The 72,089-nt window shown below is 42.0% G+C and overlaps 1 protein-coding gene across 6 annotated transcripts; it reads left to right on the forward strand.

Moving 5' to 3' along the window:
• The first annotated feature begins 13,423 nt into the window (after positions 1-13,423).
• Positions 13,424-51,098, forward strand: pfkpa (phosphofructokinase, platelet a). Of its 6 annotated transcripts, none has more exons than XM_041861937.2 (23): positions 13,424-13,682; positions 16,812-16,885; positions 20,037-20,117; positions 20,529-20,718; positions 21,397-21,562; positions 21,675-21,719; positions 21,919-22,027; positions 22,750-22,845; positions 28,034-28,126; positions 28,850-28,975; positions 37,651-37,715; positions 38,426-38,495; positions 39,107-39,253; positions 40,301-40,371; positions 44,015-44,102; positions 45,054-45,206; positions 47,757-47,921; positions 48,289-48,350; positions 48,536-48,647; positions 48,765-48,864; positions 49,343-49,348; positions 49,823-49,928; positions 50,108-51,098. In XM_041861937.2, the coding sequence occupies exons 1-23, from the start codon at positions 13,586-13,588 to the stop codon at positions 50,265-50,267; spliced, it is 2,382 nt and encodes a 793-aa protein (XP_041717871.1). In that variant the 5' UTR covers positions 13,424-13,585; the 3' UTR covers positions 50,268-51,098. The 6 variants fall into 6 exon arrangements, with proteins under 6 accessions (XP_041717871.1, XP_041717875.1, XP_041717874.1 ...); XM_041861938.2 differs by lacking the exons at positions 22,750-22,845; positions 45,054-45,206 and adding exons at positions 22,330-22,425; positions 46,788-46,940 and having other exon boundaries at positions 13,426-13,682; XM_041861941.2 differs by lacking the exon at positions 49,343-49,348.
• Positions 51,099-72,089: the final 20,991 nt, after the last annotated feature.

Genomic DNA, 72,089 nt, shown 5'->3' on the forward strand with positions numbered 1-72,089 from the left:
CCTCCTACCGGTATTCAAGTCTCCACGCCCAGCGCCCGCAGCCACTGTATGCAAGTCAGACGAATGCACTTTTGGGGCAGGAGGGTGGTGGAGGGGGAGTTTTCTGAGATTCAAGAGCTTATGAAATTAGCTAGTTTGATGTGCAATTCATTACATTTAAAACAAAAAGAGACAAAAAAAGTAAAGACTAAATAAAATTAAGAGGCAAAATAAAATGTTAAAGTCATTCATAATACTAAAAAAATCAATGAGCTACGAGGGCACTTTTTCAAAGGAGGGCTAAAGGGCAGGTGTTCGGGTACTTGTTGAGCCCTATTCGTGCATGTGCCTGTTCCTGATTCTTGCCTGTCAGGTAATCAGTCAGTATGAGAAGAATAGCATGACATCAGAAAGCCCTGAGATGAGACTTCTCAGAAGACAGAGGGGAACCTAGGCTCTGGGTCTGTCTGCTTATATGTACGCTAATTGACTGGCTGATTGAGGCCTATGAGTTTTGGGGATACCTAAACCCTGATTGACCAGTCAATCAATCAATCAGTCAGTCAGTGAACGTGTCCCACCTTTGAACAAAGTTGAAAAGGATTAGCAGACTACCTTAAAAGCAATGAATGATGTGTGTAGGACTGGTTCAGTCTAGAGAGAGAGAGTGAGAGAGAACGGAAATATGAGAGAGAGAGAGAGCGAGAGAGAGAGACAACAAAAATATGAGAGAGTGAGAGAGAACGAAAACACGAGAGAGAGAGAAAGCGAGAACGAAAATGTGTGAGGGAGAGATAAAGAGCGAGCGAGAGATCGTGAGAGAGCGATAGAGAGTGAGCGAGAGATCGTGAGAGAGAGATTGAGAGAGAGAGCCAATGGTTTGGCTGCTCAGCACAACTGACTGATTAATTGAAATACTGTATGTGTAGTAATGAGTGATAATTAATAATAATAGAACATGAATTCACTTCATGTTACCAGGTGTGAATCAGTAGTTGATTGTATGACTTCCACTTCCTGATTGAGAGAAAGAGATTTCAATCAGCGAACTACTTCATTCATAGGGCACTCTGGTGAAGACACTTTCAAATCATCACTTTGTTCAGAGGTGTAGAAAGTTTAGTTCTTGGGAGAGTTGAATGAGTTAGGCCTGTTAGTTAAAATAATATAATGACCTCGATATATCATAAATGAGCGAATGTCCACAACAGTTCATGAGTTATCGAATGAAAACCGTTTATTGAACCGAACTTTATGCAACAACTAAACACATACTGTCGGGACAAGAAAGAGAGAGAACAAAGGAAAAGCATGGTCTTATAACTTGCGGGGCCCGACCCCTGCCCAGACCCCCCCTCCCCTGATGTCCACCAACCCAAAGGCCGCCTGGCACCGAAACAATCCAGGCATCCCCTTGATTGGCAGACAGCAGGGTGACTGGCATGCTGGACCCTGCGAAACTCATAAACATGACCATAAACTCATAAACAGTTACGCAAAACTGACCAGGAAGTTCGCTACACAGCCCCCCCACCACAAAGTCCCTCGTCCCCGAGGGAACAAACAAAGTGCCGGAAGTGACCTGGAGGTCTCCTTTGTCTGTGTGTGCGTGATGGGGGCAAAGTGTCCACTCGTGGCAAAGGGGGTTCAGTCTGTAGTAGGGGGATGTCCCTATGGGGCAAATGGGATGAGGGCAGGGATGGGGATGGGGACGGGGTGAAAGAATGGGGTCATAGGGGGACACCACTCAGTGACACAGGGAGTACAGGGGGAGTGGGCCGTCTGGAGCCCTGTCTGCGGGGCCTGGCTGTGTGGGGAATGTAATTGCCAGAGGAAGGGGTTGTTGGCGGGGGTCGAAGAGGCCCCTCTGTATGGGGCTTACCTATCCCGGTGCAGTTTCTCCCCCTGGGAGGCAGCTGGACACCACCTGGCCCATCCTCTCTAGGACCCTGCAGTCATTCATGCATTCCTGGCACACTCCCAATCCGCCTTACTGGAGTACCTAGCGGTTAAGAGCGTTGGGCCAGTAACTGAAAGGTCGCTGGTTCGAATCCCCGAGCCAGCAAGGTCGAAAAATCTGCTGTTCTGCCCTTGAGCAAGGCAGTTAACCCCCAACAACTGCTCCCCAGGTGCCAATGACGTGGATGTCAATTAAGGCAGCCCCTCACACCTCTCTGATTCAGGGGGGTTGGGTTAAATGCGGAAGACACATTTCGGTTGAATGCATTCAGTTGTGCAGCTGACTAGGTATCCCCTTTTCCTCTTAACAGCTACGGATGTGACCGGGGACTGGGTGCCGCCATGTTTGTTTACATTCTGAACCCCAGCCTTCCCGTCATGCAGTGTCGACGTCACACCTTCAGTCCGCCCACCAGAATGCGTGCGAAGAGCAGATGAGGATGCACCCATGCCCGCTTCAGCTGCCATCCATTTCGCGGTCTCTCTCAAGCGGGATTTGTGCCCCGATGCCCTTGTGAAATCCTCAACCAGATCCTTCTGTCCATCCACAAGCACCCCCATCAACGTGATCGTCCTCTGCTTCCTCCTTCACTCTCGGGCCGCCTTGAATCATTTTCAGTCCCCTCTATTGCTAGGCTAATCCACGTAGCAAGCCATCATAGTCAGCTAGCTAGCTCAATTTTAGCTTTTACTTCTGACACCAATGTAATGACCTCGATAAATCATAAATGAGCGAATGTCCACAACAGTTCTTGTGTTCACGAATGAAAACGGTTTATTGAACCAAACTCTCACAGGCTACTGTCTGGCCGTAGCCAAACAAACCCCTAAAAAAACAGCAACAACTAAACACGCACTTGTCGGGAGAAGAAAAGAGAGAGAACAAAGGATAAGCCCCCAAGCTGTCCACCAACCACAAGGACACCTGGCACTGAAACATTCCACGCATTCCCTTGATTAGCAGACTGCTGGGTGACTGGCATGCTGGACCCTGCGAAACCCTGTGAAAGTCATTAACATAACCATAAACTCATAAACATTTACACATAACAGACCAGGAGGGTCGCTACAATAAAATTGATTCCTATAATGAAGATATTCTGTAACTCTTTGACTTACAAAGCCCCAATATCCTCAACCAACCCTGTGGCTATTTTAGGTGTGGATTTGAGGAAACTTCTGGGTTCCGACTGCTTATTCAAACTGAGCTGAGACGACTGAGTAGGAGGAAGGTGCTGTATAGGAACTCATAACTCCTGCACTGTGAACCAATTCAAATTCACTTTGAAGAGAACTCTGGGGTGGAAGAAATCCTGTGAAGAACAGAGTTTGGTTTGTGTGTAGTATTCACCTAACGGGAGATGGAGAGCTAGCTACCTCTCCTTAGCTTGCATATCTTTTATTAGCTCTATTTCAACTATGGGGGTGGGGGGAGGGATCTGTTTTTTTGTCAATCTTTTAGGCCAATTCTGGGATAAATAATTCAGGGAAGGAGTAGGCATCATGCTAATGAAGAAGACTGTTTTCATTGGATATATTCAAACTGAAACACATTGAAGGCTGAGGGTGAATTTTCGGTTTTGTCTTTGTATAAACTTTACATTTATGTATTTTTTTAACCTGCAATCAGTGGTTATACTGCTCCTGGCTCATCCTCAGGTGAAGTCTCCTCTTCATTAGGCGTTTCAGCTCCCGTTCACTATACCTATAAAGGTAATAACAAAAAAATAAAGGAAATATGTCAATACGAAATACAATTCTCATTGTCCGTTTCTGTTATTTGATTGGCTGTTCCATTTAATTGAGGCCAACACAGAATACCTCTTATGGAGACAGTCCATAAATGTCTCCCGTTGGATTCCTAACCTGGTTTGTCACAGGTGGACTTGTGTGTGTAACATTCTGGAAAGGAAATAGACCAGGACACCAGGTGCTGACAACAAGTGAAATGTGATTATTCCTGAAATCCCTCTCCCACAAGTCACTGCCGATGCCAGAGATGAGAGTGCAGTCTGGTAACAAAGAGACAGACCTCACCACCGAAACTGTCAGCACTCAGATAGGACTCACAGCATTGGACAGTTTGTCCCCTGTTATATCCAATAACATTGAATAATGTGGACCTAGTACAACTATTTTGATGTCATAGTGCATTGTTTTATAGTGCATCTCTTTGGATATCAAACATAATATTATGTAAAAGTGAAGTATTTGAGGAGAAATAGTAAGGATATGGAAGTTTCCTAGAAAGAGTTAAGGAAAGGCACCACACCCTAATAGTCTTTTTTTTTCACTTAATCATATCACAATTAACTTTTACCAGTTGAATAAAGACACCAATATAGCACTTTTCTGCATTAAAACTTTTCTGAAATGTTTTATTAGAATATGCAAATGAGGCAATATAACATTAAATATGTGTATATTTGTATATACCACAAATCCATTTTTCAGTACACTGGATGAAGTCAGCCGTAATATTTTCATTTCATTTTGTCATGACAATCCAGGATCGGACTTCTATAGAGCAGATTGTGGATACATACTTTTTTCATCTTTCTATCTGTAAAATACTAAAGACATGTACATCAACTGCATTTTTGGCACGTTTCCTTCTTTAAAAAAAATCTAGAATCAACATTTGACAACATATCAACAATCTACATATCAACAATTCCATCTATACAAGTCTGGATAATATATCTATGGACAACCACACAACACTTGGTGAATGCAGATGCGTCTGAAGCTGAGAAAAATGAGTTGGCGTGTGGGAAGAGTCTGACTTAAAGGGAAGTACAATGAATTTAGCCTACCAATCGCTAAACGCCCATTTAGACACACTCACGATCTCTTTAAAATAAGTTACTACTTATAGTCCAGTTTGTAACATTCTCAATGAAATGGGCTTTTAAATGGTGTATGATTACATGCAGTGAGCTTTGAAATGATTAATTTCAGTCCATTTGAATGTGGTTAAAATTCATGACATTTTGATGATGGTACTATGATAAACAAAATAAAATTTACATTTACATCAGGTTTTCAAAATATATATTTTAAATGTTTTATACTAATATTAAAGGACCAAAATACTCCAAAATCAAAAATGTGGTGCCTCGCCTTAAATATGTATGTTTTATTTCACATCATGAAATAACTAAGGACGATTATCCGGACAGATTTTAACTTGAAGAGAGGCTTGAAGGTTACAATATATCAAATGCATGTGCGTAAACCTGGGACCTCAAAAGAAAAAAAAAACGTTATCATTAAATAAAATACAAATGGTAATCCATATTCATATCAACAAGAACTGTAAACTAGTTCAGTCTATTTAACATAGTCAAAGTTAGATCAGGATATCAAATAAACAAGACTTGTTGTGTTTCAGTGTGGTTTTACCACTCTCTAGTGGTCAGAGAAATGAATTGCATACAATTACACATCTATAGAAATCTACAATTTAGTAGTAACCATTTATAAAGTCTTATCTGCTATCTGTGCACATACAGTGCACTACATCATTGTAATACTTTTACCTTGAACAGTTTAATGTATTCTGGAAGGTATTCAAAAAATTCTATGTAGCTCAGTTGGTTGAGCATGGTGTTTGCAAAGCCAGGGTTGTGGGTTCGTTTCCCATGGGGGACCAGTATGAAAAAAAAATGTATGCACTCACTAACTGTAAGTCGCTCTGGATAAGAGCATATGCTAAAATGACAAAAATGTAGCAACATACACTGCTTCCATTGTCTAAGAAAGAAGGCCACATTCCCTGTTATATCAGCCATTCTTGTTACACCAATATAACTCCCATTATCCTGGACTAATAGCTTGTCCAATGGTGCAGTAAGTTATGTGGCTTCTCTAGTCAACCAACGCACAACTCATTAGCACAAGCGTTACATTGCAATGCAACATAAAGCCCATGCCTTTTGTGAGGATCCAACACATTAACTTTGCTATATGACATATTCCAACAACAACAGCAATATATCAAATGATTTCTGGGCTGACTAGCGTAGCTTCCACCACGACTAGTGCTATACCACCACCCCCCAGTCTAAACGCCTTTTCCCTGATCCCCGTTTGAGTATAGAGGCAGTAAATAAATTAAACATCTGTCATTGAGCATGCTAAATGGCTTGCAACCAAAATTATCTAAATAATTATGAGTATACCATTAAAGTGAGCTAGATGAATGGTATAAAGGGTTTTATGGGAAAAAAAGGTAATGGGGCAACATTTTATATGGGGAGAAAAAATAAAATGAAAAGAGGTGAAGGAAAGGGAATGCAGCTTTCTTTGCCATCGTTCCTTTTCTTTCTCATTCGGGTAAAAGACGTATAGAGAGAGAGTGCTGGGTGACAATGGGTTGATTAGGCTAATCAGAGACATAGTGGGAGTCTGGGTAGTGGGTACAGCTGCTCAGTGCTGTCTTTCTATCCACACACACACATACACACACACAGACACACACACACATCCACATTGCATTAATCAGCAACCTCAGGCGCTGGAAATCAGTTCAGCAAATCTGATTCGCGCTCACTTGTTCCCATGTGGCAATCTAAGAAAGACAGAAAGAGAGAGAGCGCGAGAGAGAGAAATCAGTCCAGACTATAAGTAGTCTCCCCCATTATCTGTACATTAAACTCAAACATTTTCTTTCCTTTTTTCCTTCTCTTTTCTGTTTTTACCCTTGACAAATCAGTGAAATTCAACTGTGCACGATTCACTGTGTGACTATGGGATGTGACCTCCATGTAACCCCAATTAACTTTCAGCTACAGGCAGTTCTCCAGTGCATCTTTGACAAAAGTATTACATTCATTAAATTATTAATGCATTAGAGAGGGACACATTGTTTTGTCTCATATCATCACAGTAATAGAGAGACAGATACTTATGTCTGTCATCCGGTGTTACTCCTGTCCCGATTAGGAAGGTTGGAGGTCATGGTAAGACAATCAGACTTGGCATACTAATAGCAGGGTAGGGGTCAATTCAAATTGAAGCCACTCAATTCAGGAAGTGATTTTAATTTAAAATGCAAAATAAAATACAACTTTTGAAATAAATAGCTTCTACTACTCAGTTTATTGAGAAGTAATTGAAAATAAATGCCTTTTTTTCCATTTTTGAATTGTAATTTCAGTTTACTTCCTGAATTGACTGCCTTCAATTCGAATTGACCCTAACCCTGACTAGTTGGTCTTAATGTAAATTGTCCGTCAACTAAATGCACATTAGCAGAAAATGATGGCAACCATATTAACCCAAACTTGCACTGTGTGCACTGTATTGTGAACTGTATGTACAATAAGATGATGATGTCATTCATGTGCAGTAAATGGATCAAGTGATGTACGATAGCACTAACTGACTTTGTACAAATTCCTAAAAGCATTTCCATTTAGAAGAAACGCCTCAGGAATCTGGCGCATCAAAGCTCCAAGCTAGCTCCACTGTGTTCATTCTGTAACCAAACTCTCCAAATCACACTATCTCTAATTCTGGAAAAGGAAACTCATCGACGGTGTGCCTTAGATCTCGACCTTGATAAGCATTACAACATGATGCAATTTACATTTCCTGCAAACCATGTCATCTCTCCAAGGTATTACATTAATCACAACTGATCCAAACTATACTGACTCTATGTTGAAATGTACTTTGCTTAGTTAGTAGCAAATGCAGTTATAGTTACTTTTTCTATGAAAAGAAAGACAATAATATATTCCATTAATGGTTTGCACCATGTGCAGCTGATTCTAAGTGGGCTAATTGTCACTAGGCGTAAGATTGCTGACTGGGAAAGGGTTGTTGATCCATGAAATACAATAGTTAGAAATCCCAAGTCAGTCTCAGGGGACTGGGGACAATCTTGAAGCCCATCTATTTGGCAGCAAACTCATCCTGGACACTAGCTATATTCCAACTAGAAATAAGGCAAACTTCAGTAGGTAATCAATTTAATCCAAACCCACTGGTGTGTAGGCTATATAGTATGTGATTTCCCTTTGGACACAGCCAACCGTCATACGATGATTTCAGAGGTGAGCCATTCCTTATAATACCCCTCATCTCCACAAACAGCCAATGTAATTTATTGGACAGGAGGTTTTCCTCCCAAGAGGACTCTGGGTCAATAATGCTGTCTGGAGTGACCTGTGAGAGATGTGGTGGCCATTAGCTTAAGACCAAGTCCCACATATTTACTAATCTATCTACCACACTACAATGACTCAAACTCACTAACAATTACTTGGCAGTATCCAAGCAGACTTGGCAGACCTATTTTATTTTCTCTATGACCACAACTGGGGGTAATATTGTACATGGCAGAGGCATGTTTTCTCTAGTGAACCTGTCTTTGACATGCAGGTGTTCCCTGGATTCCCAATGCAAACAATAGTGACGGCAATGAGCAATGGCTGCTTGACATATCATCACAAATGGACCAACTGCACTCTACAGTACCAAGCAACCTCTACTACAGTCCTTGTCTGCATCACAAATGACACCCATATGTGCCCTGGTCAAACGTAGTGCACTATATAGGATATAGGCTGCCATTTGGGACACAGTCCTTCTCTTTAGAGAGCTGGAATTATTATAACAGATATGCTAGTCTCAGGCCTTTCATTTCCAGCTCAAGCCACAGGAGAGGTTAGCTTGACTTCAGTGCTCTCTGTGAATGTGGTGATGGAGTTTCAGGGAAATTACACCTGTCACTCCACTTTGCAGCAGTGCATGTTAGGACATGCCAGGCTACTTCAGGCAACTTCCTTCTGTGTGTGTGTGTGGGGGGGTGTGGTGTGTGGGAGGGGGGGTTGACTGGAAGGGTTTCCTCTCTACACCCACACAGAAACAGCTCGGAAGTGCTTGCAGTGCCCGTTCCAGTTTTACAAATGTTCACACATCATTTTAGGAGAAAAGGAAACTTACTGAGAAAATTGCACACAATATTTTAAAAAGCCATTTATTTGTATGCATTTTTGTGTCACATTTGACCTCTTTCACCATCAAAGTAGGTATATTGCCAATTACACTCAACAATAGATAGATCAATACTTTATTGTAAACTATTGTATAGCAGTATCAGAGTCCCTTTAATGAAGACAACTCTAAAATGACACCAAGGCTATTGTAATGGACAATTCCAGCAATACCTACAAGTTTCCGTTAGGATATACTACCTGCAGCTTCAGCTGTGATGCAATATCTTATGATATAATTCTACCTGTTCTCAGTTTCATTTTCAAGTGAGGCACCAACTCATATCCTTGGCAAGCATCCCATGGGAAACCATATTATTGCTGTCAATGCCTTGGGGGGTCTGGGGAAGCTGTAACTAAATTATAGGCATGGAGACCTCTCGCTGTAGATAGATTGGTTTGTGAATAACTCCCAGTTATATGTGAGAAATGAAGAGTATGCCAACATGCCATGATAAAATGGCAGACATGGGCAGGAATCAGATGCATTCTGGCGGTATGAATGAGTTTCACCACCAATGGTTCAAATGGATGCAGTCCAATTAAGAATACACTGATTTACAAGAGCAGGAGATCTGACTCTAGATCCAATTTTTTTATTACATAGTATTACACATTATTATAACCCATTTAAAGCGATGTTAGTCATATACTGCAATTAGGCCTGATTCTAATAAAACAGCATGAAAATAATATGATGCACTTACAATAGGATGTTTGGACAGCAACATTCCTGATATTACAGATCGCTATTTTTGGAATGGTGACGAGAAAACACCTTTTTGTGCCCGTTTGGGATTTCCACATGAGGTACAGTAATAGCAACATCAGGTAAGGCACAAAGATACAGTGTAGTTTCACTATGTGTAAGCCCAACAGGTGTGGTATCCCAGAAACAGCATCACTTTGGTATAAAAGTACCATGGACTTGCAACGAAGAGCATCACGAAATCATCATCTAAATCAAGGAACCGAACCAGACGGAGCATCTTACTGCTGAGAAAGGACATCTACTCTGAGGTAACGTTCACTTATTTTTTTATACATTCTGTTGATGATAGAAAAACATAACATTTTAGGACAAAATCATTATTATAACCTTCAATGGATCTGACCATTCTAGATGATAGATATACTACATAACCAAAAGTATGTGGACACCTGCTCGTTTAACATCTCATTCCAAAATCATGGGGATTAATATGGAGTTAATATGGAGTTGGTCCCCCCTTTGCTGCTATAACAGCCTCCACTCTTCTGGGAAGGCTTTCCACTAGATATTGGAACATTACTGCGGGGACTTGCTTCCATTCAGCCACAAGAGCTTAGTGAGGTGGGCACTGACGTTGGGCGATTAGACTTGGCTCGCGGTCGGCGTTCAAATTCATCCCAAAGGTGTTCGATGGGGTTGAGGTCTGGGCTCTGTGCAGGACAGTCAAGTTCTTCCACAACAATCTCGATAAACCATTTTTGTATGGACCTCACTTTGTGCATGGGGGCATTGTCATGCTGAAACAGGAAAGGGCCTTCCCCAAACTGTTGCCACAAAGTTGGAAGTACAGAATCGTCTAGAATGTCATTGTATGCTGTAGCATTAAGATTTCCCTTCACCTAGCCCGAACTATGAAAAACAGCCCCAGACCATTATTCCTCCTCCACCAAACTTTACAGTTGGCACTATGCATTCGGGCAGGTAGCGTTCTCCTGGCATCCGCCAAACCCAGATTCGTCCGTCGGACTGCCACTGCTCCAGAGTCCAATGGCGGCAAGCTTTACACCACTCCAGCCAACGCTTGGCTTTGTGCATGGTGATCTTAGGCTTGTGTGCGGCTGCTCCGCCATGGAAACTCATTTCATGAAGCTCCCGACGAACAGTTATTGTGCTGACGTTGCTTGCAGAGGCAGTTTGGAACTCGGTAGTGAGTGTTGCAACCGAGGACAGACGATTTTTATGCGCTTCAGCACTCAGTGGTCCCATTCTGTGAGCTTGTGTGGCCTACCACTTCGAGGCTGAGCCATTGTTGTTCCTAGATGTTTCCACTTCACAATAACAGCACTAGCAGTTGACCATGGCAGCTATAGCAGGGCAGAAACGGTGTCACGTTGAAAGTCACTGAGCTCTTCAGTAAGGCCATTCTATTGCCAAGGTTTGTCTATGGAGATTGCATGGCGGTGTGTTCGATTTTATACACCTGTCAACAATGGGTGTGGCTGAAATAGCCGAGTCCAGTAATTTGAAAGGGTGTCAACATACTTTTGTATATATAGTGTATCAACGTATCTTATTAAAATCTAAATACACCTTTATTCCAGGGATCATGTGTTGGATAAGAGTTGCTGTCATCTGTGTTCTGATAAGCCTGGTGAAGGCTCAGAAAGAGTGCTTTAAACTTGTTGTATGGCGCGATCTCCTCCACAGCTTAAACAGCTTGGTAAATATCCTATACAATGCATGAATATAGTATACAATGATACATTTAAAAATTCATGCATAACCTATCCACAAAATATTTTTCGATATCCTTTCCACATCCATGTGACAATATGCTATGTTTTGTACCTCTCATCAGGGCAGTAAAATCTCCCATGAGTGTGTGCATCACTATGATAAGGCCAGTCTCTGTGATCCTCAACTGATGCTCGGTCAGGTAAGAGAAACAGGTTGACATTGTCATGAAATAGTCCATCACTTTCCATGTATATGATTTTGACCTCTGTAATAAAACATAGGATCACTCAAATTAAACTGCTCCTAGATGCCTATTAGCCTGGATCCAACTTCAATTGCTAGGTTTTATCATTGTTCTGAGCAATTGAGTTTGGATCCAGGTTGATGTGTTTGATAGCCTACTAACATAATTAAATCAGGGAGATACAGAGTTTGAAGTGCTTTTCTCTATTTTCAACAGATGGAACACAAAGAGGTAGTTCTGGCTGACATCATGAAGAAGGCTATGATCATGTATGAGAAAAGCCCTCACTCTCACAACTTCAGGGAACAATTGGCCATTGCGCAACATAAGCTAACATCTTGTGTGAGTGGCTAGAACAAGCTTTCGCCTGTATTGCTAAGATCATATTCACATTTTAGTTTTCCACTTGTTCTTTTAAATTTACTCATAACTCACATTTATTCTGACCATAGGCAGTGGCACAACTTCCTTCAAATGCTGACCATGAGCCAGTGACTACATGCTTTAACAAACTTGAGAATTTTCTCAAACACAAAAAGGTCAGTCTCACAATATTACAAGTGATCAAATGGTGTTGGATAGACTGAATCCAATATGTGATGACAATGGGCAGTAAATGACAAATTAAGCTGATTATAAACTGTTATATCTTATGCAGGCTCATCTACAGTGTGCATGGGAGATTATCCACATCACAGTCAGAGAAATCCTTCAGAGATTTGAGAACCGCACCGTCAGAGGACTACGGCGAAGATGATGATTGAATCATTTTGTTCATTACAGCAACATTGAAAAAAGATAGCTTTGTATTTTAATTAATTTGTATTGTTTTATTGGGGGAAAACATGTGTTAGGGCCTGTTTATCAAATAAAAATATGTTGATTGAAATGTTAGAGGTATGCAATCATTTTTGGAGTGTGTTATGAAACTTTAACTTTTATGTTGTTTGATATCCTTGGTAGTTTGTGCATTTGGCCACCAGATGGCGACAACGCATATTGAACAAACATGCCACTAGAGGGTGCAAATATCTTGCCAAATTTATCACATACATTTTATTATAGTGGCATGAATGTTGTCTTAATTTATAAAGAATAAGATACAGTTTCAGAATGGCAGTTTAAACTGGTCAATGTGGAAATATGAGGCTTCATTCCAAACTGCAAAACCACCCTGATGGACTGCATAACATAGATTAACCTTTATATGATGGGTTTGGGGGCACCACTACAAATGAATAACAACACACACACGAACGCACATGCACCCACGCACGCACACACACATACACGATACAGAGGGAGAGAGACAGAGAGAGACAGAGAGAGAGAGAGAGAGAGAGAGAGAGAGAGAGAGAGAGAGAGAGTCAGCCATTCTGAACGTAAATACCAGTGGTAGCTTTGAAAGATTAAGGCATCTCAGGTATCTGCAGAGTAGGTTAATTTTTTTGCTCAACAGTTTTGAGTTTTGAATAATATAGGTAAATAACCGAACTCATGAAGTGACCTGTCTTTTATGGGCAGCCTTTATTCATTCAATGTGAGCATCCATCAAAATGTGATTAGGCCTATTCAATGTATTGCCACATACAGTAGTTTACAGTTAGGTTGGCCTACAACTGTATTGCTCATAGGTAGCTCCCATTTCATCACCTAATCCGCCCACCCACAAGTCTCCGATTGGTCCAAACACGGAAAGGTGTACGTGAATCGAAAGCTCATTTGCTGACGATTATGTCAATTTATCGCGAACTCGTCACTCTATGCAAATCGCTGACTAGCCTACAGTACATGCGGAACAGACAGTTGGAGAATATCGGGCACGGGTAGGGAGAGAGGAAAGGGGGCGGACGACAATTTTAGCCCTCCATTAACGGCACAATTTATACTGTTTGAAATATAACTGTACAACTACCAATTTAATCATAAGAAGAATTGAAAGCCGCAAACATGGCACAGCCAGACAACCAAAGCAAGAGATTCTTTGAGAGTCTGTCGGGAGCGGGGAAATCCATCGCAGTGCTGACTAGCGGAGGGGATGCTCAAGGTAAGGTTACTGTGACAGATGACAGCGCGAGAGAATGTACCCTGTGACATTGTATCAGTGTAGAGGGCGAAAAGCACCCATTTGAACTGAAAAGAAACACATTGTTACATTGTATATTGAATCAACTAGCCTTGATACAATGTTTCAATAAAAATAGCAATTCTTTGAAGTAATGTTACAGTAGCAGATATCACAGGCGCAGTTAGCATTTTGGTAGCTAGCTAGCTCTGATTATCCACATATGGAGCATTTTCTCACCACCACTAGGCCAGCTGCAAGCTCCCGTCAAGGTGAAACACATATGCCGACATAGCTAGATAGCTCGACGTCTATTCGATTATCAGGCCAATCATCTGATTTGTATTGATTTTACACATAACATTAACAAAAATTATGACACCGGGCTACGTGTGGAGAGAGGAGAGGTGATTTAATTTTCGAATTCTTGCCACTGCATTGCAGAGTTTCGTTCTGTTAGTGTGATCACGTACTGTAGCATTTGTCCTTTAATAATATTGGTATGCTTCATAGTAATATGTTACATTATAACATCGGGTTGATGAAGGAATTAGTGAGGATGACGACGACTCCTCCCAACCAGGAAGTCACTAAAAACGATGGTGTTCATGCTGCTATCTTCATCATTTTAAAAACGTCTGAAAAGCAGACGTTCACTATGATGATTATTCTGAACAAGAATGTCATTTAAATATGTTATGGGACTGCAATAAGCTTCAGCGATGCCCAAGCCTGTGTGCGTTGCCTACGTGAGGAGCAGCAGGCATCATAGCAGGCTGCGTCAGAGGAAACCCATTGTCATATGCTCTGTCTACTGTTACTTTATGAATGTGGCTTGTGCCTTAGTCAAAATAGGGCCATTTTTCATGGTTATCAAACGAAGAAGAAGAAGAAGCTCTAGGAATCAGCTCAAACGACTTGAGTGAGTCATAGAGAAAGCAGAACAGCTTTCAAGATTGCTGCAGTAGGCCTTTGCTTATAATATAACTTTATTATGATAGGCCTACTGCAGCAATATTGACTAATGAACCTTGGTTGGAAGCCTATCTATATTCCACACGGGCCATCACATTGCATTGCAGTATCTATTTGAAATGCCTTTGCCCACACACCCCTACAATGAAGACCAAATGCCCTTACCCAATGCACTGCAGGATACTACATGATGGTCATCACTGTAAAAATGGTCCCTGTAAATCTACAGCATTATACTGGCAGCAGAGTTGCCAGTTAAATACTGTAGTTTTGCTTTACGGCAGGGTTGCTGTAAAATGTTTTACAATAAGAAAAACTGTGATGAATTATACAATACAGCTCTATCTGTCTGTCTGTCTCACTCACTCATTCACTCACTCACTCACTCACTCACTCACTCACTCACTCACTCACTCACTCACTCACTCACTCACTCACTCACTCACTCATCTGGCAGCATGAGGTTGGTGCCTGAAACTGAACATTTGAATCTCCATTGGGCACAAGGTATTACTGTAAAGAAATACTGTACTTTTTGGAGGAGTCTTCCAATTCCAGATAATAACAGCATTATTTGCATTTTACCCATAATGCATTTTACTGTGCATTCTACAGTGTTTTAATATTGAAATTACAGAAAAGTCATACAGTGCAGTCAAGATGCCTTTGACTCAGCCAGGAATGGCCAGGAGTACACTGATCGATCCCCTGTGGGTGGGAGGCTTTATAATGCCATAGCAATGTTGTCTACCTCACTGCGCTGCAGGGTTCACTGTAGCTGCAGGCCTTACTGCACAGCCTCTGTTAGGCCCCAAACATGAGTCTTTGGCCTCAGAATGTACAACTAGAACTCATCTGGAGGATCAGAGAGCATTCAGGCCGTCTGAAAACAACTTAGAGCCATGCATGATAGGAATGTCAGCTTCAGAAAGACATCCCACTGGGCACAGATGCCAGCTCAATGTCTAGTTTTGATGTAAATTTGGTTGAGTTGTCAACTAATGTGAAATCAACAAAACATTTCAAAATATAATTGGAGTTAAGTTAAATGTTGGGAGAAAAAAAGAAAAAATTCCCTTACGTTGATGACTTTTTGCAAATCCAATCAGTTTTGGATGTTGATTCAACGTCATCGCATTCATTTTTTTAGTTGAAATGACATGGAAACAACGTTGATTCAACCAGTTTTTGCCCAGTGGGATGAGTCAGTCAGACTTGTAGCTTACAATACCCATATGTTCTCTCTGGCTCTGCCGCACTCATAATCAGATGGTTTACAAGAGGTAATATGAATATAACTATGCTATTCATATGAATGTAGTTACATAACAGAACAGAGATGATCACTTGACTTGTAAAGTGGCAACTGATGATCCCTTTATGATGATTATGCGTGAAGAACTATGGATCTGTCATTATGTAATAGCTTTTATAATACACTCAATATAGGCTAGGCCCTATGAGGTTCATTTAGAGAAGTCTGTACCTGTTCTTATCATTTTTTTTCTCCCCTGCTTTCTTGCTTTCTCTTTCATATCCTCCTGATGGTCAATCTCAGAAGTGTGTTGCTTAGTAACAGCTTAGCCTAGCTACTATGACACTGTGAAACCAAACGTTTATCAGATTGTGGATAAGCGCCTCCCCCGGGCCTAGTCAGCCAAGTTCCAAGGATCTGCATGGTCTACAGCACATTAACCATTATTCCTACTGTCTAAGAAGTTAGGTTAACCTGACATTAGAATTCTAGGCACAGAACAACATCTTTACAGTTCTCTCCAAAGCAACTGAATATGGCAGTGGGAACATGGCAGTGGGAGACTGGGATTCCTGCAGTGGAAGCGGACTGCACAGTGTTGGGATTTTTGAAAGCGAGGCTCTTTCTTATGGTGATAAAAGATTCAGACTTCGGCCTGAAAGGGGGCATGCCATTACATGTTGAGCTATTCACCACTTACGCTCATAAGTGTATGCACAGGAATCATGTGTTTCATGTGGCCATACGTTCTCTTGTTGAATATAATTAGGCTATATAGGACATGTCGCTACAGAAGTCTTAAGCAGTATTCAAATGTTGCTATTTAAAAATGCCTTATTCAAGAGAGTGCGAGTCAGTCGTTTTGTTTTTCTCTTGGCTAGGAATGAATGCTGCTGTCCGGGCAGTCGTTCGAATGGGAATCTATGTGGGAGCCAAAGTTTACTTCATTCGTGAGGTGAGTCTAGACACTCTGTATACACAGCAATACTTTACAAACCAAAAAAGCATTCCTTACCCAAGGATACGTCAACAGGTGTGACGATCCAGGCAAAGAAAGAAATAGGAGCACTCTGTCTGCATTGATCTGAGTTTTATTCATGGGACAAAATACTTTATAAACACCTTACTGAGCTGAATATGTTCCTACCACCCAGGATGGTTTTGTATGTAGACAAATAAAGGCTGACTGATGAACATTTGGAATCTCCTCAATATTAGCTGATTAGAGGCTACCACCCATCATTTGACCTGCTCTTGCATCCATAATGTGGAAGCCGAATTACAAACAGAAGGATACATGGCTACAGTAGGCTACAAGGCAATGTTTGTGTTGTATATTCTAATCTCTGGATGGAACCAGACCATCTATTTCACATATAGCCTACACACTGACAACTGGGCTGTGTTCTGCTTATGCCTAGGTCTAATGATGACCCATATGTTGAATTAATTATGAAATGTTAATCCTCTATGCAGCTCATTTCCTGAGTAGTTCAGGGCCTAAAATGCCTGCTCATTCTGTCATTTGTGTACATGGTGGTCTACACTGTTATGTCACCGACTAAAGGCATTAGTCGACAGATCACATGTATTTCCCTCTAGGTCTGCTCAGGTAATCTGTTTGGCTTCCATGTCCGTTTAAACAGGATGTGAAAGCCAAAGACCTGATACACAGTATGACATATTTGTTTTATACAGTGAGGGGAAAAAAGTATTTGATCCCCTGCAGATTTTGTACGTTTGCCCACTGACAAAGAAATGATCAGTCTATAATTTTAATGGTAGGTTTATTTGAACAGTGAGAGACAGAATAACAACAAAAAAATCCAGAAAAATGCATGTCAAAAATGTTATAAATAGATTTGCATTTTAATGAGGTAAATAAGTATTTGACCCCCTCTCAATCAGAAAGATTTCTGGCTCCCAGGTGTCTTTTATTCAGGTAACGAGCTGAGATTAGGAGCACACTCTTAAAGGGAATGCTCCTAATCTCAGTTTGTTACCTGTATAAAAGACACCTGTCCACAGAAGCAATCAATCAATCAGATTTCAAACTCTCCACCATGGCCAAGACCAAAGAGCTCTCCAAGGATGTCAGGGACAAGATTGTAGACCTACACAAGGCTGGAATGGGCTACAAGACCATCGCCAAGCAGCTTGGTGAGAAGGTGACAACAGTTAGTGCGATTATTCGCAAATGGAAGAAACACAAAAGCACTATCAATCTCCCTCGGCCTGGGGCTCCATGCAAGATCTCACCTCGTGGAGTTGCAATGATCATGAGAACGGTGAGGAATCAGCCCAGAACTACACGGGAGGATCTTGTCAATGATCTCAAGGCAGCTGGGACTATAGTCACCAAGAAAACAATTGGTAACACACTACGCCGTGAAGGACTGAAATCCTGCAACGCCCGCAAGGTCCCCCTGCTCAAGAAAGCACATATACAGGGCCGTCTGAAGTTTGCCAATGAACATCTGAATGATTCAGAGGAGAACTGGGTGAAAGTGTTGTGGTCAGATGAGACCAAAATCGAGCTCTTTGGCATCAACTCAACTCGCCGTGTTTGGAGGAGGAGGAATGCTGCCTATGACCCAAAGAACACCATCCCCACCGTCAAACATGGAGGTGGAAACATTATTCTTTGGGGGTGTTTTTCTGCTAATGGGACAGGACAACTTCACCGCATCAAAGGGACGATGGACGGGGCCATGTACCGTCAAATCTTGGGTGAGAACCTCACTCCCTCAGTCAGGGCATTGAGAATGGGTCGTGGATGGGTATTCCAGCATGACAATGACCCAAAACACACGGCCAATGCAACAAAGGAGTGGCTCAAGAAGAAGCACATTAAGGTCCTGGAGTGGCCTAGCCAGTCTCCAGACCTTAATCCCATAGAAAATCTGTGGCGGGAGCTGAAGGTTTGAGTTGCCAAACGTCAGCCTCGAAACCTTAATGACTTGGAGAAGATCTGCAAAGAGGAGTGGGACAAAATCCCTCCTGAGATGTGTGCAAACCTGGTGGCCAACTACAAGAAATGTCTGACCTCTGTGATTGCCAACAAGGGTTTTGCCACCAAGTACTAAGTCATGTTTTGCAGAGGGGTCAAATACTTATTTCCCTCATTAAAATGCAAATCAATTTATAACATTTCTGACATACGTTTTTCTGGATTTTTGTTGTTGTTATGCTGTCTCTCACTGTTCAAATAAACCTACCATTAAAATTATAGACTGATCATGTCTTTGTCAGTGGGCAAACGTACAAAATCAGCAGGGGATCAAATACTTTTTTCCCCTCACTGTAACTCTATGGTTTAATTTGCGACCATTCTGGTTGCATTGGCTATGCTCCTATAAACATTGGTAGTCTGTGCTGCCTGGAGTTTTGATTTGGTAGCACAAGTCCGCCTAGAAGTATATTGACCCAGATGAACATTGAATGGCAAAATTATGTTTGTGCCATTTGGAGTAGCCTAAGCAAAGTTGCTACATTTGTATCGTTTCGTGTCGATAGGCCTACGCTCTGGCTGTTGTTACATTTGTATAATTATTTGAGCGGTACAAAGTTGGTGCATTGTATCATTTCAACTCACCTGTGAGGGTGAACAGGAAATTCAGCAACTCTTGGAGGACAGTATAAGTTAAAAGTCGAGTTGACTACTTGACAGTGGAAGTTTTACAGATCAAAAAATGAAGGAGGCTTTTTTATATATTTGAAAATGTCATCCTATGGGTTCAGGGACCAATACAAATGGGAATACAAACAAAACATGATGTGATTGGTAAATTAGTTCCAAAAATCTGACTGAATTTGAAATGACAAAACTTGTGCTATTTCATATTGTTTGGTGGTGCTAACCAGTGCTACCAATAAAAAAAAAGTGTATGCCCTGCTTATTGTAATAGTAGCCTACATCTTGATTAATTTAATATCTTGGACAAGGACATTTCTAATTTGATTCTATGCAGGGATAAGACATGAAGATAATGATTAATATACAAGCTGCATGTCAGTCCAGATATTACAGATAGGGGGGGGTTGTTAAGCCTGAGAAGTGTGTGTGCATGTGTGTACTTTATGTGACATCTATGTTGTATCTACAGGGATATCAGGGTATGGTAGATGGTGGAGAAGAGAACATAAAGGAGGCCAGTTGGGAAAGTGTCTCCAGCATGTTACAAATGGTGAGTACTGTACCATCCATGTAGGACAGAAATACACTACCAGTCAAAAGTTTGAACACTCCTACTCATTCAAGGGTTTTTCTTTATTTTTACTATTTTTTACATTGTACAATAATAGTGAAGACATCAACACTATGAAATAACACATATGGAATCATGTAGTAACCAAAAAAGTGTTAAACAAATCAAAATATATTTTATATTTGAGATTCTTCAAATAGCCACCCTTTTCGTTGATGACAGCTTTGCACACTCTGGTAATGTAGATGACCACACACTGAATCACAGTAGCCTATTTACAAAACCAATAGACATAGACATAGCAATAATTGATTGGTGTGAGTAGGCATCTTGCATCTGTGCTGTTTTTTTACATCCACGTTCAATGTTTGTGTAATGCCATCATGCCAGGGTGGCACCGTCATTGGCAGTGCCCGGTGCAAGGAGTTCCGGTCCCACGAGGGGCGTCTGAAGGCAGCCCACAACCTGGTGCAGCGTGGCATCACCAACCTGTGTGTGATCGGAGGGGACGGCAGCCTCACTGGGGCCAACCTCTTCAGAGAGGAGTGGAGCGGACTGCTGGAGGAACTGGTCCAGCAAGGTGGGGAATTGGGCTCGTTTTGTTTTTTACCAGGGACAGGAGAGGGGTTAGGGAAAAAAGATTGCAAGGTGGGGACTGGCACTTTGTTTCTAGTGGGGACAGGAGAGGAGTTAGAGAGAGCGGGATGGCAGAGAAAAAGGTGGACTGCAGAAGGGTTTGTTTGTAGTGGGGACAGACAGGGGCATGAGGTAGGGGTCATTGAGAGAGAGCTTAGAGAAAGGTAGGGGCTGTATAGAGAGAGGTCATACTGACAGGGTGACATATTGACCCTGAAAAGAAGTGGAAATGTCAAGTTTGGTAATGTGGTAGGCTGAACAGTCTTAAAAGTGTATTTGCAGATGAGTTAATCCATTGTGAGCTTTCTGCTAGAACAGGATAATAAATCCCCAAATGTTTTTAATCTGAAAGGATTTGTCCGGGAAGGCAAAAACTCTGTCCTCTGACATTGTTTTTATTTGAGAATGAATTGGTCGTAGTTTCTCATTGTGTACCTGTGTTGTCTGTTTCATATCCTACCTCAGAATGGAGCTACAATGTCAAGTTAGTCTTTCTGCATAGAAGTTATGGCTAATCCCGCCTCACATTGAAGAGACAGGGATCTTGGAATAAATAGCTTTCTTTTATTTCAATCTTTGTCACAAAAGTATATAATTGTATTGTTTTTAAACGTTGCAACAGGGTTGATTAATGAAGATGCTGTCCAGAAGTATTCAGCCCTGCACATCGTCGGGATGGTGGGGTCTATCGACAACGACTTCTGTGGCACCGACATGACAATTGGGACGGACTCTGCCCTGCACAGGATCATAGAGGTGGTGGATGCAATCATGACCACTGCACAGAGGTTAGCAATAGTAGCTTTAACAAAAGTTGTTCGAGTTTTTACTTTATCTGGGTTAGTTGTGAACATATGATTCTCTCAAATGTCATCTTCTCAATCGCTATCTCTCTTTCAGCCACCAGAGGACATTTGTGCTGGAGGTCATGGGCAGGCATTGTGGGTAAGACAGACACAGACTTTTAAACGTATTTAAACATTGATATGCTAACACACCTTATGTGTGACCTTGTGTGTGAGTTCAGATCCGTCCTGTGGGGCCAATGGGTGCTGTTTTATGACTAGTGTGTGTCCGTGTTTGTGTGTCCGTGCGTATGTGTGTGGGTGTGTGTCTGTGTGTGTCTGTGTGTGTCTGTCTCCAGATACCTGGCCTTAGTGAGTGCCCTGGCGTGTGGTGCTGACTGGGTGCTGATCCCTGAGATGCCCCCTGAGGACGGCTGGGAGGAGAAGATGTGTCAGAAACTATCTGCGGTAATGTATTAACTTGGCACTCCTTTAACCTCACAACACTTCTCACTAATATGTAATGCTCTTTCACTATCCAGTTCGCTCTGTTTCGTTGTTGTAGTATATATTGAACAATTTACAATAAATTATTACTTTTAGAATAAAATGAAGTTAGCCTAACCAAGAATTGCAACAAGTTCAGTTCAATGTCACATAAGGCTAACATTGAGATACGATCTGATCTGCAGTTATTTGGTAATGTTACAGTAATTTACTTGTGTGTTATTGTGCTGTTTTCTGTTTGGAAATAAAATGTTATGGTCCAGACTCGCTCCAGGGGTTCAAGGTTGAACATAATCATAGTGGCTGAGGGAGCCATTGACAGACATGGGAAAGCTATAACCGGTAGTGTTGTCAAGGACGTGAGTACCTTAGCGTGTTACAGGGCTAAAACCAAAAGTACGGAGGCCCAACAGCGTCAAAACAGTCCACTGGCAAACGAGCAGAGTATTATGGGGTTGGTGTCATATTATGTGTTGACACCAAGTTAGTAAATTATTTGATAGTAAGGAAATTTTCAAATAAAGAGATTATGACAATCTTTGGTTAAATATGTCGCCAAGAATTAACACTTGCTCTCTGGTCCATGGACAATTTTCTCACTGTCTGGCCCTCTGTCTTTTGCGAGCCAAGCCAAACCTCTGTTTTAGTTTCTGTCATGTGTCTTCCATCCCTCCCTCATATAGAACCGGGCAGGAATGAAAAGGCTGAATATCATAATAGTAGCCGAGGGGGCAATTGATTGTAACAACAAGCCCATAACAACAGACCATGTCAAGGATGTAAGTACAGCTATCTCAGGCCTATAGCAGACAACTCCTGCTAGGCCTCTATTGCTACCCTACTGCCCTTGGTGTGGCTTCACTCTCGCTGACTGTGCCCTCTGGTATGAATGCTCTGATGCACACACACACTCTGTGGTAAGACAGCATTCACCACTGCTTCCTGAGTGGCCTCAAACTTAATTTACAGCTCATAAACTGCTTTTCCCTCTACCATCTTGATTTGCTGTATGACAGCTTACCCAGATACGTTTTAGTAACCTACAGTGCCTTGCAAAAGTATTCATCCCCCTTGGTGTTTTTTCCTATTTTGTTGCATTACAACCTGTAATATAAATTGATTTTTATTTGGATTTCATGTAATGGACATACACAAAATAGTCCAAATTGGTGAAGTGAAATTAAAAAAATAACTTGTTTCAGAAAAATAATTACGGAAAAGTGGTGCGTGCATATGTATTCACCCCCTTTGCTATGAAGCCCCTAAATAAGATCTGGTGCAACCAATTACTTTCAGAAGTCACATAATTAGTTAAATTAAGTCCACCTGTGTGCAATCTAAATGTCACATGATCTCAGTATATATACAGTGGGGATAAAAAGTATTTAGTCAGCCACCAATTGTGCAAGTTCTCCCACTTAAAAAGATGAGAGAGGCCTGTAATTTTCATCATAGGTACACGTCAACTATGACAGACAAATTTAGGAGAAAAAATTCCAGAAAATCACATTGTAGGATTTTTTATGAATTTATTTGCAAATTTGGTGGAAAATAAGTATTTGGTCACCTACAAACAAGCAAGATTTCTGGCTCTCACAGACCTGTAACTTCTTCTTTAAGAGGCTCCTCTGTCCTCCACTCGTTATCTGTATTAATGGCACCTGTTTGAACTTGTTATCAGTATAAAAGACACCTGTCCACAACATCAAACAGTCACACTCCAAACTCCACTATGGCCAAGACCAAAGAGCTGTCAAAGGACACCAGAAACAAAATTGTAGACCTGCACCAGGCTGGGAAGACTGAATCTGCAATAGGTAAGCAGCTTGGTTTGAAGAAATCAACTGTGGGAGCAATTATTAGGAAATGGAAGACATACAAGACCACTGATAATCTCTCTCGATCTGGGGCTCCACGCAAGATCTCACCCCGTGGGGTCAAAATGATCACAAGAACGGTGAGCAAAAATCCCAGAACCACACAGGGGGACCTAGTGAATGACCTGCAGAGAGCTGGGACCAAAGTAACAAAGCCTACCATCAGTAAAACACTACGCCGCCAGGGACTCAAATCCTGCAGTGCCAGACGTGTCCCCCTGCTTAAGCCAGTACATGTCCAGGCCCGTCTGAAGATTGCTAGAGTGCATTTGGATGATCCAGAAGAGGATTGGGAGAATGTCATATGGTCAGATGAAACCAAAATATAACTTTTTGGTAAAAACTCAACTCGTCGTGTTTGGAGGACAAAGAATGCTGAGTTGCATCCAAATAACACCTTACCTACTGTGAAGTATGGGGGTGGAAACATCATGCTTTGGGGCTGTTTTTCTGCAAAGGGACCAGGACGACTGATCCGTGTAAAGGAAAGAATGAATGGGGCCATGTATCGTGAGATTTTGAGTGAAAACCTCCTTCCATCAGCAAGGGCATTGAAGATGAAACGTGGCTGGGTCTTTCAGCATGACAATGATCCCAAACACACCGCCCGGGCAACGAAGGAGTGGCTTCGTAAGAAGCATTTCAAGGTCCTGGAGTGGCCTAGCCAGTCTACAGATCTCAACCCCATAGAAAATCTTTGGAGGGAGTTGAATGTCCGTGTTGCCCAGCGACAGCCCCAAAACATCACTGCTCTAGAGGAGATCTACATGGAGGAATGGGCCAAAATACCAGCAACAGTGTGTGAAAACCTTGTGAAGACTTACAGAAAATGTTTGACCTGTGTCATTGCCAACAAAGGGTATATAACAAAGTATTGAGAAACTTTTGTTATTGACCAAATACTTATTTTCCACCATAATTTGCAAATAAATTCATAAAAAATCCTACAATGTGAAGAAAATCTCATTTTGTCTGTCATAGTTGACGTGTACCTATGATGAAAATTACAGGCCTCTCTCATCTTTTTAAGTGGGAGAACTTGCACAATTGGTGGCTGACTAAATACTTTTTTTCCCCACTGTACACCTGTTCTGAAAGGCCCCAGAGTCTGCAACACCACTAAGCAAGGGGCACCACCAAGCAAGCGGCACCATGAAGACCAAGGAGCTCTCCAAACAGGTCAGGGACAAAGTTGTGGAGAAGTACAGATCAGGGTTGGGTTATAAAAAAATATCTGAAACTTTGAACATCCCACGGAGCACCATTAAATCCATTATTAAAAAATGGAAAGAATATGGCACCACAACAAACCTGCCAAGAGAGGGCCGCCCACCAAAACTCACGGACCAGGCAAGGAGGGCATTAATCAGAGAGGCAACAAAGAGACCAAAAATAACCCTGAAGGAGCTGCAAAGCTCCACAGCGGAGATTGGAGTATCTGTCCATAGGACCACTTTAAGCCGTACACTCCGCAGAGCTGGGCTTTATGGAAGAGTGGCCAGAAAAAAGCCATTGCTTAAAGAAAAAAATAAGCAAACACGTTTGGTGTTCGCCAAAAGCCATGTGGGAGACTCCCCAAACATATGGAAGAAGGTACTCTGGTCAGATGAGACTAAAATTGAGCTTTTTGGCCATCAAGGAAAACGCTATGTCTGGCGCAAACCCAACACCTCTCATCACCCCGAGAACACCATCCCCACAGTGAAACATGGTGGTGGCAGCATCATGCCAAAAGGCATGTGGGAGACTCCCCAAACATATGGAAGAAGGTACTCTGGTCAGATGAGTTAGTTAGTTAGTTAGTTAGTTAGTTATGCACGCTCAAGTTTTCTGCTTTTTTGTCTTATTTCTTGTTTGTTTCACACAACAATTATTTTGCATCTTCAAAGTGGTAGGCATGTTGTGTAAATCAAATGATACAAACCCCCCAAAAATCAATTTTAATTCCAGGTTGGTAGGCAACAAAATAGGAAAAATGCCAAGGGGGTGGATACTTTCGCAAGCTACTGTACATGTCTAGCCAGGCCCAGTGGCGGCTCCTGAAAAAATTCTCAGGAGGGGCAATTTTTCTGATGATTTAGGTGACCTACACACATTTTTAAAAAGATATGTCCAGCAACAACATGAAGACAGGGGCAGCATATAAGTCAATACCAGAATCATTTATTGACTGATCTCAGGGAGTGCTCCTAATCTCAGCTTGTTACCTGTATAAAAGACACCTGTCCACAGAAGCAATCAATCAATCAGATTCCAAACTCTCCACCATGGCCAAGACCAAAGAGCTCTCCAAGGATGTCAGGGACAAAATTGGAGACCTACACAAGGCTGGAATAATAATAATAATAATAATATGCCATTTAGCAGACGCTTTTATCCAAAGCGACTTACAGTCATGCGTGCATACATTTTTGTGTATGGGTGGTCCCGGGGATCGAACCCACTACCTTGGCGTTACAAGCGCCGTGCTCTACCAGCTGAGCTACAGAAAGTGGATACTCATGGATGCGCATCGCAATTGTAAAATGTCAACACAATTGGAGACACCACGTCATTTTTGGAGACATGTTATTGACAGTAAACTATTGTAGATGCGACTGCTAACTAAATAAAACATTTTAGCTGGCTAGCTAATCATCTTAGCTAAATGTGGGGCAAACAATTCAGTTATTTACCGTTAATTTGAGGGATTGGGGTGAAAGAAATCGAGTTACATAGTGATACTTTACGATATACTGTATTGACAATATCGCAATATAACCATATCCACCCTGTCCAAAGTCTCTACTTGGTCTCAGTTCTCCAGTAAACTTGTGATTATCAACACTAACCTCATCGTTGTGGCGGCGGACAGCTAGCCTGTATCCCTCATCCAGTTGAGTGGCAATGTTATTTTTTCGTTCGTACCATTTTTTGGAAAATCCTCGGGTGTAGGACTTCCCCCTTTAGTAGAAACCTGTTGAATTATTAAATTTGGTCTGGGAGGTCCTAATTGTTTCGTTGCCAATTTATCTTCATTTGTTCGCCGACAAAAAGGAAATTCTTTCAAAGACACAATCGAGTTGCACTGAAGCCTAGCCATGTTGATAGTAGTAGTGAATTGATTGACGCTGCTACCCTCTCTTTTCTTAGTTACGTTCATGTGACGAAAGCGTGAAGTGCAAGCCCACAGACACCCATTGAGATTGTATTGAAGGCTCTGAAATTTGAAAAAAATAGATTTTACATGGGAGTCTATGACAGAAGTTCTGGGCGATTTTCAATCTGACTGAAATCGCCCCAAAAAGGGGGTGGAGCCATTTGAAGCACGACTTTAGCCTGATTCGACATTTAGTGGCAGTGTGGCACTGTGGCAGATCAGACGTATAGATTACAACACTGATAACTACTGTTGCCGTGATATAATTGATTAGAAAAAAAATCCCTTCCTTTTCCCGCTTTGGCAGTGCGTCGCCCATATCGCCCTATTGAACAGGCCGTCCCTGCCCAGGCCTATGGAACGCATTGTAAAGAGATACATTTTGTACAAAACGCATCAGCACAGCTGTGAAATAGACATAAATGGAAAATAATTTAATTGCATTGTTAATAATTTAGAAAATTAAGTCCTTTATAATCTAGCACAGGATGACACAAGAATTTAGGCAAAGCATTTAATCCAGCTTGTGCTTGAATGTCTTTTTATTTATTTAGTTGTATCACATTTTGAAAGTCAACCTTTTTTAAGCTTGGGATCTTTGGTCTGTGCATCTTATAAAGACCCCACTAACATGACTGAAAATAAGGAGGATAGATTGCATGTGCATTGTGTTTTTACCTTTGCTCAACCCTTCAGCTTGTGAGAGTATTTTCTCTTCGTGGTTTATTACAAATGTGTGTGTGTAGAATATCTTATGTAAAATAGACCTTCATAAAAATAGAACAATTCTGATAGTTTACTTACAGTACGTGAAGAAAAAAAAAAAGTGCTTTAGTATTTAGCCTAGTATTAGATCTAGCATTAGTATTTCGCATGACCATTACTCCTATACCATTACTATAGGACAGACTTTAAAAGATTGTCGCTAAAACATGGTTCCTGTTGTCCCAGCTTGTTGTCAGATGCCTGGGGTTTGACACCCGTGTGACAATCCTGGGCCACGTCCAGAGAGGAGGAACCCCCTCTGCCTTCGACCGTATCCTGGTAGGTATTCTGACCGTATTCTGACCATATTCTTGACCGTTTTCTACATCTACAGTACTATAGTGTTCTAGGCTGGTCCCAGATCTGTTTGTGCTGTCTTGCCAAATCCTATGCTTGGCGTGATAATGACCATAAAAGCTGAGAGGACAGTACAAACAGATCTGGGACCAGGCTAGTAGTGTACAGCAGTCCCACTAGATTAATCCTGTGGAAGACATGCACTCACTAGGCCTGGGGAGGAAACAACTGCTGGTTTTAGGTTAAGCACATTAACAGATTTGATGGCAAGGCATGTGTGCTGATGTAGGCCTACTGGTGTATCATAGAGAGAGGGAGAAATCCAGGGCTGAAAAGCTCTTCCATTTTGCCTACATCCTCTGAAATACAACAAATGAAAAGAGAAAGCGAGAGAGCATGAAAACATCCAGAGGAAGAGAGAGAATCTGAGGGAGAAAGAGTGAAACAGAGAGTGAAAGAGCTAATCCTTGTGTGAGCTCAGGCAAAGAGGAAGAAATGTCGGTATCTGTTTAATGTGGTCCTGTTTGGCTCAGTTGCTAAGAGCATTACCCTAGCAATGCCAATGTCTTGGGTTCAATTCCAACAGGGATCACCTGCTGTACATGTACTAAAATGCACTCGCTGTATTGTACATTGCTCTAGAGAAAAGTGTCTAGCTGTGGCATCTTTCCTATCTTATGATGTGTGGCTGTGTGTCCTCTCCAGGCCAGTCGTATGGGTGTGGAGGCTGTCATTGCCCTGTTGGAGACTACAGCTAACACACCAGCCTGTGTGGTCTCTCTGTGTGGAAACCAGGCGGTGAGACTGCCTCTCATGGAGTGTGTACAGATGGTAGGTAGACAAGAGTACTGTAGCCAGGACAAGGCCTCTTACTACTACACACATACATACATACACACACACACACACACACACACACACACACAGAGGAATGAGAGAATTGCCTGATTGGAAACATAAGTGCATAAATTGGGATCTGGGATAAGTGTTGTTTTGTTCTCTGAGCAAGGTGTTTTTTTGGTTCATCGTTATCCAAGGCATGTGGCTGCCAGTTGCTATTTTTTTTATTTATTTTTATTTCACCTTTATTTAACCGGGTAAGCCAGTTGAGAACAAGTTCTCATTTACAACTGCGACCTGGCCAAGATAAAGCAAAGCAGTGCAATAAAAACAACAAACACAGAGTTACAAATGGAATAAACAAAACGTACAGTCAATAACACAATAGAAAATCTATATACAGTGTGTGCAAATGTAGTAAATGATGGAGGTAAGGCAATAAATAGGCCATAGTGCAAATTAATTACAATTTAGTATTAAGACTGGAATGATAGATGATGTGCAAATAGAGATACTGGGGTGCAAATTAGCAAAATATATAACAATATGGGGATGAGATAGTTGGGTGGGCTAATTACAGATGGGCTGTGTACAGGTGCAGTGATCGGTACGCTGCTCTGACAACTGATGCTTAAAGATAGTGAGGGAGATAAGTGTCTCCAGCTTCAGAGATTTTTGCAGTTCGTTCCAGTCATTTGCAGCAGAGAACTGGAAGGAATGGTGGCCAAAGGAGGTGTTGGCTTTGGGGATGACCAGTGAAATATACCTGCTGGAACGCATACTACGGGTGGGTGTTGCTATGGTGACTAATGAGCTAAGATAAGGTGGGGATTTGCCTAGAAGAGATTTATAGATGACCTGGAGCCAGTGGGTTTGGCGACGAATATGTAGTGATGGCCAGCCGACGAGAGCGTACAGGTCACAATGGTGGGTAGTATATGGGGCTTTGGTGACAAAGCGGATGGCACTGTGATAGACTACATCCAATTTGCTGAGTAGAGTGTTGGAAGCTATTTTGTAAATGACATCGCCAAAGTCAAGGATCGGTAGGATAGTCAGTTTTACGAGGGCATGTTTAGCAGCATGAGTGAAGGAGGCTTTGTTGCGAAATAGGAAGCCGATTCTAGATTTAACTTTGGATTGGAGATGCTTAATGTGAGTCTGGAAGGAGAGTTTACGGTCTAACCAGACACCTAGGTATTTGTAGTTGTCCACATATTCTAAGTCAGACCTGCAGAGGGTAGTGATTCTAGTCGGGTGGGCGGGTGCAAGCAGCGTTCGATTGAAGAGCATGCATTTAGTTTTACTAGCGTTTAAGAGCAGTTGGAGGCCACGGAAGGAGTGTTGTATGGCATTGAAGCTCGTTTGGAGGTTTCTTAACACAGTGTCTAATGAAGGGCCAGATGTATACAAAATGGTGTCGTCTGCGTAGAGGTGGATCTGAGAGTCACCAGCAGCAAGAGCAACATCATTGATATACACAGAGAATAGAGTCAGCCCGAGAATTGAACCCTTTGGCACCCCCATAGAGACTGCCAGAGGTCCAGACAACAGGCCCTCCGATTTGACACATTGAACTCTATCTGAGAAGTAGTTGGTGAACCAGGCGTGGCAGTCATTTGAGAAACCAAGGCTATTTAGTCTGCCAATAAGAATGCGGTGATTGACAGAGTCAAAAGCCTTGGCCAGGTCGATGAAGACGGCTGCACAGTACTGTTTTTTATCGATCGCGGTTATAATATTGTTTAGGACCTTGGGGGGCCATGGGCAAGTTTCAGCGGAGGGTGCAGAGCTGGTGGCTGGGGTAGGGGTAGCCAGGTGGAAAGCATGGCCAGCCGTAGCAAAATGCTTATTGAAATTCTCGATTATCGTAGATTTATCGGTGGTGACAGTGTTTCCTAGCCTCAGTGCATTGGGTAGCTGGGAGGAGGCGCCCTTATTCTCCATGGACTTTACAGTGTCCCAAAACTTTTTGGAGTTAGTGCTACAGGATGCACATTTCTGTTTGAAAAAGCTAGCCTTTGCTTTCCTAACTGATTGTGTATATTGGTTCCTGACTTACCTGAAAAGTTGCATATCGCGGGGGCTGTTCAATGCTAATGCAGTACGCCACAGGATGTTTTTGTGCTGGTCAAGAGCAGTCAAGTCTGGGGTGAACCAGGGGCTATATCTGTTCTTAGTTCTGAATTGTTTGAATGGGGCATGCTTATTTAAGATGGAGAGGAAAGCACTTTTGAAGAACATCCAGGCATCCTCTACTGACGGAATGAGGTCAATATCCATCCAGGATACCCGGGCCAGGTCAATTAGAAAGGCCTGCTTGCTGAAGTGTTTTAGGGAGCGTTTGACAGTGATGAGGGGTGGTCGACTCATTACGGATGCAGGCAATGAGGCAGTGATCGCTGAGATCCTGGTTGAAGACAGTGGAGGTGTATTTAGAGGTTAAATTAGTCAGGATGATATCTATGAGGGTGCCCATGTTTACGGATTTAGGGTTGTACCTGGTAGGTTCCTTGATAATTTGTGTGAGATTGAGGGCATCTAGTTTAGATTGTAGGATGGCCGGGGTGTTAAGCATATCCCAGTTTAGGTCACCAAGCAGTACGAACTCTGAGGATAGATGGGTGGCAAGCAATTCACATATGGTGTCCAGGGCACAACTGGGGGCTGAGGGGGGTCTGTAGCAAGCGGCAACAGTGAGAGACTTATCTCTACAGTAGATTGCAACTCTGCCCCCTTTGGCAGTTCTATCTAGACAGAAAATTTTGTAATTCGGGATGGACATTTCTGAATTTTTGGTGGCCTTCCTAAGCCAGGATTCAGACACTGCTAGAACATCAGGGTGTGCTAATGCAGTGAATACCTCAAACTTGGGGAGGTGGCTTCTGATGTTGACACGCAAGAATCCAAGGCTTTTACGGTTACAGAAGTCAACAAATGATAGCGCCTGGGGAGTAGGAGTGATACTGGGGGCTACAGGGCCTGTGTTAACCTCTACCTCACCAGAGGAACAGAGGAGGAATAGACTAAGGATACAGCTAAAGGCTTTAAGAACTGGTCTTCTAGTGCGTTGGGTACAGAGAATAAAAGGGGCAGATTTCCGGGCGTTGTAGAATAGATTCAGGGCATTATGTACAGACAAGGATATGGAAGGATATGAGTACAGTGGAGGTACACCTAAGCATTGGGTAACGATGAAAGAGGTAGCATCACTGGAGGTACCGATTGAGCCGGTCTCTGCGTGTATGGGGGGTGGGACAAAGGAGCTCTCTGAGGCTGGTTGAGCGGGACTGGAGGTTCTACAGTGAAATAGTACAATAAGAACTAGCCCAAACAGCAATAGGCTAGGCATATTGACATGGGAGAGAGGCATAACGTAATCACAGGTGTTATTCGAGAGGACTAAGACAACAACTGGTAATGGCGACGAAAGTTTGGGCTGAGGCTAAACATATAAACAGGATAGGGTACCGTGCAAAAGAACAGTCCAGCAGGCATCAGCTGTGTAGCTGAGTGATCATAAGGACCAGTGAACAGCAATAGCTATGTCCGGGAGCAGTTTGTAGGCTGCTAGAGCACAGGCGAGCAGGAGGCATGGCTGTTGATTGCGCGTGCTAGCGGGCCGGGGCTAGCAGATGGAACTTTGTGGTCGTCGCAACGGGAAGCCTGTTGGAACCACATCAGACGATTACGTCGGCAGACCAGTCGTGATGGATCGGTGGGGCTCCGTGTCGACACTAGGAGGTCCCGTCCGGTTGACAGAGCGGTAGATAGCCGGGAGATGGGCCTGGCTCGAGGCTAGCTCAAGGCTAACTGGTGCATCGGGACAGTGGTGAATTAGCCAACAACAGCCATTCGGTTGCAGCTAGCTAGTTGCGATGATCCGGTGTTAAGGTCCAGTGATTCATTGATTCCGGCAGAAAATCCGATATGCTCTGGGTCGATAGCACGCTGTGCAGACCGATAATTGTCCAGGCTAGAGCTGGCTGGTAGGTAGTGCAGGCCACGGACAGTGGTGAAGACCGCTAACGGTGGCTAATAGCAAGTATTCATGGCCTGCGATGTGATGATGTAATGTCATTTAAGCCTGGCTAGTTCAACTACACCGGCTATTCCCCCAGGGGTACAGTTGAAGTCGGAAGTTTACATACACCTTAGCCAAATATATTTAAACTTAGTTTTTCACAATTCCTGACATTGTATCCTTGTAAAAATTCCCTGTCTTAGGTCAGTTAGGATCACCACTTTATTTTAAGAATGTGAAATGTCAGAATAATAGTAGAGAGAATTATTTATTTCAGCTTGTATTTCTTTCATCACATTCCCAGTAGGTCAGAAGTTTACATTCACTCAATTAGTATTTGGTAGCATTGCCTTTAAATTGTTTAACTTGGGTCAAACGTTTCAGGTAGCCTTCCACAAGCTTCCCACAATAAGTTGGGTGAATTTTGGCCCATTCCTCCTGACAGAGCTGGTGTAACTGAGTCAGGTTTGTAGGCCTCCTTGCTCGCACACGCTTTTTCAGTTCTGCCCACACATTTCTATAGGATTGAGGTCAGGGCTTTGTGATGGTCACTCCAATACCTTGACTTTGTTGTCCTTAAGCCATTTTGCCACAACTTAGGAAGTATGCTAGGGGTCATTGTTCATTTGGAAGGCCTATTTGCGACCAAGCTTTAACTTCCTGACTGATGTCTTGAGATGTTGCTTCAATATATCCACATCATTTTCCTTCCTCATGATGCCATCTATTTTGTGAAGTGCACCAGTCCCTCCTGAAACAAAGCACCCCCACAGCATGATGCTGCCACCCTCGTGCTTCACGGTTGGGATGGTGTTCTTCGGCTTGCAAGCCATCCCCTTTTTCCTCCAAACATAACGATTGTGGCGGGAATGTAGTCATAGCGGGTTGTACACCTATCAGTTGGTGTCCAGTTCCTGGAGGAGGAGAAGGAAAGGACGTATTCGTTTTGTGGCACCATAGAGTACATGGCTCCAGAGATCATCAGGGGGAAGTCTGGTCATGGAAAGTCGGTGGAGTCTGGGGATCCTGATGTTTGGTCATTATGGCCAAACAGTTCTATTTTTGTTTCATCAGACCAGAGGACATTTCTCCAAAAGTACGATCTTTGTCCCCATGTGCAGTTGCAAACCGTAGGCTTTTTTATGGCGGTTTTGGAGCAGTGACTTCTTCCTTGCTGAGCGGCCTTTCAGGTTATGTTGATATAGGACTCGTTTTACTGTGGATATAGATACTTTTGTACCTGTTTCGTCCAGCATCTTCACAAGGTCCTTTGCTGTTGTTCTGGGATTGATTTGCACATGGTGTTTATACTTGCGTACTATTGTTTGTACAGATGAACGTGGTACCTTCAGGCGTTTGGAAATTGCTCCCAAGGATGAACCAGACTTGTGGAGGTCTACATAATTTTTTCTGAGGTCTTGGCTGACTTCTTTTGATTTTCCCATGATGTCAAGCAAAGAGGCAGAGAGATTGAAGGTAGGCCTTGAAATACATCCACAGGTACACCTCCAATTGACTCAAATGATGTCAATTAGCCTATCAGAAGCTTCTAAAGCCATGACATCATTTTCTGGAATTTTCCAAGCTGTTTAAAGGCACAGTCAACTTAGTGTATGTAAACTTCTGACCCACTGTAATTGTCATACAGTGAATTATAAGTGAAATAATCTGTCTGTAAACAATTGTTGGAAAAACGTATTGTGTCATGCACAAAGTAGATGTCCTAACCGACTTGCCAACTTGTTAACAAGAAATGTGTGGAGTGGTTGAAAAACGAGTTTTAATGACTCCAACCTAAGTGTATGTAAACCTCCGACTTCAACTGTACACGAAATGCCGTCGGGGTACACCAAATAAAAATGTGATTCACATTTTCAAACAGTCCATTTAGATTTTACAACAGGGCTATACATTTGGGTGATGTTTTTTTCTCGCCTGAGTAGCCTAATTTCACTGCCAAAAATACAATTAAACCATATAGTGTTCAGCGAAATAACAACACAATGTCAAATACAGGTAGCCTGGTCAAATATTTAACATCCAATCACATTGACCGTTACTCTCTCGCGGGAATTCCACTAACGGTCCGTATGTAGCCAAACGTAGCTGCTGCTCATTCCGTTTGCTCGAAAATGGATAAAAGGTTAAAAAAAAGTACGGCCCACGTCCATAGAGACTCATACCAGCTCTACTGGTAGTGCTGCTACTACCAGCAATACTACACCTGCACCTGTCGACGACACAAGATGTTCTGCTTCCACGAGCACATCCAATGCTAGCATCAGTAATTCTACATTTGTTGCTAGCCCAGCTAGCATGGACCCTGACAGTTATGGATCTGATGCAGCCGAAGAGCTACTGCCCCCTTACCCGGGAATGCACCGAACAACAGACAGGGACGTTGGACCATCGAAGAGGCGCAAGTATGATGAGAACTACATTGATTTGGGGTTCACTTATATTGGGAGTAGTGCCTTTCCTCAGCCACAATGTGTTATTTGTGCAAAAGTACTATCTCACAACTTAATGAAACCTTCACTCTTGCACAGACATTTAGAAACGAAACATGCCAATTTGAAAAATAAGCCACAGGAGTTTTTTGAGCGAGAATTATGACCATTTTCGATTAGTAAGACATGTATAAAAGCAATAGATACCATTAATAAGAAGGGGCTAGAAGTGTCTTATATGGTGAGCTACCGAGTGGCTAGGACAGGCAAGCCCCATACTATTGTGGAGGACTTAATTCTTCCTGCTGGGGGATATGGCTGGGACAATGCTGGGGGAAAGGCCAAAAAAACTATACCGACAATGCCTTCATCAAACAACACTGTTTCACGACGCATCAGTGACATGGCAGAAGATGTTTTGAAACAATTACTGCTTTGCATACAAGCAAGTGAATTCTATGCGTTACAGCTGGATGAGTCAACAGACGTGGCGGGCCTGGCACAGCTCCTGGTATATGTCCGTTACGTTTATGGAGGGTCAATTAAGGAAGACATCCTCTTCTGCAAACCACTGGAAACCAGGAGAACAGGAGAGGATATTTTTAAAGTACTGGACAGCTTTGTGACATCAAATGGACTTTGGTGGTCAAGATGTGTTGGTATCTGTATTGATGGCGCAAAAGCCATGACAGGGAGACATAGTGGAGTGATAACGTAAATGCAAGAAGTTGCTCCCGACGCCACTTGGGTACAAATACGTTTTGGACACTACAGTGAAAATTGTTAACTTTGTTAAAGCAAGGCCCCTGAACTCTCGTGTATTTTCTGCATTATGCAATGATATGGGCAGCGACCATGTAACGCTTTTACAACATACAGAAGTGCGCTGGTTATCAAGGAGCAAAGTATTGAGACGTTTTTTTGAATTGAGAGACAAGCTTAAAGTTTTCTGTACTGACCATAATTTTCACTTGTCTGACCGCTTGCATGATGACAAGTTTCTCACACGACTGGCCTATCTGGGTGATGTTTTTTCTCGCCTGAATGATCTGAATCTAGGATTACAGGGTCTCTCCGCAACTATATTCAATGTGCGGGACAAAATTGAGGCTATGATTAAGAAGTTGGAATTCTTCTCTGTCTGCATTAACAAGGACAACACACAGGTCTATCCATCATTGTATGATTTTTTTGTGTGCAAATGAACTCAAGCTCACGGACAATGTCAAATGTGATATAGCGAAGCCCCTGAGTGAGCTGGGTGCGCAATTACGCAGGTATCTTCCCGAAACGGACGACACAAACAACTGGATTTGGTATCCCTTTCATGCCCTGCCTCCAGTCCACTTACCAATATCTGAACAAGAGAGCCTCATCAAAATTGCAACAAGCAGTTCTGTGAAAATGTAATTTAATCGAAAGCCACTGCCAGATTTCTGGATAGGGCTGCACTCAGAGTATCCTGCCTTGGCAAATCGCGCTGTTAAGACACTGATGCCCTTTGCAACCACGTACCTATGTGAGAATGGATTCTCGGCCCTCACTAGCATGAAAACTAAATACAGGCACAGACTGCGTGTGGAAAATGATTTAAGACTGAGACTCTACAATACAACCCAACATTGCAGAGTTATGTGCATCCTTTCAAGCACACCCTTCTCATTAACCTGGGGTGAGTTATTCACAATTATTGATGAACAAATAAGGTTTTATATGGAAGATGGCTAAATAAAGAGCAAAACTATTGATTATTATTATATTATTATTTGTGCCCTGGTCCTATAAAAGCTCTTTGTCACTTCCCACGAGCCGGGTTGTGACACAAACTCACACTCATTCTTATGTTTAATAAATGTATCGTATAGTGTGTGTGGCAGGCTTACAATGATGGCAAAAAACAACATTTGAGAGTGCGCTGACCCTGGTGCTAGAGGGGGTATGCAGCTGGAGGTTGAATGTTTGAAGGGGTACGGGAACCACTGAACTACAAAAAGCAGCTCTCAACTACTGCCCTGCAAAACATTTTGATCTTACCTAGATATCTCTTACCATTAGAATGCATTGACTTGACGTCTTACTAAGGCAGGAATCATATACACATTCGAATAATGTATGAACTCACTGTATAAGTCACTCGGAATAAAAGTGTCTGCTAATTAGCATGCAAATGTGAATCTGCTTTGGTTCACCAGACTCAAGAGGTGCAGAAAGCCATGGATGAGAAGAAGTTTGAAGAGGCAGTGAAGCTGCGCGGCAGGTACAGCAACATCACCAACCACTGTAGTGGCTTTGTACAGCTGCAGCCACAACCACCAGCCCAGTATGAAATATTAGGGACAGTGACCTAACGGTTTCTCATGCTGATGCTAGTAGGCCCCTGACACATGACCTACTGGGGCGGTGACACACACACATACACACACACACATACACACACACACACAGAGCGAGAGAGAGGAGCGGCCAGCGTGAAAGGACCTGGTCAGGCAGTAAATTAGATCACTATGTTACGTCAGGGTCACCCAGTTTGTTCTAGCTCTGCCTCCCAGTTTGGAATGAGTTGGAGTTCACTGAGGGACATCCTCTTCACCAGTTAGGACATTGCATCCCCATTTACAGTACAACAGTAGTGGGCTAATGGGGAGGAACTTGTTATTATTAGGGACAGGAGTTTTTCCTGACCACCTGATCTGGTTAAGAAACACTCTGGACCCTAGTGATAACCTAAAACTACTGCAGGACCTAGAAGTGTTCCTGGTCATGTGGTCATGAATCACTCCTGGTCCCACTTATTAACAGGATGCTAGGATCAATTGTATGGGTCTGTAGGGCCTTATTATATCATTGATTTTGGTATCAGTTTGTGCTAATGTGTCTAAGTGGATTTGTATTTCTTTGTATTTGTGCAATTTGATTTGTATTGTATCTATATTGTAAGACGTCTTTCCCGTTTTTGTCTAATTGCAGGAGTTTTGAAAACAATCTGAAGACATACAAGCTCCTGGCTCATCGAAAACTAGAATCTGAACTCCCACATGTAAGTCAATCACAGGTCATGAGTTGTTTTATGTTTGCTGAAGTCTCCCTCCCCATATTCCTGTAAAATCTATAACAGGAAGAATGTTTATTTTGCACACGACTTCCACTCCCAAGTCCATTGTCCAGAATCTTTTCCATCAATGTTGCATGTTCTAACATATCAGCATGGTCTATCTGGCTGTCTAAGCTAGCAAGAGGTATGCCTATGGCCTAGCCTTAACATTTGATTTATTTAACTAGGCAAGTCAGTTAAGAACAAATTGTTATTTACAATGCCGGCTTACCCCGGCCAAACTCGGATGACGCTGGGCCAATTGTGTGCCGCCCTATGGGACTCCCAACCACGGCCAGATTGTGATACAGCCTGGAATCGAACCAGGGTCAGTAGTGACACCTCTAGCACTGAGATGCAGTGCCTTAGACCGCTGCGCCACTCGGAAGTCAACATGTGGGAATGAGGCCAGAAAACTATTCTCTCCCTGCCCAGCTCTGTTGCCCCTTCCCCCGTCCCAACCTAGCTCTGTTACCCCCTGCTTAAAAGTTGTTTTTATTGTTTTCAGTTGACCGTTTTGGTTATGGTGTCTCCTGTTCCCCTTCTCCTCCCTGCAGAGTAACTTCAACATTGCTGTGCTGAACGTGGGAGCCCCCGCGGCAGGCATGAACGCTGCTGTCCGCTCTGCCGTCAGGGTGGGCATCTCTGAGGGACACAAGATGTTCGCTGTCAACGACGGCTTCGAGGGATTCTACAAGGGACAGGTATGATAAACAGACAGACAAATAAAGTAGTATTCTAATGTTCTTCTAACAAGTTATAACATATAATTGGGACTAGAAGATGCCACACAGACTCAGAGATTCACGTACAAGAATATAGATTAGATTGACTGCAATCAAACAAGATTTGCTGCCACAGGATGACACACTGACATCACTTCCCCTCCCAGGTAAGAGCAGTACCACTCTGCACCAACAGGGGACCACATGACATGGCTGACACATAATACCACTAGTTCAGTGGAGTAGGCTTGTTTTGTTATTGTCCCCCTGTGCCATTCATTTATAAAAGAGGATTCATTCCAATGAAAGACCATGATGTGTCTTGTAAATCTAGTTCTACTGGTCTTTCCCCACTGGTACTGAACTAGAAAGTCTCAGTCTCAGCTTTAGTTGCATCTAAACTCACAGCAGTAACACGAACAATTCAGTACATGGATTTGAAGCACCTGCCCAGTAGTCCCTAGATGTATTTGACAGTCATCACTGGTGAGTTTAGAATCCCCTCCTAGGTTTCTTAGACTAATATGCACAGGTTTCTTAGAGAGGGTTACATGCAGCTATGTAGTCACTGCACTCAGTGCACTGCACTGGGCAGGCCATTGAGTCCAGGTAACAACACCTTCTGACTGTAAAGAGATTACCAGGGGGATGAAATTGACTGCTGCGCTACACTGCTTCTGAGTGGCTGTCTGCACTTTGTCTTCACACTACAGAATTGTGTTTCTCACTTCCTCTGGTCAAATTCTAACTAACTGTCTGTACCTCCTTCCTATAGTCTGTTATGGTTGACTGTCTGTTGATTGATGGAGGAGTTCCAATTGAACACAATGCAAATAGTGCCTGTAAAACACAACAAAAAAATCAATCATATGACAGTTTACATAACATGTATTTGAAGATGTATGCTACTGAATGTTTTTGACAAAATACTTATTTGGGTATAATTTGTATAGGGTAGACTGGTAAGGGCAATACAAGTTGAAGTAGGCTACAATATTTGCTCATGATGTGTTTTTGTCCCTTCAGATAAAAGAGATCAAATGGGCAGATGTCGGAGGATGGACTGGGCAAGGTGGATCTCTGTTGGGAACAAAACGGTAAAGGCTCCATCCCAAATGCAAACTTATTTGATATAATATGTCTAACTTGATTATAATATTATAATAGTTCATAATACAGCATTCAGAGAAACGTTCCTTTGAATTGAACCACAGCTCAGTGCAATTGGCTGTGGAATGTTGTTTACTGCTATATAGTCAGTAATGTAAGGGACAATTAGAAATGTACTGGGGTGGAGGGGGCTGGTCCAAAATATGGGAGGGTTGTCAATTGTATTATTTATTTTCTTTGGGTGGGGTTTTCGGGGGTTTACATTCCCCATTTTGTAGGATTTACTATATAATTTCTTCCATATAGCCACATTTCCTCATATGCTTGCATGCATATCCCCTATTAAGGTGTTTTGGTACTTCCCTTATGAGCTACGCTTTTCTGTACGCTTACTATACAGTCAACTCTATCCTGCCCTCTATCCATAGTGATAATAGCGGTAGGTGGATCGTTTGTCCAGATCTGCAATTGGTTAACTAGCAATCATATCACACACAAAGTCATTCAAATCTGCACACGTTTTCAATATGAATCCACAAGAAGAACATGGAGGAGTAGCTGATTGGCAGCGCAGAGGCTGGTGCGACATTGCGTATGAAAGAACAATAATCACATGAGACACTCAGCTCAAAAAGCTCCCATATTGATCTTGTTTAGGCCATACAGATTTAAATTACTATATAACAGATGCCCCTCTTCACATTTCTCAAAATGGTAAAAACAAAAATTCCCTGCCCCACCCTTCGATACAATACCAAAAGGCTAACATCTCTTGGAGAGGTCACTAGGTGTTGCAAAAATGTTGTTTAGTATTATTACAGGGTGTACCACTTTTATTGTCATTTTTTATTACGATTGTATATTTGTTCGTTGACTTGCATCACTTCTAAATATACAAATATGTTATACAGTTGATTAAATGATCCTACCTAGACTAGCCTACAACACCACAATGCAATGAATATTTGCATTATTGTTTTCTTGTACAATTATTGTTTTGAGTACAATTACACTCTAGGCTGTAAACTGCAGTGAAAATGTCATTTGAATAATGGAGCAAAAGCCCTGAATGTTTACTTCCATTCATTCCATTTGGAACAGTTGTGGGTCTACTCTCGACAGATTATAAGGTCTAGAATGACACAGTACAGGACAGTCTGGCTTTATTTTTACTTATTTTACTGATGCGCTGTCTGTTGCCCGTCATCATTCTCACAAGTTGTCATGTGGCCACATAGGCCTATGGGCCCAGCAGTCCCAGTTATTCAGAAAAGCTTCATATGTAACTTTTTGGCCGACCCGACAAAATCCACATAGAAATGTGTGTTATAGATCTGTCATTCTCATTGAAAGCAAGTCTAAGAAGCAGTAGATATGTTCTATGAGTGCTATTTCTATGCTTCCCGTGCTGAAGTTTCGTTTTTGCGTCTTTTACTTTCGGTTTTGTACACCAGCTTCAAACAGCCAAAAATACAATATTTTTGGGTTATGGAAAATATTTCACAACGGTTTAGATGGTACAATGATTCTCAACACTATACTATTAGAATTTTAGCAAATAAAACACAAAAATACCTTATTTACATAAGTATTCCGACCCTTTGCTATGAGACTTGAAATTGAGCTCAGGTACATCCTGTTTCCATTGATCATCCTTGAGATGTTTCTACAACTGGATTGGAGTCCACCTGTGGTAAATTCAATTGATTGGACATGATTTGGAAAGGCACACACCTGTCTATATAAGGTCCCACGGTTGACAGTGCATGTCAGAGCAAAAACCAAGCCATGAGGTTGAAGGAATTGTCCGTAGAGCTCCGTGACAGGATTGTGTCGAGGCACAGATCTGGGGAAGTGTACCAAAACATTTCTGCAGCATTGAAGTCCCCAAGAACACGGTGGCCTCCATCGTTCTTAAATGGAAGAAGTTTGGAACCGCAAACACTCTTCCTAGAGCTGGCCGCCCGGCCAAACTGAGCAATCAGGGAGGTGACCAAGAACCCAATTGTCACTCTGACTGAGCTCTTGAGTTCCTCTGTGGTGATGGGAGAACCTTCCAGAAGGACAACCATCTCTGCAGCACTCCACCAATCAGACCTTTATGGTAGGGTGGCCAGACGGAAGCCACTCCTCAGTAAAAGGCACATGACAGCCCGCTTGGAGTTTGCCAAAAGGCACCTAAAGACTCTCAGACCATGAGAAACAAGATTCACTGGTCTGATGAAACCAAGATTGAACTCTTTTGCCTGAATGCCAAGCATCACGTCTGGAGGAAACCTGGCACCATCCCTACGGTGAAGCATGGTGGTGGCAGCATCATGCGGTGGGGATGTTTTTCTAGCGGCATGGGAGACTAATCAGGATCGAGGCAAAGATGAACCGAGCAAAGTACAGAGAGATCCTTGATGAAAACCTGCTCCAGAGCGCTCATACCTCAGACTGGGGCGAAGGTTCACCTTCCAACAGGACAACAACCCTAAACACACAGTCAAGACAACGCAGGAGTGGCTTCGGGACAAGTCTCTGAATGTCCTTGAGTGGCCCAGCCAGAGCCCGGACTTGAACCCGATCGAACATCTCTGGAGAGACCTGAATATAGCTGTGTAGCAACGCTCCCCATCCAACCTGACAGAGCTTGAGAGGATCTGCAGAAAAGAATGGGAGAAACTCCCCAAAATACAGGTGTGCCAAGCTTGTTGCATCATAGCCAAGAAGTCTTGAGGCTGTAATCGCTGCCAAAGGTGCTTCAACAATGTACTGAGTAAAGGGTCTGAATATTTATGTAAATGTGATATTTCACATAAATTAGCAAACATCTCTAAAAACCTGTTTTGCTTTGTCATTATGGGGTATTGTGTGTAGATTGATGAGGGAAAAAAACAATTTAATCAATTTTAGAATAAGGCTGTAACGTAACAAAATGTGGAAAAAGTAAAGGGGTCTGAATACTGTCAGAAGGCACTGTAATTCCAGCATCCAAACTGCGCACTGGCCATTCGATGAATGTAAAGAAACATCTGTTACAAAACACCAGGAAATGTAATGACATTCAGAGATTGCCAAGCCTTCGATAATGAGTAGAGAGGGATGTATTTTCTGTTAGTCGAGATTGGTATAATTTATTTGATTGTGGTGTTGAAAATGCAAACCATGATGAAGCGCTCGGAGTCTGTAATCGGTATGCAGTTATGCGTTGCTTATTGGGTGTGTTGGCACAGAAACCTGTTGGTGTAAAATCGTTGCATTTATTTTATATAATTATAAATATAGCATCAAAATGTAGAAAAACTGATTTCCCCTAGCAGATTATTGTCTGCAGCCGGCTCTGATCGTAGTGTAATGAGACGGGCAGGGAAAGTGAACTCGTCCGTGGTGGTCGGGCGAACCCTCAACCTTTCTTGCCCGTAGCCCTGTGTGACATCGACTGTGCCACAAAACCATGCTGAAGTGCACATTTCTTTTTACAGTACAAGAGGAGGGTCATGTGAAAATATTTATAACGTTGGGGAGGGGTGCATTTTTTTGGACACCTCCAGTTGGATCCCCCCCACCCCACACAAACACACACTAAATGTAGAACTGTCTAACTTTTTTGTTGCTTTATCCTGTTTACTTTTTTTCTTTCTTCAGAACTCTTCCTGCAAAGCATGTTGAAAAAATTGCTGAGCAGATGCGAGCACATAACATAAATGCATTGTTAGTTATCGGAGGATTCGAGGTATGTTGACGCCTGTTGTTTTTGCTAAATAGTAGATATTATTATATTTTTTACCACTATTGCATGTATTTTACAATATATATATATATTTTTAACAAAGTTTATGACCCAAATAAAAAATGAAAAATACAGTACATTCACATTTATTATTCTGTAGATGTAAATTATTAATATGTAACTTTGTAATGTTTATTGTGTAAGTTCATCATAGAGAACATTGTTATGTTGATTTTGCCAACCCTTTCCATCAATCTGCTTCTTTGTAGCATTGGCTCGTACCCACCTGCTTTAATGCATAGCCATGCACATTATTAGGTACTTCTTGTTGCATCAAGTGCACAAGTAAATGAATAATCAGTTACATTTAAGAATTCGAAAAAACAGTTGTTTCATTGTTCAGTTTTTGATTTTGAGTGTCTCGTTAGTTCAAAACCTAGAATAGATCCTTTAATTGAGGCATTCAAAACATTAAAATGAAAAGTGAACCAACGTTCTGAAACTTAAAAGATAAGTGATAATTTGGTCCCTCTGGAAAACACAGAGAGCACATTAAGTCACATAAGTCATTTCACGCACACCTGTGTAGTAGGCTCACCAGCTTTCTATATATGTGTTGTATGTGTTTGTAAGAGTGTGTTCAATTGTGTGTGTGTGTGTGTGTGTGTGTGTGTGTGTGTGTGTGTGTGTGTGTGTGTGTGTGTGTGTGTGTGTGTGTGTGTGTGTGTGTGTGTGTGTGTGTGTGTGTGTGCCTGTGCGCATGTATGCACATGTGTGTTTGAACACTGTGTGTGTATGTCTGGAGTGGTACCTGTCTGTTTCACGCTGCTGTCCGTTGTGATAGACTTGGCTCTCCCCTTGGCATCCTTTCATGTCTCCTCCTCCCTGACTGTCAGTCTGCTTCACCAGCACCACCTCGTAACTAAAACCCCTGGCTCTGGCTCTGCCCTGCAGGCCTACCTGGGACTCATGGAATTGTTAGAAGCCCGTGGGAAATATGACGAGTTCTGTGTGCCAATGGTCATGGTGCCAGCCACTGTCTCCAACAATGTGCCGGGTTCAGACCTCAGCATTGGCGCTGACACAGCTCTGAACGCCATCACTGATGTAAGCGAGGCTGGGAAAAAAAAGACATAGCCACACCTACTTTCTGGTAGGCTCAGCCAATCACATAAAGGGGCAACGCTGACCTGGACCAACCCGCTCGGCCTTCCATTTACCAGCATCAACCAATCAGCTATCACGATCAGCTATCACGGCCAACATTTGCATTGATACCGTTGACAGGGCAAAAGGTTTTGGACCTGAATAGGAAAATGTTCTATTTTATTTACTGTACTAAATTTGACTAAATGTAACAATTGATTCAATAATACCATTACTGCAATTAACAACCATGCAGTGAATGTTGGCTAAATATTTCCCTCAGTTTATAACTAACAGATAAACATTCATAGCACATAGTTTGAATTTGAATAAACTTTATTGATCCCCAGAGGGGAAATTGGATGGCTGGTAAACCAAAGCCGAGTTGTCCTGTATCTCACGATACATGGCCCCATTCACTCCCAGGTAAGTGAGTAATGACATGGAGGCATGCTGTGACCGTACCTATGTGTCGTGGTGGCCACCATGTTTGCTCCAGCCTGCCCCTTGACTGTGTGTGTAACTACCTACCTACCTCATTAACGAAGACCAACGGTCAACAACGTTCAGGCATTACACTGCTTAGTGTTTAATAGAACGCTCTCTTACCCTCTAAAGTGCACAAACTAACATGTAGTTGTTAAGTTGTAGTAGCTAAGAAGTTAGTAGCTGTTTAAGCTCTAGCTGACCGCTAACTGCTAACATCACATTGATACTAAGTGTGTGCTATTGCTAACTTTGCATTTATTTTTTTTTTTAGCAATCCCTTAGTAAGTGTTTTGTGTAAGGATTACAGCAAAATAGTGAACAGTTCTTTTTTTAGCACACAGCTAAATAATTTAGGGAGTGTTCATCCACCAGAATCTAGTCCAGCTATTTTTTACAAGGGTCCTTGTACAAGAGTTACTGTACAAGAGTCCTCTTTAAAGGATTATATACAGCAGTTAGGCACAACATCACAAAGTTGTTGCATGCAGTCCAAACAGCATGGTGTGAAACAACAAGGCAGAGGTCCAGTCTGGGCTACAAGTTGACCGACATCTCTTCCTCCTTCATCTCCGTCCCCCCTCCGTCATCATCCTCTTCCTCTGTTTGCTGACTTGACCAGTGCCTGTTCTGCCACCTGTGTGCCTTGCCTCCAGCCACCGTTCTAATTGGCTGACAAGTAGGCCCCGCTCCAGTGCAGTGTCACCAGCCGCGTTGAGTTGCGAAACCCAAACAGAGTTTCTGCCTCTCCATCAGATTAATCCCTTCTTCTTTCAACCCTCCAACCTCGAGTCCCCCTCCTCTCTCCTCCCTACTTCCTCTCCCAGCTCCTTACCTTAGCCTTTTCCTCCATCCTTCCCTCTCTCTTTCCTCCCTCCTTTCCCCACCCTCACCCTCTCTGCCAATGGGAAGCCATAGCTGCTATCACACGGAAAGAGCCCGGAATAGCAGGGTACACTCGATCAGTGTTTCTGAGAGGTGTGTTCGACCGTCTCTCAGTCAGAAGTCTCCCTCCTGGTTGTCTAATACGTGTTCTGCTACTGCCTACTGCTCCAGGCGCTAGAGTGTCTTCTGCAGCTGTATGCGGCTCGGTCCAGCTATGAGGAGTTTTGCATCCCCATGTGTATGCTGCCTGCCACCATTAGTAACAATGTGCCTGGCACTGACCTTAGTATTGGGGCAGACACAGCCCTCAATTCCATCGTGGAGGTAAGGGACAAACCCCCACCAAGATCACACTACTAGGATGTATGCACTCACTAACTGTAAGTCGCTCTGGATAAGAGCGTCTGCTAAATGACTAAAATGTAAATGTAAAATGATTTCAAAAATCCAATATACTATCTTCATATCTATTGAAAGCTCTCTTCTATATGTTTTCCCTCTGTTATAAAATATAACAACATTTAGATTTGTGATGTTTAGACAGTATCACACACACTGTATGTAATGTTACATGTTTACATTTTAGTCATTTTAGCAGACGCTCTTATCCAGAGCGACTTACAGGAGCAATTAGGGTTAAGTGCCTTGCTCAAGGGCACATCGACAGATTCTTCACCTAGTCAGCTCGGGGATTAGAACCCTCTTAACTACTAAGCTACCTGCCGCCCTGTTTACCTCTAAACAGTATATACTTTTGATCCTTCTACAGGACTCCAGTCTTTTTGGTGAATGAACGGGCCTATGTGTGCCTGAGTATAGCAAGCAAGCTATGTCGTTGTATCATAACCACTCAATGACCTGCAGCAGTATCAGAATGCTTTATGATTGTCTGCTTTGAGTAGGGCGGTGTAACGCTATGATGAGTGATGTATTATCACAAAGCCTGGGTTGACTTATTCACTTCAGATTTATACATAGCGTGTAATGTCAACAATCCAGGAATTCTCAGAATGAGAAAGAACGTTTTTAACACCTTCTGTTAGGGCATTAGTCTGCCTGGAATAATGTGTATGTTCATTTGATCTCAGACAAATGCTGTAGGCGTCTGTCTAACTCTGTGATTGTGTTTGTGTGTGTCAGACATGCGACCGCATCAAGCAGTCTGCCAGCGGGACCAAGCGGCGTGTGTTCATCATTGAGACCATGGGAGGGTACTGTGGGTACCTGGCCAGTGTTGGGGGGTTGGCTGCTGGGGCGGACGCTGCCTACATCTACGAAGAACCCTTTGACATCAGGGACCTTCAGGTGAGACAAACACACTTAAAGAAACAGAAATATATGTGCAAGTTAATTCAGGAAAACCTCTTCAAACCTTCAACTTGAACCCTCCATCTGCCTCATAGCAGTCTCATAACCATGACATACTGTAAATGGAATATGTCCTAAGCAGTTATAACAGCTAACCTCAGGTTATGACCATCTGCCTTTGCAGAGACTGTTGTTTAGGTAAGATACTTAAGCTGCTCTATTTGGCTAGCAGTACAATATTATAGTAGAGCATGTGTAAGTGGAACAGAATGGATTTGTGCCCAATATAGATGTTTATAAGGTGCAGTTATGCTTTTTGCTGGTCAAGAGAAGGAACACTGACTCATAGCATGTTTTCTTTCAGTCCAACGTTGAGCATCTGACAGAGAAGATGAAGGGAGCCATTCAAAGAGGATTGGTCCTCAGGTAACGCAATGCCCTGACTCACTGGATGTGTCCCAATATCTCCTTTTTGATTAGGGGATAAGAAAAGTGTACTCTTTGGGAGAAAGGAGATATAATTGGGACGTATCCACTCACTCACCGCCTCATTCAATCCCTCCCTCCCTCACTCACTCACTCACTCCTTCACTCTTGTTTTGGTGTTGCAGAAACGAGAACAGCAACGAGAACTACACGACAGATTTCATCTACCAGCTGTACTCTGAGGAAGGGAGAGGAGTGTTCGACTGCAGGAAGAATGTACTAGGACACATGCAGCAGGTAGGTAACCGTAGAATACTCTGTGGTTGTGTCCCAAATGGCACCCTATTTCCTATATAGTGCACTACTTTTGAGAAGAGGAGAAGATAGTGACAGCTGTTGTGATTGTTTTGAAAGGGAGGGGCACCATCTCCTTTCGACCGTAACTTTGGGACAAAGATCTCTGCCAAAGCCATGCTATGGCTCACCAAGAAAATGAACGAGACCTTCAGACAAGGTACAGTAGTAAAGAGCATAGTCATGCCAGTAGACTCCCAGTGTCCTCATAGAAGATTGTGATCGTGATGCAGCACCTTTACCTGGATCTGTCATGGAGTCATTCAATAACCTTTTAGGTGTTTTAGGTTGTTTTGTTCACAATGCATCCATCACACAGCAGATTTAAAATTCCCTCCGGTTTCATTTGCATATTTGTTATTTAATATAATGTGTAAGGGCTATGTTGAACGCTTTGCATGTTGGAATTGCAAGTAACTATTCTATAATATATGAAAGTGACAATTGCACTTACAGTATACTGCACTATAAGTACATACCACACCATGTAAATATTTAAATATTACTTATTTACTAAGTAAATAAATACTAAAATAAGTACAGACTACACTATTCTAGGTTCTTGATTAAGGCTAACGTTAAAACATTACATTCTTCTTTGTTTTTTGTCTATTTGCTGTGCACATGGATGACATAAGATGAAGGTAAATGACTTTATTAATTGACGCTGGCTCCATGACCATCTATTTCATTAGATCTAGTTCCATGTCCCTTTACCCATCATGCCCTGGTAGTGTTTCATGTCTCAAATAGTGTTTAGTTGGTGTTTGTAGCAGTTGGAGGTTCTGAAGAAAAACTAGAGTAGATATTATATTTCGACATAATATCTGGATCTGTGTATTGTTCATTTTTCACTTTGCTCTTATACAGCACTCTGTTGCAAGACTCCTAGATGTTTCATTCTGTCAAACCCAAATTAGAACATTATTCCCCTTTCCCATTTAAACATTATCCTAGATCCATGTAGACAGTGTAGTGACATGCCCATTGTAAGAAGTTGACTTAAAACACCATACCAACCATTTCCATGATCATTTACTGGAAGCTTAGACCTTAACCGTGAAGTGGCGTATAGACCATGCATGAGTGTGTGAGTGCTGACTGTTGTTGTTTTGCAGGGAGAGTGTTTGCCAACACAGAAGACACGTGCTGTCTGTTGGGGATGCGTCGCAGGGCCCTGGTCTTCCAGCCCGTCGTACAGCTAAAGGATGAAACTGACTTCATGTAAGTACCTTTACCTCCGACAGCTTCTGTCACTGTACAGCACCCCCTGACAGTAACACCTACATCTTTAGTCCCACTTGAAATGCCCCTTTATGTGTTTTTACATTAAACATCTCAAATAATCAATCCAGTGTAGTTCTGTAGTTACATTATCTCCCTCTCTGTCCGTCCCCCTGCAGCCACAGGATCCCTAAGGAACAGTGGTGGCTGAAGCTCCGCCCCCTGATGAAGATCCTGGCCAAGTACAAGACCAGCTATGACGTGTCTGACTCTGGCCAGCTGGAGCACGTGGTCCGCAACATCAGGCCCAAGGAGTCGGACGCCTCCAGCGCCATGTGAGCCTCTGATGTCATAGGTCAGAGGTTAATAGGTCCAGTGTGTGTCTGTCTGACTGTCCCCTTTAGAACAGGGGGCTGTTTGTGTAAGAGTACCAACTAGCAACAGCAACCAATAGCAGCTTAAGAGTCCTCTGTTGGTCAGTCATCAGTCACATAGCGGCACTTTGTTTCTTTTTCTGTCTGTCTTTCATTCATCCCCATTGTAAAAGTCCCTCCTTTTTTGTTATATTTACAAACCGGCGTATTCAGTAGGACTAGGAATGTCTGTCTGTCACCGTTGAGAGCTCTCCAGCCTAACTCCAGTGCTTCTGTCTGTTCTCACACTGACCCACCTGCTCCAACAACCCATACCCCCCCCAGACCACTGCAACAACTCACCGTCGTCGTGTCTGTCCCCTGCCCTGTCAGTCACTGTGGCTGCGTTGTCAATCAGTGACCCTTCGTGTTAAACTGCACTTTCTCCTTCCTCCTCTGAAACCCTGATGTCTGTTCCCAAGACTAACCAGTCTGAGAATAGATAATAATGTACTGTAGTTCTGCCAGTGTGAAGTTACTGACCATATTTACGTACCTGTGAGACTGAATGAAATACAATCCTGATGTTGCAAGATACATTAAGAGCAGTGTTTTATTGGCTGTGGGTTTCACATCGCAAATGTTTTGTTTTTGTTTTAACTTAATGTTCATTTGTTTGAAACATGGATATATTATACAGGTACTATTTAGACACTACTAAAAGTAGGAGTCAAATGTAATGCACCATTAATTTAAATGTATAAGCCCAATATTCCCCACACAATAAACATTATTAAACATGGAAAATACAAAGGAATGGAAGTCGTTGCATTTTTGTATTAATGATCACATACCTGTGTATTTCCTCAAACATACCAACAAGTCATTTTATAAGTCTTATGCAGACTCGCTATATTAGGGAAAATGCAATGGTTTTCATTATACCTTCCTGGGCCTGTATTCATATAGTGTCTGTGAGTAGGAGTGCTGATCTAGGATCAGGTCCTCCTTGTCCATGTAATCTATTCATTATTATCTCAAATAATAAACTGATCCTAGATCAGAACTCCTACTCTGGGACTCTTTATGAATAAGGCCCAGATGATGAATCTGTAAGATCCCATATGTATTAGATGGGTCATTGGGTTCATTGGTTTTCTTTTCTTTGCCACCTGATGGCAGCAAAGTACTGTCTCTATTCACTTTAATAGCACCTGCAGTGTAGCCGAGGCTACATTTTCCAAGGAAGCGTTTTCCAACAAGCTCCCTACAATTTCTACCTATTCCATTCAGAACCATTTCAGAGCATGGGCTGTTGTAAAAAAAATAACAAATATGAAAGCGTGTACCTGAATTTGTGTGTCCGTGTGCCCACATAGCCACCATAATAATGAATTTATCTTTTAATTTAAAGGGAATTTCAATTTCCCTGGGGTGTATTAAATGTAATAGGGACATTATTTCACACCTAAATGGATTTGCTTTGCTAATCATAAGCAGTTATGTGAGCGTGTATGCAGAGAGCAAAGACCACTGTAAAGTGACAGACAGTTACCCATAACCACCACCTTTATTCCCTTGGAAATCAGCTTTAACAAACTAAATTATACATTAAACTACAGTATAAGTCAATCATGCCTTCTTACAAAAGCTTTCTCTTTTTCATCATTATATAGTTTTCCTCACCTTCAGTGAGCAGGGCTCGGGGTGGAGGGAGGTATTATTCTCACATTGCTCCTCTGACCCTCCCACAGCACGAAATTAGCAACTCCAATAATTTGGGTTGATTTAAGAATGCAGAGGGAGAGCCTGTAGGGTCATATGCACATAGGTAATCAATAGTCATTACCATTTCATTTCTCCCCTCTTTCTGTTATAAAATCACACGCACACACACACACCTGATCTCATCGGGCTGATTAAAGGTTGCAAATGAAGGGTCCTCTCCCTGGTTATGTATCAAAGCCGAACGCAACTTTGTCTTCATTTAATGTTGCATTCTCTTTAACCAAGGGCCCAATTATAAGATGGGACACTGAATCACTGAAATGGGCTGCTATATTGACCTTTACTAGATTAAAAGCGTGTTCTCCTCTTTGAGTTCATACACTTGAATTTAAGGGACAATGAATAATATTGGCGGAAAATTATTCTAGCTGTAAATGGCGAATAAAGGCTACCCACCATGGTGCTAAAATAGATTACTTTGAAAGGTATTGTGATTACAATAGTAACGACAGCCAATAAATCTTTGCTTGTGTTATTAAAAAAACTATATTTTCCATTCAGATAAATCATGTATACGTGACATGGGAAAGATGAATATTTATAAAAATATATGATACTAACATAGCTAATACATTACAGCACAAATATCTGCACCATGCAGGAAAATGCATAGTGCCTATAGCTGTAGCGGTGGAGATGGATTGTAAATATGAATACAATTTCCTCCGTTCTCTGGATCCATGCAGGATTGAAATAGTTATACTACCGTGAAGCTGGTTGATTTAGAACTACACAGCTCTCGTTCTCAGACCCAGTTGAAAGCTATATTGAACATGTTGTAAAGCACAGAGAAGTGTAGTGTTGGCTTAGGCAGGTGCAGTGAGTTGAACGTCATTTTAGGATTTTCACAATTTACTGAATGAGTGGATACTGGAGACTGGTCACTGGTCATCACCTTTGGCTATTAGGGCTTCCATGAGGGCATGAAAAGCTGTAATATTACATTGGTCTCTATGTTGTTTAACCTGCTATCTGTCTACTCATCCCTAACATAGTCATTACTCCATTCAGTGGCATTTGCCTCAGAAGTGATATGTGAAATCTACATGGAAAAGCAATTTCCTTTCATTTCTCTCACACACACTTCAGTGGCATCAGACAGATATAAGGAATTGTATTGGAGCCGCTAATGATGTTCGCTCTGCATCATTTAAAATGTTAATCTTTTGAAGAAAGCGACTTGCAGTTTGTCTCTTTATTTACCCATCTGTATGTGACAAATAGAGAGAACAGAGTAGGTTATATTGACGGTGGCGGTGTATTGCTGTATTTAATGAAAGGAGAGGAGCTTTAGTTGGCAGTCAGCTCTGAGACTGCAGCTCTCCTTTGATGTATTGGAGTTAATATCTTCCTGACATTTCTCAGGACAGATTTTCATCGCAGGATCATCTATACTTTTGGACCTGTGTGATAAATGATTCAGGACATTCATTTTCCTCTCTGTCTCATCTCTCCTCTCCTCTGTGGAAGAATCAAAACTGTGTGTGTGCGTGTGTGGGCGAGTGTGTGGACCAGTGTGAGTGTGTGTGTGTGGGCACGTGTACGCCTGCATGTCTGTGTGTGTGGGTCTGTGCATGACTTTGCGTGTGCGTGTCTGTGAGAGAGAGAGAGCGAGTGAGCGAGACCCGGCGCGGCATGCAATGAGGAATAGACGGCAGCATTAATGGAATTGACATTAATTTGACAGAGTGCTCACTAACATGTGAAGTCACTCGCAGTTCATAAGAATAATATTAACTTGCAATTAGTATGCCAAGCGGCTGTCAGCCTCACCAGACGCTAGGCATTTTGGGAAGTCAGAGCCATGGCCCTGTTTCAGTCTGGGGTTATGAGTTAATCCTAAAGCTATGCACAACAAGAAAATCCTCATTCCACTCACTGTCCCAGACGTAAATAGCCCACATTGTGCAAAGATGACAAAGAGCCTGCTCTGAGATTGTAACCCATAGATGTATTACAACACAGATACCCTCTGACCAACAGCATTCTCTGAATAGCTAAAAGCGTTAGTGAGAGGGTATTGATTTGGCAACAGGTTTAAGACCAAACCTAGGGCGGAATCAAGTTTTAATGTCATGTGCACATGTACGTGACAATGCAGTAATCAATCAATATTATTTCTCTCAAATTCTACGCACAAGTTTGTTTATATCACTGTTCGTGAGTATTTCTACTTTGCCAAAATAATCCACCCACCTGACAGGTGTGGCATATCAAGAAGCTGATGAAGCAGCATGATCATTACACAGGGGAAATAATAAAGCCCTTTTGCGGGGAAAAACAGATTCTGACTGGCTGCACCCCTGCCTAGTCATGTGAAATCCATAGATTAGGGCCTAATGTCCTTATATGAACTGTAACTCAGTAAAATTGTACTAAAAATAACATACACTGTTAGAAAAAAGGGTTCTAAAAGGGTTCTTTGCAGAGGGATAGGGTTATACCACGAACCATTTTGATCAGAAGAACCCTTTTTGGAAGACAAGGGTTTTTTGTAAGGCAAAGAATTCTACCTAGAACCTTTAACATCCTAAGAACCGTTTTAGGAAAAAAGGGTTATTTGATGATTCTTTGGAAGGCAAGAAGGGTTCTACATAGAACCATATACAGTGCATTCGGAAAGTATTCAGACCCCTTGACTTTTTCCACATTTTGTTATGTCCCCCCTCGCTCTCTGCTCCAGTTGCAGAAGGACGAGGTTGGTTTTTAATAGAATAATTTAGGTTTTTCCTATTGTTTTCGTTGCTTGAACAATTACTTTAGAAAATATGTCTTCCCACTAGGTTTCTCACTTAACCCTTTTTAAGGACATAACCTAGACAAAACCTACCTTGTTGACTGAATAAGTCAAGGCAAGCTTTTTGCAAAACTGATTGTATGGAGATACCCTACTGTTTTGTTCATTTTGTTTGTTTGGTGAGCTGAAGCCATATTCTAAAATATATATACAGAGGGGAAAAAAAGTATTTAGTCAGCCACCAATTGTGCAAGTTCTCCCACTTAAAAAGATGAGAGAAGCCAAACTTCAGACGGGCCTGGACATGTACTGGCTTAAGCAGGGGAACACGTCTTGCACTGCAGGATTTGAGTCCCTGGCGGCGTAGTGTGTTACTGATGGTAGGCTTTGTTACTTTGGTCCCAGCTCTCTGCAGGTCATTCACTAGGTCCCCCCGTGTGGTTCTGGGATTTTTGCTCACCGTTCTTGTGATCATTTTGACCCCACGGGGTGATATCTTGCGTGGAGCCCCAGATCGAGGGAGATTATCAGTTGTCTTGTATGTCTTCCATTTCCTAATAATTGCTCCCACAGTTGATTTATTCAAACCAAGCTGCTTACCTATTGCAGATTCAGTCTTCCCAGCCTGGTGCAGGTCTACAATTTTGTTTCTGGTGTCCTTTGACAGCTCTTTGGTCTTGGCCATAGTGGAGTTTGGAGTGTGACTGTTTGAGGTTGTGGACAGGTGTATTTTATACTGATAACAAGTTCAAACAGGTGCCATTAATACAGGTAACAAGTGGAGGACAGAGGAGCCTCTTAAAGAAGAAGTTACAGGTCTGTGAGAGCCAGAAATCTTGCTTGTTTGTAGGTGACCAAATACTTATTTTCCACCATAATTTGCAAATAAATTCATAAAAAATCCTACAATGTGATTTTCTGGAAAAAAATATCTCAATTTGTCTGTCATAGTTGACGTGTACCTATGATGAAAATTACAGGCCTCTCTAATCTTTTTAAGTGGGAGAACTTGCACAATTGGTGGCTGACTAAATACTTTTTTTCCCCACAGTATATTTTTACATCCTCGTCAATCTACACACAATACCCCATAATTACAAAGCAAAAACAGGTTTTTAGAAATGTTTGCACATTTATTACAAATATAAAACTGAAATATCACATTTACATAAGTATCTAGACCTTTTACTCAGTACTTTGTTGAAGCACATTTGGCAGCGATTAAAGCATCAAGTCTTCTTGGGTATGACGCTACAAGCTTGGCACACCTGTATTTGGGGAGTTTCTCCCATTCTTCTCTGCAGATCCTCTCAAGCTCTGGCAGGTTGGATGGGGAGCGTCGCTACACAGCTATTTACAGGTCTCTCCAGAGATTTTCGATTGGGTTCAAGTCCGGGCTCTGGCTGGGCCACTCAAGGACATTCAGAGACTTGTCCCGAAGCCATTCCTGCGTTGTCTTGGTTGTGTGCTAGGGTCGTTGTCCTGTTGGAAGGTGAACCTTCGCCCCAATCTGAGGTATGACGCTCTGGATACGTTTTTCATCAAGGATTTCTCTGTACTTTGCTCCAATCATCTTTCCCTCGATCTTGACTAGTGTGCCAGTCCCTGCCGCTGAAAAACATCCCCACAGCATGATGCTGCTACCACCATGATTCACCGTAGGCATGGTGCCAAAGAATGATGCTTGGCATTCAGGCAAAAGAGTTCAATCTTGGTTTCATCAGAATCTTGTTTATCATGGTCTGAGAGTCCTTTAGGTGCCTTTTGGCAAACTCCAAGCGGGCTGTCATGTGCCTTTTACTGAGGAGTGGCTTCCGGCTGGCCACTCTACTATAAAGGCCTGATTGGTGGAGTGCTGCAGAGATGGTTGTCCTTATGGAAGGTTCTCCCATCTCCACAGAGGAACTCTGGAGCTCTGTCAGAGGTGACCATCGGGTTCTTGGTCACCTTCCTGACCAAGGCCCTTCTCCCCCCAATTGCTCAATTTGGCCGGGCGGCCAGTTCTAGGAAGAGTATTGGTGGTTCCAAACTTCTTCCATTTAAGAGTGATGGCCACTGTGTTCTTGGGGACCTTCAATGCTGCAGACATTTTTTGGTATCCTTCCCCAGATCTGTGCCTCGACACAATCCTTTCTCGGAGCTCTACGGACAATTCCTTCGACCTCATGGCTTGGTTTTTGCTCTGACATGCACTGTCAACTGTGGGACCTTTATATAGACAGGTGAGTCATGTCCAATCAATTGAATTTACCACAGGTGGACTACAATTAAGTTGTAGAAACATCTCAAGGATGATCAATGGAAACAGGATGCACCTGAGCTCAATTTCGAGTCTCATAACAAAAGGTCTGAATACTTATGTCAATAAGGTATTTCTGTTTTTATTTTTCATAATTTTGCAAACATGTATAAAAACCTGTTTTCGCTTTGTCATTATGGGGTATTGTGTGTAGATTGATGAGGGGAAAAAGTATTTAATCAATTTTAGAATAAGGCTGTAGCATAACAAAATGTGGAAATAGTAAAGGTGTCTGAATACTTTCCAAATGCACTGTATAATATTTCCCATTATGTTCTAGATTTTCAGAATTGTTCTTTTTACTGTAATATCTGTGTTTTTGCATTTACATTGATTGGTTAATACATTTTATGCTACACAAAGATAAATATCATACCGTTTTCTAAACTTTCCAATCTGTTGGATTAATTGCACCCATTACTGAGATGGTTGTTCCAGTTTAGATGATTGAGGTAGTCTCAGTATTCTATCTTCCCTACCCTTGCAGTCATACTGAATGCAGGTTGCAGATGATTAACAATTTCACTTGTTGGATATCCTAACTAAGGTTGGATTCCAATAGGAATTACACATCACTTTACAAGCCAGCATAATGTGACTTGCAGGCCTGATGTGGCCTGTAGGTCAGAAGATCCCTAACATCACTCTGTTAGGGAATAACTAAGCCCTCAAATAAATTCCTTATGATATACAGTACAAGTCAAAAGTTTGGCCACACCTACTCATTCAAGGGTTTTTCTTTTTTTAAACTATTTTCTACATTGTAAAATAATAGTGAAGACATCAAAACCATGCAATAACACATATGGAATCATGTACAGTGGGGAAAAAAAGTATTTAGTCAGCCACCAATTGTGCAAGTTCTCCCACTTAAAAAGATGAGAGAGGCCTGTAATTTTCATCATAGGTACACGTCAACTATGACAGACAAATTGAGGAAAAAAAATCCTGAAAATCACATTGTAGGATTTTTTATGAATTTATTTGCAAATTATGGTGGAAAATAAGTATTTGGTCACCTACAAACAAGCAAGATTTATGGCTCTCACAGACCTTTAACTTCTTCTTTAAGAGGCTCCTCTGTCCTCCACTCGTTACCTGTATTAATGGCACCTGTTTGAACTTGTTATCAGTATAAAAGACACCTGTCCACAACCTCAAACAGTCACACTCCAAACTCCACTATGGCCAAGACCAAAGAGCTGTCAAAGGACACCAGAAACAAAATTGTAGACCTGCACCAGGCTGGGAAGACTGAATCTGCAATAGGTAAGCAGCTTGGTTTGAAGAAATCAACTGTGGGAGCAATTATTAGGAAATGGAAGACATACAAGACCACTGATAATCTCCCTCGATCTGGGGCTCCACGCAAGATCTCACCCCGTGGGGTCAAAATGATCACAAGAACGGTGAGCAAAAATCCCAGAACCACACGGGGGACCTAGTGAATGACCTGCAGAGAGCTGGGACCAAAGTAACAAAGCCTACCATCAGTAACACACTACGCCGCTAGGGACTCAAATCCTGCAGTGCCAGACGTGTCCCCCTGCTTAAGCCAGTACATGTCCAGGCCCGTCTGAAGTTTGCTAGAGTGCATTTGGATGATCCAGAAGAGGATTGGGAGAATGTCATATGGTCAGATGAAACCAAAATATAACTTTTTTGGTAAAAACTCAACTCGTCGTGTTTGGAGGACAAAGAATGCTGAGTTGCATCCAAAGAACACCATACCTACTGTGAAGCATGGGGGTGGAAACATCATGCTTTGGGGCTGTTTTTCTGCAAAGGGACCAGGACGACTGATCCGTGTAAAGGAAAGAATGAATGGGGCCATGTATCGTGAGATTTTGAGTGAAAACCTCCTTCCATCAGCAAGGGCATTGAAGATGAAACGTGGCTGGGTCTTTCAGCATGACAATGATCCCAAACACACCGCCCAGGCAACGAAAGAGTGGGTTCGTAAGAAGCATTTCAAGGTCCTGGAGTGGCCTAGCCAGTCTCCAGATCTCAACCCCATAGAAAATCTTTGGAGGGAGTTGAAAGTCTGTGTTGCCCAGCGACAGTCCCAAAACATCACTGCTGTAGAGGAGATCTACATGGAGGAATGGGCCAAAATACCAGCAACAGTGTGTGAAAACCTTGTGAAGACTTACAGAAAACGTTTGACCTGTGTCATTGCCAACAAAGGGTATATAACAAAGTATTGAGAAACTTTTGTTATTGACCAAATACTTATTTTCCACCATAATTTGCAAATAAATTCATTAAAAATCCTACAATGTGATTTTCTGGAAAATATTTTCTCATTTTGTCTGACAGTTGACGTGTACCTATGATGAAAATTACAGGCCTCTCTCATCTTTTTAAGTGGGAGAACTTGCACAATTGGTGGCTGACTAAATACTTTTTTTTCCCCACTGTAGTAACCAAAAAAGTGTTAAACAAATGAAAATATATTTTATATTTGAGATTCTTCAAAGTAGCCACCCTTTGCCTTGATGACAGCTTTGCACACTCTTGCTATTTTCTCAACCAGCTTCACCTGGAATGCTTTCCCAACAGTCTTGAAGGAGTTCCCACATATGCTGAGCACTTGTTGGCTGTTTTTCCTTCACTCTGCGGTCCAACTCATCACAAACCATCTCAATTGGGATGAGGTGTGGGGATTGTGGAGGCCAGGTCATCTGATGCAGCACTCCATCACTCTCCTTCTTGGTCAAATAGCCCTTACTCAGCCTGGAGGTGTGTTGGGTCATTGTCCTGTTGAAAAACAAATGATAGTCTCACTAAGCGCAAACCAGATGGGATGGTGTATCGCTGCAGAATGCTTTGGTAGCCATGCTGGTTAAGTGTGCCTTGAAGTTCAAAAATCACAGACAGTGTCAACAGCAAAGCACCATCACACCTCCTCCTCCATGCTTCACGGTGGGAACCACACATGCAGAGATCATCCGTTCATCTACTCTGCGTCTCACAAAGACCTGGAGGTTGGAACCAAAAATCTGATTTCCACCGGTCTAATGTCCATTGCTCGTGTTTCTTGGCCCAAGCAAGTCTCTTCTTATTATTGTTGTCCTTTAGTAGTGGTTTCTTTGCAGCAATTCAAACATGAAGGCCTGATTCACACAGTCTCCTCTGAACAGTTGATGTTGAGATGTGTCTGTTACTTGAACTCTGTGAAGCATTTATTTGGGCTGCAATTTCTAAGGCTGGTAACTCTAATGAACTCATCCCCTGCAGAAGAGGTAACTCTGGGTCTTCCTTTCCTGTGGCGGTCCTCATGAGAGCCATTTTCATCGTAGCGCTTCATGGTTTTTGCGACTGCACTTGAAGAAACGTTCAAAGTTCTTGAAATGTTCCGTATTGACTGACCTTCATGTCTTAAAGTAATGATGGACTGTCGTTTCTCTTTGCTTATTTGAGCTGTTCTTGCCATAATTTGGACTTGGTCTTTTACCAAATAGGGCTATCTTCTGTATACCACCCCTACCTTAGTTGTCACAACACAACTGATTGGCTGAAACGCATTAAGAAGGAAAGAAAAGAGTGTGCAAACCTGTCATCAAGGCAAAGGGTGGCTACTTTGAAGAATCTCAAATATAAAATATATTTTATATAGAACCAACCCTCGGCAAAGGGTTCTACCCAGCACCAAAAAGGGTTTCTCTATGGGGACAAACCAAGGAACCCTATATTGTTCTACTTAGCACATTTTTTTCTATGAGTGTATGGTAGAAGAACAAAAACACATGAGAAATCAAAATAAGAAATAATAAGAACTAATTTATATACAGGGTCAGTTCCAGGGTCAGTTCCAATACCATATTTACAATGTGCAGGGATACTGGAGTGATAGAGGTAGATATGTACATATAGGGGTAAGGTGACTGTCGATGTGCCCTTGAGCAAGGCACTTAACCCTAATTGCTCCTGTAAGTCGCTCTGGATAAGAGCGTCTGCTAAATAATGTAAATGTAAATGTATGTGACTAGGCATCAGGATATATGATAAACAGAGTAGCAGCAGCATATATTATGATTATATGTGAGTGTGTGTGTGTGTGTGTAGAGTCAGTATAAATGTGTGTGCATGTTATGTGTGTGTGAGCAAATGAAGTGCGTGTGTGTGTGTGTTGGAGTGTCAGTGTGCGTGAGTGTGTAGAGACCTGTGAGTGTGCATGGAGACGGTGCAAAAAAATAAATAAAATAGAAGGGTCAACTCAGATAATCCGTGTAGCCATTTTGTTAGCTATTTAGCAGTCTTATGGCTTGGGGATGGAAACTGTTCAGGAGCCTGTTGGTGTCAGACTTTATGCACCGGTACTGCTTGCCGTGCGGAAGTAGTCCACACCACCCTCTGTAGCACCACGCGATTGAGGGCAGTGTTGTGGCCATACCTCCTGAGTGGCGCAGTGGTCTAAGGCACTGCATCGCAGTGCTAACTGTGCCACTAGAGATCCTGGTTCGAATCCAGGCTCTGTCGCAGCCGGCCGCGACCGGGAGACTCAGGGGCGGCGCACAATTGGCCCAGCGTCGTCCAGGGTAGGGGAGGGAATGGCCGGCAGGGATGTAGCTCAGTTGATAGAGCATGGCGTTTGCAACGCCAGGGTTGTGGGTTCGATTCCCATGGGGGGCCAGTATAAAAAAAATGTATTCACTAACTGTAAGTCGCTCTGGATAAGAGCGTCTGCTAAATGACGTAAATGTAAATGTATACCAAGCAGTGATGCAGCCAGTCAAGATGCTCTCAATGGTGTAGCTGTACAGCTGTGCAACTTTACAAATTCCCTTGACTTGCAAAAGGCTTGAAGTCACACACACACACACACACACACACACAAAGTAAACACACACACACAACGACAATGTTGAAAGCAGACTTGAATCATGAGCGTTGGGTGTTACAGCCAAATGCCATTAAAGGCCTCCCCCATTAACACTAATCAAAAACCACTTTAGTTGATAAGAACCCTGAGGTGGCCCACTACCTAGTGGCCACATCCCTCTTCAGCTAATATTGACCAGCCACAAACAAGCTGCCAGTACTAACCAGCACCAGGGTGATAAAGAGATGGAAGGGCTTCTAATTGTCCATGAAAAGGCAGTTCCTCTCCACTGCAGGTCTTTGGGTGGTGTGGATCATGGTGATTTGTCTCTCTGGTAGAAAAGGGGTTCATTGGGCTGCTGGGCTCTCTCTCCATACAATATGGATTCGGCATGGCTGAGCTGCTCATGAAAGATGCAGTTATGCAGATGTGGTTTGGAGTGAATGAATGCACCCCATAGGGGCCTGATGGGTCGACACGGGAGGGAGGCTGGTCCTACACTACTGTACCATTGTGTGTAACCTACAGAACCCAGCTAGCACATTTGATTCCTTGGAAGTTGTGGGAACGTATGTTTTTGGTTTCGCATTGGTGGTGGGAATGAGGCCATACATTTCCTGACCGGGGAAACATTTTTTAAACATTCTGAGAAGAGAAGTCAAAATTTCACCTGTTCTGGATATGTTTATTTTTAGGTTGCAGGGAGGTTCTTAGAACATTTTACTCTGGTTCCTTGAAGTTTTCCTGGGAGGTTTTATTAACATTGAGGAAAAAAATGTATGCACTCACTAACTGTAAGTCGCTCTGGATAAGAGCGTCTGCTAAATGACTAAAATTTAAAATTTGAAGGTTTTTAAATAACTTCCTTAAAACTTTCACTGAATGTTTCAGTAAGACTTTTAATAACATTGCAAGCCTGTTTTGGGTAAAAAAACAATTCAATTCCAAGCACCGATAGGATACATGGAAATTCATTTCCATAAGCATTGATCATGCGAACAAATTAATTTTTTCTTGTGATACGACATCAGTGATATTCAAACCTATAATCTTCTGTTCTCTATCCATGGATTAGTCTACTGCACCACCAGGATGGAGCTAGCATGCCATGTTTTGTCACGTATGCAAAGCTGTTAATTTTTGTCTATTCAAACAGACACCATTTCAAAGGAAACAAGCATTCATTAAGGGCCCCGTGTAGCTCAGTTGGTAGAGCATGGCGCTTGCAATGCCAGGGTTGTGGGTTCGTTTCCCACGAGGGGCCAGTATGAAAAATGTATGCACTCACTAACTGTAAGTCGCTCTGGATAAGAGCGTCTGCTAAATGACTAAAATGTAATTAAGATCAGGTGCAGCTAATGAGTGGACACCTGAACACACTTTAGAAGATTCAGAGAGTTTTGTTGAGAATGTGTATGTTTTTAAATAACATTCTTAGAGCGTTCTCTGAACGTTACTAAAGTTTTCTTTTGTTTTTTCTGGAAAGTTTTTTTAATGTTCTCGGAAAAATGTGAGAACATTACTTTAAATAGAACCATGAGGAACCTGTAGGAAACGTTATGCTGAAGTACTGAAATTCCCACAGAAGAATGTTATTTCTTAACATTCTCAGAACTATTTGAGAACATTCCCAATGTAAAACAAGTTGTAGAACATTCCTAGAACAATCAATATTGAAATGAAATGTAACCATGTTTGAACTTTTAGGAAATGTTCTGTTAAAGTAATGAAATACTAAGAAAACCCCACACTTTTTTGTCAAGTTCCTTAAATGTGCTGAGAATGTTCCAAAGCCAAGCAAATATCCTGCGCCATTCCCAGAATGTTGTGGGAAGGTTGTATGCTAAATAACCATGAGACAGCCAGGCTCTCACCAAGCTCTAAGAAACATATGGTTCTCAGAAAGTTATGCTAGCTGGGAAGGCTTCAGAGCCAGCAGCAGCAATAGCATAACAAACACTGTGTATGTATGCCCAACATTTCAGAGAAAGACAGAGACAGGGGACACAGTGTGCCAAATAACTCAATGAGACAGAGACAGAGACAGAGGAAACTGCCCAGCTAGCACATAACGTTCTGAGAACCATATTTCCTTAGAGCTTGGTGAGAGCGTGGTTGTCCTATGGTTATTTTGCATACAAACTTCCCACAACTTTCTGGGAATGGTGCAAGATAGTTGCTTGGCTTTAGAACATTCTCAGCACATTTAAAGAACTTGACAAAAAAACATAATTTTCTTTCTATTTCATTACTTTAACAGAACATTTCCTAGAACTTCAAACATGGTTACATTTCATTTCAATTTTGGTAATGTTCTAGGAACGTTCTCCAACTGGTTTGACATTGGGAATGTTCTCAAATTGTTCAGAGAATGTTAAGAAACAATGTTATTTCAGTACTTCAGCATAGCGTTTCCTACAGGTTTCCTCATGGTTCTATTTAAATAAATGTTCTCATATTTTTCGGAGAATGTTAATAAAACTTTCCATCAAAATCTAAATCAAACGTTAGTAACGTTCAGAGAACGTTCTAAGAATGTTATTTTACATTTAACACAGCATCAACAAAACTCTCTCTATCCTCTAACTTGTTAAGTGTGTTTAGGTGTGTAGGCCATGCACACTAATTGGCCACACCTGATCTTAATTAGTACTTGTTTCCTTTGAAATGGGGAATGTTTGAATAGACTAAAATGAACAGATTTGTATGAATAAAAAAAAACATGGCATGCTACAGTAGCTCCATCGTGGCGGCACAGCGGACTAATTCCATGGATAGAGAACAGAAGATCATATGTTCGAATCTCACTGACACCGTGCCACAATAAAAAAATTAATGTGTTTGCATGAGTAATGCCTAAGCAAATTAATTTCCATGTGTCCTGTCTGTGCTTAGAGTTCAAAACAGTTAACCCAAACTAAGCTAACAGTGTTATTTAAAGTCTTATTGAAACATATTCTCAGAACGTTATTTAATTACCTTCAAATAACCTATAATTTCCCTTCTCAGAAAGTTAATAAAACCTCCCAGGAAAACTTTCAGGGAACCATTTAAAAAAGTTCTCCGAAATGTTCACTTCCGTTCTCAGAACGTTTAAAAAAACGTTCTGTTTTACCGGTCAGGAAGTGTATGGCTTTGTTCCCAGAACCAATGGGAAACCAAAAACTTACATTCCCAGAACTTCATTCCCAGAACCAATGGGAAACCAAAAATGTAAGTTCCCACAACTTCCAAGGAACCAAATGTGCTAGCTGGGTGGTACCTTTATTACACTTAGGGACAGTTTCCCGGACCCAGATTGCAATAGCCCGTACGTGCACAATGGAACATCACCATTGAAAGCAGGGGTTGAAACTGAAATTATTTCCCAATAATTTCATACTGAACAGAACAATTATTTTTTACGTTCTGTTACACTGTTTTCCGACCAGCAAAATAAAGTTCTGAACTGATTCGAACCCCAAAAAAGTACTGGTTTATATAATTCCTTTCTGTTCCTTTCTGTTCCTTTTTAAACCTCTGAAATTGTCAATTATTTTACATCTAGCTCAACATTAACCTCTTAAGGATCGTATCCTTTTTTTCAATTTCCGCCTAAAATGACATACTCAAATCTAACTGCCTGTAGCTCAGGTCCTGAAGCAAGGATATGCATATTCATGGTACCATTTGAAAGGAAACACTTTGAAGTTTGTGGAAATGTGAAATTAATGTAGGAGAATATCACACATTAGATCTGGTAAAAGATAATACAAACAAAAAAACATGCGTTTTCAAATTATAGTTTTTTGCATCATCTTTGAAATGCAAGAGAAAAGCCAGACAGTGATGTGGGAATCTAGGTGTAATTTAGATTTTGTCCACAAGATGACAGCATTGTGTGTGCAAAGTTTCAGACTGATCCAGTGAAGAATTACATTACTACACAATATTTTGTGAGCCAGAGACAGCAGGGGGTCAAACTGTAGAACCCAGTTCCTATATTTTGATATAAAAATGGATTTTATCAAACCAAACTATGCTACATTTTTCTCTGGGACCCTCAGGATGACAACTCAGAGCAAGACTATTGAATGTAAGTACATTATTTACCTTCAGAGGTGAATGTATCATACCAGTTGCCGTGACAAAAGTGTTTTGTTGTTGTGCACTATCCTCAAACAATAGCATGGTATTTTGTTGCTGTAATAGCTAATGTAGATTGGACACTGCAGTTAGATTAACAATAATATAAGCTTTCTTCCCATATAAGACATGTCTATATCCCGGAAAGTTGGCGTTGTTTACAACCATTCTAGTCACATATCGCATATTGAGCAGCAACCGTCCCGGTATAGGGACACCGATCCCGTAGATTACTTCACCAATCAGAGCGGATAGATCAGCTTGCTATGGAGCAGGCAAGCTATAGTTGTTTGCATGATGGAAAGACAAGTGTAGGGCTGGAAATTAATGCCCAGAATGTTATTAACTGGTTCACATGCTTTTAAAATAACGTCTCTGTTCCGGAACAGTATAGATCACTTTCGTACCCTCTTATGATTCTATTCCTTGAAAATGTTTGTTATTTTCCGGTTTTCTGTTCTGTTCCCTGAACCGGTTCCAACCCCTGATTGAAAGTACTTTTTGGTGCAGAACTAGGCTCAATCTGTGTCCGGAAAATTGTTTAACTCTATCCAGATGAACATACAAAACAACCACATGAATAGTTAACATTTTGGACCAGAGGTCAAAGTCAGACTGCATGATGATTGCATGTGGTTCTGTTCTGTATGATGAATTTAATTTCAATGGTAGAAAAGGAGAGGATCATGTTAGAAAACACTAACCACAGTACAGTGGTCCACATTTACACCCCATCATACATACTATACTGTACATCATTTCATTTATTGTTTCCAATTTAATTTCCTAAATATTCATGGGTAGGCGCTTGGGGCAAAGTTGTTCGTATTTGGTGGATCAAACCCCTCGTTTTCTTGCAACTGGTTTAGTCCCGACCTCTTTCTTTTTTTCCCTTCTCCCTTTTTTAATGAGATCAATACAAAAATGCTACCCAGCTTTCTGTTATACCCCGTCATCCTAAATTAAAGAATGAATTCAAGGTTTGATACAAAAGAAGATGAAGGCATATTTGAACATTCAAAGAGAGGGAGAGCGTCTACTAGCAGCATTCCCAAAATTATTTTTAATCTCCAGGGTTCATGCATATTTAATAGGTAGCGGTAGAATATCACAGGGTAATACAATCCCAGCATGCATTGAGTCGAGAGGGAGATGGAAAAAAACTTCTGCGATCGTTGTCATGGGCAATAACTCTCTGCAAAGCTGGGAAACAAAATAGCCAGAATGCTTTGATGAGGAAAAAAAGAGTGGTAGGATACAGTGGAGGTTAAATACTGAGGAGGACTGGTCCCTTGGATGCTTGGATGCTGTCTTTGTTCAGTTGAGACCAGCTCAGAGGCAGAGGGGTGTACATTGATTAGTGAGTGACACTAGTTGACAAGCCCAGTGGACACCGTCCCAGGGGTTTCTCTCTTTCCCTGCTGCCCCCAATCGTGTAAACACATCACAGAATCAGTATGCACACACAAACACACACACACCCGCACACGCACACCTCAGTTCTCTCACACACAACTGTCCCCTTAAAGATGTCCAGCTTTCAGAACAACAAACACATTCATTATTTCCATGCGTTTACACAAGAAGCCCAATTCTGATCTTTTGACCAATTATGGGCAAAATAGCTGATCTGATTGATCAAATTAACAATTAGTGGGAAAAGGTCAGAATTGGGATGCATGTGTAAACACAATCTAATAAGTTCTGTATCCGCTATAGATAAGCATGAACTGTAATATAGGTGTGGCTGTATGTTATTAAATCTGTATCCTAGAACTACCGGTATCTATTTACCCACTGTAGTTGCCATGATTATTAAGCATTCATCACACGTGTGTAAAATGAGCCATGAAACAGCGTTGTCATGCTGAACAGAATTTTAATTACAGATCGTCTCCTCCCTTTAGAGTACGGTCCAATTGGTCTGAAATAACAGCAGAAAAAGCCTTTCTGAAGGGAGAGACAGTGCCATTAACATTAGCTATCAGGGGTGATATAAAAGCTATATCAGAGAATAATTAACACAGGCAGCAAAACTACCATTTAAGCCAGCTTAAAGAAAAGGAAAGCAAAAACCTTATCAATTCCTAGCAGGGGAATATCCAGTCTGGAATATTAAGACAGGGAGGGAAATGAAAAAGGAAAACATATTTTTTAAATGCGTCTGTTCATTTGCATTTAAAATGTGGGTTTTTAATTGAAATCGGTTGGATAATTAGGGTGCAGATTGAGGAGGAGGAGGAGATGGTGTTTGGTTGGATCCCATAGAACATTCCAGCCCAGAAAATTAATGAAGGGGCCTCTCTCTCTCTGTTTGCCAAACAGAGATGAGTCCCATATCTCCCCCTCCACATAACCCAGTGGACTTTGATTTTCTGCAGGATTTGAAGCCAAGGCTAAATAGGCTGATCTAAATAAACCTGTTGATTAGCCGACCCTCCCTCCTTCTCCTGCTTCCTCTCCTGCACCCTTCCACCCCCATGCAGAGATCATTGACAGAAGACCTCCACTAACACTAACTCATTTGGACCTGGGACGCTTTTATTTTGACGCTTGATACCTGCTTGTTTTATATCCTGACGGCTAAATTGAGTCGTAAAGACTTGTAAAAATAACGATGGTCAAGAGTCCTGATCGACAGTTCAAGCCACCCCTTTTTTAATTTCCCATAGGTCCCCCGTGGGCTGTTAGCTGGCGAATTAAGGCCCAGACACGTTAACAAGTGTGAAGATATTTACGGGAGGCTGACCTCGACCCAAGCATAGCTGGTTTTGTAGTTCAGTCGGTGGTGGTGGTGTCAAAGAGCGCTAAAATTGAAATATTCCCCAATCATTCACAGTGACCTGTCCATAATCCAGATGTATGTTGGCCCATAGAAATAGAATCACTAGAACGGGAATTCCTATTCAAGTCCTATTCTACTTCCATGTTTCATCCACAACATCTGATGTGTGGGCTCTGTTTACCCACGTGGATATTCCTCTAGGGATACTGACTGTAAGGAATGCCAATATGAACTCAAGACTCCTCTTCAATGGCTGCTCAGGTCCCTGTGTGAAAACAGACGATAAATCCCAAATCAAATATAATTGTATTTATCACATGCTTCGTAAACAACAGGTGTAGACTACATTTACATTACATTTTAGTCATTTAGCAGACGCTCTTATCCAGAGCGACTTACAGTTAGTGAGTGCAATGCTTACTTACTTTCCAACAATGCAGAGAGAAAAATAAAATATAGAAATAATTACAAGAGGAATAAATACACAATGAATAACAATAATGTGGCTATTTACACGGGTTACCAGTACCGAGTCGATGTGCAGGGGTAAGAGGTAAATGAGGTAGATATGACAAGGTAAATAATTCCTTTTGTATTCTCTCATAGGGTTACTCATGAACTCTCTGTCTAAATCCCAAAAGGCACCCTATACCCTATATCGTGCACTACTGTTGACCAGGGCCCATAGGGCTCTGATTTAAAAGTAGTGCACTATATTGGGGATAGGGTGCCATTTGGAACGCAGGCTCTGAAACCCCCAGTATCAGCACCATTGATTGGGCAGACAAGCAGTTAAAGCGTGTTTAACAAAGCAGTAAACAAGGGGAGTGCTGTAACACACTGTAACGAATAGGCACCCCTATTCATTGATTCATTAGGCGTACCTCATAAATCACATCACATTGGGTGGTAGTGGTGGTGCTAGTATTACTGTATGGTATTGTGGTGTTAGATTAGATATTAGACAGTTGTACTAATCTCATTAAGGTATTTATAAGTCATATTCTTTAAAATCACTGGGTAAATTTCAATAGTTAAATGTACTTGAAATCTGACTGACTTTTTAAGATGGTGAAATGGTCTGGTAGCATGACTCTGGCTAGAGAGTTAATATGAAGGGGTGTATTTGTGGTTGAAAAGACTGGACATCTTACAGACTGTGGTTTTAAAGATGAACACTACAGTCTTCATGGTGTTGTCTGATCTGTATAGCACGACTCTCTATGGCGAGTTCCTGCCGGCTATCTCTACCCTTATGGAAAAACCACATGAATTTCACGTGAACACGTGATGTCTTGTGATCACATGTGCTTTAATGTGAAGTTAATGTGATAACATATGACAACATGTGAAGCAACATGTGATAACATAAAACTACATGTGACATGTGAGCATATGTGAGAACATGATCTCGTGAAATGTATGTGAAAAAAATGTCACAACATGGGGATGCAACATTTCAACACGTGATAACATGAAACTACACTTGACAGCATGTGAGCACATGTGAAAACATGATCTCATGTTAAATAAACAGGGATGCAAAGTGTCAACATGTGATACCATAAGACTACACGTGACAACATTTGAGCACGTGAAAACCCAGGTGTCAAATGTAATTTAGAATATTTTACTTTGAAAGGCATAAATGAAATTAATTCAATTTAAACAGTCATGGTCTCCGGCAGGTTTTGTCTAGTTCCCGGTTTGTTTCAGGGACATCCTCAAGTAAGATTTTAGAATATTATGTCATGGTCCCCCTGGAGGGTTTTGTCTAGTTGCAATGAAAATACAGTACATCTAGTTACTGTATTTTTACACCTATATTCAGGTATTAATGGACAGTATGCTGTTTACTTGGGACTCAACCTCACTTGGGATTTGAACTCCAAGAGTGTGCAAAACAGTCATCAAGGCAAAGGGTATATATCCCAGTTAATGTGCTCCGTTCATTAACATTAAGCTTGTACACTGTCAGTTCTGTAACGTAATAATCACTTTCGTACCAGACCATCACATCAATGAGCGTGAGGGATTAGTCACAGTAAATTACTGTGAATTTTACAATAACCCTCTTGTAACTAGTTGACAGTAAGTTATTGAAAAGTAAACACTAACGTCCTGTGAACCAGCTGTCATTAAGCTACTGGAAAATGCACAGTGACCTCTTTATAGTGCAGCTCTTGAACGTCTCAAATTATTACAAAGATTGCAGAACTGACAACGGCAAAAGAGGTGCTCAACATTCATCAACATAACGATAAAACCACTTAAACTGGTACAACATTTCAACTGACAGCTGGCACAAATACAACATATTTTAGACCACGCCCCTAAATATGCTAATGAGCCCCCACATTGCCCCTACCTACATTTCTAAGTGCAGCAATGAGTGTACCTAATGCTGCATTCTTAACCAAGTGGGAAGTGGGAATTTACCACATACGACTGGGAAAACATGCTGACTTCTGCTGACATTACTCCCACATGCTGACCTTTGACGTCACCTACAGCATGATAGTTTATGGTTGACGCAGCTTGTTGGCCATTAGCAAATAGTCGTTTCCCAATGATTTCAAAGCACGTGAATGCATCCAACTGGTATTTACGACTTCACAACTGGTAAATTCCGACCTCCCACATGGTTACGAACGCAGCTTTATATTTTATATACTGGGTAGAAAAATTTACCATTAAACTAGATTATCCGCACAAGTACCATGTGAGTTCCTATGTGTACCTCTGAAGGTACCTTATGTGTACCTTTTACCTTTTTGTACACCAGGGAACAACACTGTACCGTAGCCATACTCTTATTTTTGAGTGTGTGGATATACACTCACTGGACAGTTTATTAGGTACACCCATCTAGTACTGAGTCGGACCCTCCTTTGCCTCCAGAACAGCCTGAATTCTTCAGGGCATTCTACAAGGTGTCAAAAACATTCCACAGGGATGTTGGTCCATGCTGACGTGATGGCATCATGCAATTAATGCAGATTGGACGGCGGTACATTCATGCTGCGAACAGCCCATTCCATCTCATCACACAGATGCTTTATTGGATTGAGGTCCGGGGACTGCGCAGGCCACTCAAGTAAACTGAACTCGCTGTCATGTTCCAGGCAATGTTTTTAAATTCCTCAATTGTCCAGTGTTGGTGATCGTGTGCCCACTGGAGCCGCTTCTTCTTGTTTGTAGGTGATAGGAGTGGAACCCGGTGTGGTCGTCTGCTGCAATAACCCATCC

This window comes from Coregonus clupeaformis, chromosome 23 (genome assembly GCF_020615455.1).
Source record: "Coregonus clupeaformis isolate EN_2021a chromosome 23, ASM2061545v1, whole genome shotgun sequence".
Classification (NCBI taxonomy): Eukaryota; Metazoa; Chordata; class Actinopteri; order Salmoniformes; family Salmonidae; genus Coregonus; species Coregonus clupeaformis.

Excerpts from the sequence above, each read along its gene's own strand:
- pfkpa (XM_041861937.2), top strand. The coding sequence starts at position 13,586 with ATGGCACAGCCAGACAACCAAAGCAAGAGATTCTTTGAGAGTCTGTCG. Across the intron at positions 20,118-20,528 it reads TCTCCAGCATGTTACAAATG|GGTGGCACCGTCATTGGCAG; the intron begins GTGAGTACTGTA and ends CCATCATGCCAG. Across the intron at positions 38,496-39,106 it reads TAGAATCTGAACTCCCACAT|AGTAACTTCAACATTGCTGT; the intron begins GTAAGTCAATCA and ends TCCTCCCTGCAG.